Consider the following 72,089-nt stretch of genomic DNA (forward strand, 5'->3'; position numbering starts at 1 on the left):
CAAAAGTATTCTTTCATTTACTGATATCTAACAAACATTTGACATTTGAAGACTAATGTTTCACTTTCTTCTAATTAATATCAATCATCCCTTGTGTATTCTATCATGTTCAGCAGATAACAACAGTGTGACATGCACCAAGGTAAACAAAGGAAAAGGGCTTTAATTATAAGTTAAAGTTGAAGACAGCTCTGTAGGTGGTATGTTTATGAATAGCTTTCAGTAATACAATGGAAATCAAGTATATAAACTTTCTAAATGAAGTAAAAAAAAGTATTATTTTTCCCAACAAAATAAAAATAAGCAAGTGACTGAATTCTATTAAAAAATGTAACTAAGTCAAAAGTAATACTAAATCAAATGATAAGTTAAAGACAAACTCCAGATATACTGTATTCGTGATTTGATGTCACAAGTATAAATGCTACATAAACCTTTTTGCTTTTCATGGTAAATAAAAATGACCTTTCCCTTTCAGCCTGTAGCCACATATTGCTACAAAGTTGTAATTTGTTTGTTGTGTAACCTTTGCTACAGTGTACCGTTTATATTATTATTATTATTATTATTATTATACAGGATTTATATAGCTCCAACAAAGTTGTCCGAAAATCTGATCATTCTAAATGCGGTGACGGGACTATACGTCTATACGGGACTATAAATGGGGCAGTGGCCAATAGCTTTCATCTCTTTATTTATTCTGAGCATGCGCGGCACTTTGTCTGTCGGATTTGTGTACACAAGATCAGAATTTCCGACAACGAATTTTGTTGTCGGAAAATTTTATATCCTGCTCTCAAACTTTGTGTGTCGGAAAATCCGATGGAAAATGTGTGATGGAGCCCACACACGGTCGGAATTTCCGACAACAAGGTCATTTCACACATTTTCCGTTGGAAAATCCAACCGTGTGTACAGGGCATAACAATACAAATCCATACAGGAGGGATCAGAGGGCCTTATAGGCAGGGCTTCAGGAATTCTCTTTTCAGCAAGCACAGAATATTCACAACATGTACAGAGCAGAATCAGGTAAGAATCTGCAATAAAATTAGCATAAATCCTAAAACTGCTCAGAGCATTTTCCATATTAAACTGATTATTAAATTGATAATTTGCCTATTCTGTTTAGTTCCAGAATCTCTGGACCTTAGAATATTTATGAATAAATATGAGGATTTATGAGTCTCAACTTGCCCTATTTAAAGTGGTTGTAAACCTCATATGAACCTAATAAAAACAAAGGATATCCCTCTATAGTGTGTATTTGTCTCAATCCAGAGCACTAAGTGTCATTTCTGTCTGCTGCCTCCTACCTTTGCAATCAGCATGAGTCACTTCTGACGAGGTTTCCTAACACTAACAGAAAAACCGTGACGGGGAGGGAGCACCAGTGATTGACAGCCTTAGCTCTGTTCCTATGTGCTGTGTGAAGGTGGGTGTCCCTTCCCTTCAATAATCTCTCAGAGATCTCCTTTCTAAGCTGCAGACTGTAACTTCAGCTCTCTGGCCCCTTTTTTCTGGCAGCTCAGACAAGCTTTATAAATTCTGGACTTTGAACAGATTTAGAGAAAAGAAGACTGCAGATAAACAGGTACAACTTATGAAGGATGATTTTTCATCTCTATGAATCACCTGTGTCACTTCACTTAGTACAGTATATGTAAGGATTTACAATGACCCTAAATAAAACTTAAAAATAAATACAGATCAATTAAATACATTGTAAAGACATCAGAAAACTATTATGTTTGGGATTCCTCACTTTGGCAGCATTTCCTTTCACTTCCTCATTTTGCTGTGGGACAGGAAGTTATAGGTAATCTCCCCAATGGGGCACCGATGGTAAAAATGCTGGCAGGGGTTTTAACCCTGCCTTACTCTAACCAAAAAAAGAAAAAAGGTTTGCCGTTAGGGCTTGTTAACACTAGTGGTGGTGATGGGGGGGGTAGTAAAGACACATGATTGAGCTGCAGTTTTACCACCCCCCAATCAGTCCTCCTTTAGCTGCTGAACCAGCTGCCAGGGATGTAGACGTTCTGCAGCTGCAATGCTTTGCTTCTTGGCCACAGAAGAAATTATGCCCCCTGTCACTTTCAATCAGCGCTACCAGCTGCCGAATGCACTACATTTAAATGAATGGGACCACTCAGCAACTGCCACACAATCGCGTGCAATGCATGTGGTTGTGATACAACACCTGCTCACTGCCTGTAAAATGCTCTCTGAAGGGCAATATAAACACGGACCACACTTCAGAGAACCAAACTAGTGTGAGCGAGCCCTTAGCGCTACTTTATGCAAGAAGTTCTGTGGTTATCTTGTGTTCAAATTCTGTACACTTTATATTGGAGGAAAATCTAGGAGAACAGCAATGAGAAAGCAGATGATAATGAAAAAAAAATTGTTTTGCGTTGAGTGGGGAAGGATTAAAACTGTTGTCATGTTGTCAAATTTTACCGCTATCTGGAGCTTGATTAGAGGGATCCCCCTTACTTACTGTGATGATTACTATGTGTTTAATAGACTAGACACAAAGCCCTAGATAGCAATAAAACCCAGCATGGGTTCTATTCTTCCCCCACTATATCCAGAAATAAAAGAAAATGATTTGACTGGTTATACACTTTAATTCATAAGATAGACATCATATTTCAAAGTATAAAAAGATTACCAGCATAAAAAGATTTCCTACTGTATAAACACAGTCTGCAGAGTTGTACAAAGAGTTAATAGTCTGAATAGAAACACTTGGAATAAAAGACATTTCTTTATGTGCATTACAAAAGCACATTGTTAGTTTGAAGGCATAGTTTAAGGAATGCAAAATTAATTGACACACCTATTTATGTGAATGATTAACTGGACCGAGAGCTCGAATTTAAATAGCATTACTTTTATGTTAAGACAGTTTAGCTATGTGTATGTGCACCAGTGAGAAAAGAAATATCAAAACAAGCCCGGGAGCATTTTGAAAGTAATCAGCCAAAGTAAGAGGAAATTAATTCTTTACTTTCCCATAGCAACACTGTCTCTATTCTTTATTTCTATTGCGAAATACACATTTTCAATTATGGCTTTGCACAATAATAAAGCTAAACATATAAAAGAGAATTGTTACGGTTTCTCAATAGTGTATGATAATGGGACACACATTATAGCCAAGTAAAATGTAAATAAAGGCATTTTTAAAGAAAGAATTGTTACTGAACCACTAATGAAAACATTTTTGTTCTCATTCTCATTAACAATAAATGAATAATTGAATGTTCTGGCTTGCCGTGGGGTGATAGAAACCAATAGTCTAATTTCTAAGACAGGATATTCTTTAAGTTGAATTAAGGTGGTTGTATGGTGTAACATTAGACTTGAGTGTTTTGTTTTAAATCAAGGAATTTATTTGGAATTGTTGACAGTTGGTAGTGTTTTCAGTTTATAGGGTGTGATTACTAAAGGAATTTTTTTACTCAGCCTGTTAAATATTTATTTAATTCTAACAACCAATTATTGGTAGAGTAAGTTCCTTCTTTTAGTTTAAAGCCTAGCCCCAACCAACCTGTTTGAGTGTTGGATAGAGTGGCGTGTTGGGTTTTTATTTCAGTCTGTGACCCCTCTAGAGAGCTGTTTCCTCACCTTTGGACCCTTTGACAGAAAACAGGAGGGATTGGCATTACCAGAATATTAAAAATACATCTTCTTTTATTGTTTGTTCTGGTCTGAACAGGAAGTGAGGGAAAATCCCACGGATGACAATAAAAACCTGATAGATGCTCCAGGGGAGCTGTTTCACTTTAGTACTTTAGGTAATTAACCCAGAACCATATGCAGAAACTCAGAAAACACTCAGAAGCCCCTATCTACACACTTGCTCTGGATCAATGACCTAAAGTACGAAAGTTGGAGGATACACATGACAGCCAAGCAACTAGCATTTTCAGGTTGGCAACCTCCTAGTTCCTTATACTAGCTTCCCTTTTAACAGGACCAATCATGTGAGAAAAGCAATCATTGTTCTGTTTTTTTCATGCGCCACTGAAAATATTGCCTATAATACTAATCCTTCTACTTCACAATTTAGTCAGTGACTAACTTGATTGTTGTACTAATGGTGAACCACTGAAAATTATACAGTTGCTGAGTGAGAATTTCCAATTCACATATTTGTTCTGGTTGGGGAACAGTAGCACTAGACTCCCTGTATTGTGCTGCATTGAAAAGAATACCACAGAAGGCCTGTCAAGGTGAGGACTGTGTGCTCCAGTGAATGAGGATTCAGCTGATGCAAGCTTGAAAGGGGAGCCCCATGAGCGGCATGACCCTTGCCTGACCACTGTGGAATGAACACTTGGACCCTTGGAACCCGCAACAGTATGTGAGTGTGGAGCCTCTTGGCGACTTGTATCATTACTGACTTTGCTGCATGTTGCTGGGGAACTTTGCTTCCACTTGGAGAGTTGGCCTAGAACTTTTGTAAATTTCCCTTGGATTATAAGTAGTCACTCTTGAGAAGGGCAGAGTTCTCCGATGGGAAATCACATTCCGCTGTTGGCAGACTGTGCATTAATCTGGATATACATTTCTCTTTTTGTTCACACAGCAAAAAAATGGACAGAGGCATCCTCCTTGCTGTGACATTGTATTCTGACAGCGGGAATCTCTACTGTCAAAATACATTGATCAGTGGCTGCAGCCACTGATTGATTCAAGCTTCCCAGCGTAGCCGTTTTACAGAAGTTGATTATATGACGGACTTCTGTTGTACAGGGAGGGCCATACACAGATTTAAATTTGGCTGATCCCCGCTGAACAGGTGAATTTCAGTCAATCTTTACCCACTTTAGACCCACTCTGGCCAGTGGATTAGTTAGGTCCTCAGAATTACAGTTAAGTTATAGTGTTGTCCTTTATATTCAGTTTTTACTGTGTTTGTTTTGAAGATTGTTGCTGAGAATGCATTGTTATTGTTTCAATCTCTTAACCAATTTTTCTCTGTGGGGCTTGTCCTGGCCCTAAATAAACCCCTTTGCATTGTTATTGGTGTGTCAGAGAGTTTTGATCTCAGCTTTAGGCAGGGTCATCACTGTGACCCAGTGCTAAAGTAATGAACAGGAACTGATGCTCTGTAGTCCTAATATATTTCCTGTCCAAGGGTGAGCATCACTCATGCATGATCATCAGGGGAAAATAAAGGAAAAAATATATCCACATACCTACTACATAAATCTAGTTTTACGTAACAGTTGGTTTCTCATGTTTGGGGGAAATCGCTCTGTTTATCAGTCTCCAATTTGTCCTCCATAGGAACATCATCTGGAATGCTAGATTCTCATTTTCCCATTAGGGGAAAAAAATTTAATTTGGAAACTCCTCTTGCAACTGACTGGGCAACTGGACAGTGTAGATTCTTTCTTTTGTGCCCACACTGTTTCCTTTCTAGACTCAAGTATTATGTCTGAATTCCTATATCTGATTTTCTCCACTTTAAATAGTGAAGGACATGTATAGATGCATGCCCCCTTTCTTCCTTTTAAGGAAATTTTAATCTTTCATAAGTCATGTACTACCTAGTAAGTGCAGCAGTTAGGACACTCTGTTACTGAGCTGCAGAGTAACCACTCTGTCAAAAATGGTACTAGTCGATGAATACCTAGTCCTAGCCCATGTGCAGAAAATGTTACCCTTTACAGGTATGTTTCTTGTTTCCCAGAATCATATATTAAATAAATATTCAGGTCGGCTGTAGTGTGGCTACCACACCCTTGACACATTTGTGGGTGTGAGTTGAAATAACACATTTTCTTCCTTCTGGTCCTGGTGTCTTTGTATGCCTATTTGCATCAAAATATATCATCAATCCTGTCTACTTTTACATAGGTGCTATAGATCACTTTATCCTTTCTTTTAAAAAGATATAAGATTACTATCCTTCTCTTTTACAGCTTAAGGTTTGTTTGCTCTCTCCGTTAAGATTTGTGCTGAATGGGCTGTTACATTCATGCATGTCTTTTGAGTTAAATAAGACTCAGCTTGTTAACAGGTTGAGCTTTTTATTTGGACAACCTTGTCTGTCCAACCTTTCTTTTCTTGAAGTCAATGGTTGGGTATCTTGGGCTTCGGCCTTTACTTCAATAAGCTTCCATTTTTTGTTGTTCACTCTAGCTGTTGGTCTGAGTTTTTTCTCCTGTTGATCCAACTGTTTTACTTTTGATAAATCTTTGGTTGTCCTCCACATTTTTAAAAATTTCACATGCTGTTCCAAGCGATATCACGCTTCACATTCCAAAATTACATTTCAGGTGCTGGCTTGACTCATCTCCACTAAAGCTGTAACAACTGTAACAGCAACAGGAATGCTATTCTGACATGTTTCACACTAGGCACAGTGCTTTCTCAAAGTTTGTTGGACCATAGGATGTCCAGGTTCATGTTTGGTACTCCTTCCTTGGTCATGGCAATTTCCATTTTTGCTTTGGCCCTTCTTGTTCTAGCCTTAGTCCAAGCAGGGGTTTCTTAAGATACTCAATGTAGCAAGATTCAATGTCCATTGGGTCTCTCAGTGGCTACTGTCCACCCCTCATTTGGATTGATTTTGGATGCCACAAAGGCCACATTACTTACAGGACCTATGTCCCTCGATGAGCGATAAAGCAAATACAATTTTTGTACTTACCGTAAAATCATTTTCTTGGAGTCCATTGAAGGACACAGATCCTGCCCCTCTGGCCTTATGTACTGATTGCTCATATCACTGGGGCATGATGATTGGAGACAGAGTTATACTGGGGCTTGCTTAACATTCCTCCATATTCCCATGTATTTCAATGAACACTGCACACACACTTACAATGTGTGGTAAGATTGGTAACAATTTCTCACTTGACCAAAATATATGAGTAGGGGAACTGAGGGAAGAGCTGCCACAGAAACAGACCCTAATGGGGGACATATCTGGATAGACAGAATGTAGGATAAATGTAGTATTGTGTGTGTGCATGTGCTCCCATCGGATTCCCCCTGAAAGATTTTTACATGCCCGGTGATGATGTCACAGGGAGTAATACAAGCAATTTCTCACTTAGGAAATAAGGTAAAATAATACAAAATAATTCTGCAACATGCTCTAGATGGGGAGGTGAAGGTTTAGGACAAAAATTGGGTAATGACTGCGCATACACTCAGCACCAAAAAGCAAGAGGTCAATGTTAAGCATTAGGGTTCGGTTTCCTTTATTCCTTAATAGCTAACATCATGTTTCCAGCTAACAAAAAGCATATTTTTACTATAGAAACAGGTCAAGAATAGGTGAAATAAGATTCTGTAACCCTGAACAGCCAGTAAAAAACACTTACCGTATATACTCGAGTATAGGTCGATTCGAGTATAAGTTGAGGCCCTAATTTAACACAAAAAAATGGAAAAAAATGATTGACCCGAGTATAAGACGAAGGTGAGAAATGCAGCAGCTACTGTAAGTGGAAAAAGAGGGTCAACAATGCCCATCTGCACATGTTTCCTGTGCATGTGTCCCTGTGTATGTGTCCTGTGCATGTGTCCCTGTGTATGTGTCCCTATGTATGTGTCCCTGTGTATGTGTCCCTGTGTATGTGTGCATGTGTCCTGTGTATGTGTGCATCCTTCCTGTGTCCTGTGCATGCCTCTGTGTGCCGCTCTGCACCGATCAGTGTGTCATAATACAATTCGGCCATTCCACTGTTCAAAAGCCGCGCTTCCTCCTCGTCCGTGATAGGCAGAACACTCCATTTCCCAGCAGTCAGCGGTCAGCCTATCATGGACATTCTCTCATCCTCATACCACGAACGAGGATGAGAGAATGTCCGTGATAGGCTGACCGCTGGGAAATGGAGTTTTCTGCCTATCACAGACGAGGAGGAGGCGCGGCTCTTGAACAGTGAATGGCTGCCGATTGGTAATAGTACACGCTGGCCGCCGTCTGCCTGCATGAGACGCTGATCATGTAGGCAGACAGCAGTGATTCAAGTATAAGTTGAGGGGGGCAGTTTCAGCCCAAAAAAAGTGCTGAAAATCTCGACTTATACTCGAGTATATACGGTACTTACAGTCCATTGTACCCATAAAAACACTTTCATTTAACCTTATTATGTGACTCTAATTCATTTTAAAGAAGTGGCAAAATTTCATCATAATTCCCCAATTTTTCTTTGAAGTTTCGGCAAAGAGAAAACTTCTAGTTTCATGCATATCTACCTGAAAGATACAGTGGGGACGGAAAGTATTCAGACCCCCTTAAATTTTTCACTCTTTGTTATATTGCAGCCATTTGCTAAAATCATTTAGGTTCATTTTTTTCCCCATTAATGTACACACAGCACCCCATGTTGACAGAAAAACAGAGTTGTTGACATTTTTGCAGATTTATTAAAAAAGAAAAACTGAAATATCACATGGTCCGGCCAAGGTTACAAAAAAAATTCTGCTGCACTTAAAGTTTCTAAGAGCACATTGTCCCCCATAATCCTTAAATGGAAGACGTTTGGGACGACCAGAACCCCTCCTTGAGCTGGCCGCCCGGCTAAACTGAGAAGAGCCTTAGTGAGAGAGGTAAAGAAGTACCCAAAGATCACTGTGGCTGAGCTCCAGAGATGCAGTCGGGAGATGGGAGAAAGTTGTAGAAAGTCAACCATCACTGCAGCCCTCCACCAGTCAGGGCTTCATGGCAGAGTGGCCGGACGGAAACCTCTCCTCAGTGCAAGACACATGAAAGCCCGCATAGAGTTTGCTAAAAAACACCTGAAGGACTCCAAGATGGTGAGAAATACGATTCTCTGGTCTGATGAGACCAAGATAGAACTTTTTGGCCTTAATTCTAAGCGGTATGTGTGGAGAAAACCAGGCACTGCTCATCACCTGTCCAATACAGTCCCAACAGTGAAGCATGGTGGTGACAGCATCATGCTGTGAGGGTGTTTTTCAGCTGCAGGGACAGAACGAGTGGTTGCAATCGAGGGAAAGATAAATGCGGCCAAGTACAGGGATATCCTGGACGAAAACCTTCTCCAGAGTGCTCAGGACCTCAGACTGGGCCGAAGGTTTACCTTCCAACAAGACAATGACCCTAAGCACACAGCTAAAATAATGAAGGAGTGGCTTCACAACAACTCCGTGACTGTTCTTGCCCTGACTTAAACCCAATTGAGCATCTCTGGAGAGACCTAAAAATGGCTGTCCACCAACGTTTACCATCCAACCTGACAGAACTGGAGAGGATCTGCAAGGAGGAATGGCAGAGGATCCCCAAATCCAGGTGTGAAAAACTTGTTGCATCTTTCCCAAAAAGACTCATGGCTGTATTAGATCAAAAGGGTGCTTCTACTATATACTGAGCAAAGGGTGTGAATACTTAGGACCGTGTGATATTTCAGTTTTTCTTTTTTAATAAATCTGCAAAAACGTCAACAATTCTGTGTTTTTCTATCAATATGGGCTGCTGTACGTACATTAATGAGGAAAAAAAATGAACTTGAATGATTTTAGCAAATGGCTGCACTATAACAAAGAGTGAAAAATGTAAGGGGGTATGAATACTTTCTGTCCCCACTGTACACTTTTAGAACTGTATATTTTTATCTCAGCCATCATCAAAAACAGAAAATTATTATTGTGAGAGTTGGTGTCATTTGGGCATTTTGGAGTCAGAAAATATACTTTTAATGTATGACGCTAGCAGTTACTGTAGTTGTAGCTTACATTTGCATATTTGGGTTACCTAATTAAGAACATATTTCAAAGTGAAACCACACAAGAAACAATAAGCAAAATGGTATCATTGAGCTAAATGTAAAAGAAAAAAAAAACAGCTGCTACACAATAAAAGCTTAAAAATCACTGTGCATAAGGTGAGGTTTAAATACTTGAAAGTTTTTTTCCTTATCTGTAATTTACTTTAAATACATTTATCTATTCAGTCATCCACACCAAATTATTTCCTCCCCATTACAGCAGAAAATTGATACCATTCAATCCCGATTTTGTCATTGAGAGATCATAAACCAGTTTGACATTTTTTCTCTGCTCTACCATTGCACTTCTGTATAAAGTGTAATCACACCATGTATCAAATCAGTGCTAGAGTGCCATAAAAATATATTCTGTGGAATAAAATCAATTCATCTCAATCACTAAGCGTTCTCATGGAAAAAAGAAATCATATAAATTTAAGGGGGCCTATAAATGTAGCAGTTCATGTAAACCACACAGTAATTTGGAACTGCTATCTAGTGAGTACAACTTATCTGATCATTGAGTATCTTCAATGTTTTGGCCCTTATTTAATAACGCAAAAAGCAATCTATACAGTATTTCGCCTCATTGCAACCAGGTGTCATCTTGCATTATACCGACTGCACTAAACTTCTGAAAGCTGAAATCTAATTAGCTACTATATATTTATTTGTTTTTTTTTTTTGCACACACAGCATTCAGTTAAATAAAGACTTGCATTTTTTAATAATCATGGAAAAATATTGCTGGCCATATAAAGATGGCAAACAGAAAAAAATGTGTATATTTATTAATTAATACACTATAAAAGCATTTATTTACGGTATTTAAAACATAATGTGGCTGTATAAAAGGAAACCTGTCAAAATAAAAATATAGCCACTGCTAACATGTTTTGAAGGGTGTCAGCTCCAGGGTTATATCCTTACCTTTTACTGAGCCAGAGCAAGTACACAGCTAGAGAAGTTGAGACTCCTGACCTGCATAATTGTTCCAAATCAGCCAAACAGTGAAGCAAAGATATGGATCACACCCTGGACTTTACACCTTTAAAGCTAAATTCCAAGCAGCTATAAAAAACACAAATTAATGCAGCTCTGCATTTATTAATACATGCCTAACTGTAATGCCCCGTACACACGGTCAGACTTTGTTCGGACATTCCGACAACAAAATCCTAGGATTTTTTCAGACGGATGTTGGCTCAAACTTGTTTTGCCTACATACGGTCGCACAAAGTTGTCGGAATTTCCAATCGACAACCACGCGGTCACGTACACCACGTACGACGAGACTAGAAAGGGCCGGTTCAGAACTAAGCGCGGCACCCTTTGGGCTCCTTTTGCTAATCTCGTGTTAGTAAAAGTTTGGTGAGAGACGATTCGCGCTTTTTCAGACTCGTGGCTTTCAGATCGTTTTCTGCCATTCAGTTTGTGCTTGTGGGTTTGTATCTGCTCTTCAGTGCGTGCAAGCAAGTTCCGTGTGACTTTAAGTAGTCATTGTATTCTTGTTCGTTCGTTACTGGTTTTCAGGTCGCTCTTCACAGGCCTTGCTGTTCTTCAGTGCGTTCTGTTACTTCGTTCTGAGCAGTCGACCGTTTTCTAGCCATGTTTCGTATGCGTATGCGTCCCAGGCTTCGATAATTTCTTTTGTTGATCCAGTGTTGCCTTCCTCTTTGTTTGTTTCTGATCCCTTAATAAAGGATTTTTGTTTTGAATTATACTCTCCTATGTGTTTTACTTCAAAAAATGACAGTTGGTTTGTGAGGATTCAGGTACATTTCAAATATACAATGTGAAATGAACAAGGGACACCAACAACAAACAATCTCCTTGAGATTAAATAATAAAAGATATCAATGGTGTTGGGGTAACTTGACACACAAAACACACACAAAAATATTCGGGAGTAAAAATAAAAATAACATTGAACAAAGATCAGCCTTGGAAAAAATCCAAACATTAAAGAAAAAAAAAGGCTTAAAATCCAAAAAAAATAAAAATAAAAAAATATAAAACTGTCAGATGTGACAACTAATAACAATATATTCAGGGAATCCCACTAAAAAAACACAAATAAAAGTTTGTGAGAAGTGTGTGTGAATATGAGCAGCAAAACTACTTAATTCTTGTCACATTATAAAGAAGAAGAGAGTGCGCTGTATTAAACCATTTTTAACATTGCAGCGTGACGAAAGTGCTGTATCCATTGCGAACGCTAAGTTTACCAGAACGAGCTGTCCCGTGTCGGAATTTCTTCTGAGCATGCGTGGCACTTTGTGCGTCGGAACAGGCCACACGCGGTCGGAATTGACGCGATTGGATTTTGTTGTCAGAAAATTTTATCTCCTGCTCTCCAACTTTGTGTGTCGGAAAATCCGATGGAAAATGTCCGATGGCGCCCACACACGGTCGGAATTTCCGACAACACGCTCCGATCGGACATTGTCCATCGGAAAATCCGACCGTGTGTACGGGGCATAATGTTCTTTAATGAAAACAGTGTAGATACCCGAATTTGACTTGATATCAGCTTCTTGTAAAACAGAGCCTAGACTGGGAGAGGAAGAACTAGCGCAAATAGCCAGTCAGTTGTACTGTAGAGCTAAGTTAATGAGCAACTCAGGAGCATGTTGTTAGGAGGAAAAAGCAGAGTGACAGAGGAAGGAGCTCATCAGTCTGCTGCTTCTCCTTTCACTGCTCAGTCACAGAGAAGGATATAAGATCTGAAAGTGTTACCTAAGGCAGCCCTCAAATTTCCCACTCACCTACTCACATTTGGAAAATGAGGGCTGGCGAGCGTGGGCTGCCTGTGAGTGCGGGGGGGGGGGGGGTGAACACTACCAGCAGGTGGGGTTGAATGGGAGCTGTTCTACCATCGATTGCCCCAGGGATGAGCGAGGAAAGCAGGCGGCCGGATCATAAGAGCGCAGAGGAACATCACTGTAACAGCTTTTATTAGAATTGCTGAGTGTTTCCCGCACTCGCTGTCACACTAGGGATGAGCCCGATGTTCGAGTCCTCTCCTCTCTCTTCCCCTGTACAGGTAGGCTGCATTGATGGACACAGGTAGGCTGCATTGATAGGCACAGGTAGGTTACATTGATGGCCACAGGTAGGCTGCATTGATGGACACAGGTAGGCTGCATTGATGGACACAGGTAGGCTGCATTGATGGACACTGGTAGGCTGCATTGATGGATATTGGTAGGCTGCATTGTTGGGCACAGGTAGGCTGCATTGTTGGGCACAGGTAGGCTGCATTGGTGGGCACAGTTAGGCTGCATTGATGGACACAGGTAGGTTGCATTGTTGGGCACAGGTAGGCTGCATTGTTGGACACAGGTGAAGCGGCATTAATAGGCACAAGTAGGCTGCATTGATGGACACAGGTAGGCTGCATTGATGGACACAGGTAGGCTGCATTGATGGACACAGCTAGGCTGCATTGATGGATACTGGTAGGCTACATTGATGGATACTGGTAGGCTGCATTGTTGGGCATAGGTAGGCTGCATTGTTGGGCACAGGTAGGCTGCATTGATGGGCACAGGTAGGCTGCACTGATGGACACAGGTAGGCTGCATTGATGGATACTGGTAGGCTTCATTGCTGGACACAGGTAGGCTGCATTGATGGATACTGGTAGGCTTCATTGTTGGGCACAGGTAGGCTGCATTGATGGACACAGGTAGGCTGCATTGATGGACACAGAAAAAAGAAAAATATCCACCCTCAATGGGACTTTGACAGACCACCAACTCTTTATGGTAAAAAATAGTGTATTTTATTGATATACAATAAAAAGACGTATTTTTATTGTATATCAATAAAATACACTATTTTTTACCATAACGAGTTGGTGGTCTGTCAAAGTCCCATTGAGGGGGGATATTTTTCTTTGTTCCATGATAATAAGGATGGGACCACCACACTCTACATTTGACATGATGGAGGTCTCTTTTTTCTTCATTGATGGACACAGGTAGGCTGCATTGCTGGATATTGGTATTCTGCATTGTTGGGCACAGGTAGGCTGCATTGTAGGGCACAGGTAGGCTGCGCTGATGGACACGGGTAGGCTGCATTGATGGACACAGGTAGGCTGCATTGTTGGGCACAATTGAAGCGACATTGATGGACACGGGTAGGCTGCATTGTTAGGCACAAGTGAAGCTGCATTGATGAGCACAGGTGAGACTGCACTGATGGGCACTGATAAAGTTGTTTATCATTTTTATAACCTAATTCTGCATAAAACATTTAAGTGTCATTTCATGAGATAATTCATGAGGGTGTGTTTAGGGGTGGAATTAGGGGCAGGGCAGGGTAGGGGTTGGGTGGGGCAACTGGTGACGAGTAGCTCAGGACTTGAAATTTTGGGCCCTGACCTATGGTATACTTATCATTGCCCTAAAATGATAAAGGCACTATAGCGATGCAGAAATTGTACCACAGCACTCAGCAGAGGACACACCCAGAAGTGTTGAACAGTAGTACCACCCACACACTTCAAAAGAGTGAATTTTTGAATCCCTGCCTTCTGGATCGTTAACTAAAAGCCTTTTTTACAGGGTTTAGCAGCTTTATCTATTTATTCATTTGTAGAGATAGGGGCTTTTTAATGGCAGCAGAGAAAATTAGGTCTTCTGTCTTGTAAGTATTAGGACTGGACAGACAGAAATATAAATCCTTGTATAGGTAAAACAGCTCATATATACATATACAATATATATATATATACATATATATACATATTTATATACATATACAGTATATAAATAAATATATATATATATATATATATATATATATATATATATATATTTATGGTTGGAGCCCTATGTCCGATATGTACATAGATAACACTTATAGTAAAGATAAGACTTAACATCGGAAATAGACCTGAAAGTGTGGACTTACCATATGAAATGGACCTGAAAGTGTGCCTTGGTCTAATGGCCGGTATGCCAAAATAAGGGGGCATACCCTGGTTTAAGAAATGATTATTCTGTAAGAGAAATGAATGAAATGAATAGTTTGAGAAATGCTGTGAAATGGGGATGGGAGGGTGGGTATCGCGCACAGGAAACCGACAAGCACCACAGGTGAGCGGGCTGCTTAAGTACCCCCCCGGGCTCCTCCCATAAATTCAGGCCACCATACTGGCCTTCCTACTTATGGTTGGAGCCCTATGTCCGATATGTACATAGATAACACTTATAGTAAAGATTATGCCGCGTACACACGAGCGGACTTTCTATCCTACTTGGTCCGGCACACTTTCCGACGGACTTTGTCCGCCAGGTACGCCGGACTTTAAAACGAACGGACTTGCCCACACACGCCGGGATTTTCCGGCGGGCTAAGTCCGCCCGTCTTTCCGACGGACTTTCGCCGGAGTTCCGGCGGACTTTCAGAATGAACGGACTTGCCCACACACGGACAAGTCCGTTCATTTTGAACGTGACTCAGGTGCGACGGGACTAGAAAAGGATGTCAATCTTGCCGCTTTTATCGGCTAGATTGACACCTTGCGAGCCCCGTCGCGGGGCATACCAGGCCCTTAGGTCTGGTATGGATTATAAAGGGGAACCCCGCTACGCCGAAAAAACGGCGTGGGGTCCCCCTAAAATCCATACCAGACCCCGATCCGAGCACGCAGCCTGGCCGGTCAGGAAAGGGGGTGGGGACGAGCGAGCGCCCCCCCCTCCTGAACCGTACCAGGCCGCATGCCCTCAACATGGGGGGTGGGTGCTTTGGGGGAGGGGGGCGCCCTGCGCCCCCCCCCCAAAGCACCTTGTCCCCATGTTGATGAGGACAAGGGCCTCTTCCCGACAACCCTGGCCGTTGGTTGTCGGGGTCTGCGGGCGGGGGCTTATCGGAATCTGGGAGCCCCCTTTAATAAGGGGGCCCCCAGATCCCGGCCCCCCACCCTATGTAAATGAGTATGGGGTACATGGTACCCCTACCCATTTACCTAGGAAAAAAGTGTAAGTAATAAAACACACTACACAGGTTTTTAAAATATTTTATTAAACAGCTCCGGGGGGGGGATCTTCCTCCGGCTTCGGGGGTCTTCTTCCGGCTTCGGGGGTCCCTCCGCTTCATCTTCTCCCGGAGTCCGGTTGGTTCTTCTCCGCTCTCCGGCCTCTTCTCCCGGTGTCGCAGGTCTTCGGCCGGCCCCTCCGCTCTCTTCATGTAGCTCTATTGCGAGCGGAGGTCCGGACTTCTGGGCTTCTTGGCTTCTCTTCTCTTCCCCCAGATGTTGACACGACGCTCTCTCCGGCTGGACTGGTCTCTGAGGGCTGCGTTGTGACTTATATAGGCGGAGACCCCGCCCCCATATGATGTCACAGTCCTTGGGCATGCTGGGACTGTGACGTTTTAGGGGGCGTGGTCGACCACGCCCCCTAAAACGTCACAGTCCCAGCATGCCCAAGGACTGTGACATCATATGGGGGCGGGGTCTCCGCCTATATAAGTCACAACGCAGCCCTCAGAGACCAGTCCAGCCGGAGAGAGCGTCGTGTCAACATCTGGGGGAAGAGAAGAGAAGCCAAGAAGCCCAGAAGTCCGGACCTCCGCTCGCAATAGAGCTACATGAAGAGAGCGGAGGGGCCGGCCGAAGACCTGCGACACCGGGAGAAGAGGCCGGAGAGCGGAGAAGAACCAACCGGACGCCGGGAGAAGATGAAGCGGAGGGACCCCCGAAGCCGGAAGAAGACCCCCGAAGCCGGAGGAAGATCCCCCCCCGGAGCTGTTTAATAAAATATTTTAAAAACCTGTGTAGTGTGTTTTATTACTTACACTTTTTTCCTAGGTAAATGGGTAGGGGTACCATGTACCCCATACTCATTTACATAGGGTGGGGGGCCGGGATCTGGGGGCCCCCTTATTAAAGGGGGCTCCCAGATTCCGATAAGCCCCCGCCCGCAGACCCCGACAACCAACGGCCAGGGTTGTCGGGAAGAGGCCCTTGTCCTCATCAACATGGGGACAAGGTGCTTGGGGGGGGGGCGCAGGGCGCCCCCCTCCCCCAAAGCACCCACCCCCCATGTTGAGGGCATGCGGCCTGGTACGGTTCAGGAGGGGGGGGGGGGCGCTCGCTCGTCCCCATCCCCTTTCCTGACCGGCCAGGCTGCGTGCTCGGATCGGGGTCTGGTATGGATTTTAGGGGGACCCCACGCCGTTTTTTCGGCGTAGCGGGGTTCCCCTTTATAATCCATACCAGACCTAAGGGCCTGGTATGCCCCGCGCTCGCCGCAATAGGAAGATTTGTTTTTCCTATTGCAGCGAGCGCGAGATGCAATACCATCCCCTCGTGTCGTATTTGGTCTGTCGGACCAGCCTACACACGAGCGGGCTTTCCGTCGGACCAGCACACACACGAGCGGACTTTCCGCCCGAAACTGAGTCCGACGGAAAGATTTAAAACATGTTTAAAATCTAGGTCCGGCGGGCTTTTGGGAAGAAGTCCGCCGGAAAAGTCCGCCGCCGCCCACACACGGGCGGATTGTCCGGCACACTCTGGTCCGCCGGACCAAGTATGCCGGAAAGTCCGACCGTGTGTACGCGGCATAAGACTTAACATCGGAAATAGACCTGAAAGTGTGGACTTACCATATGAAATGGACCTGAAAGTGTGCCTTGGTCTAATGGCCGGTATGCCAAAATAAGGGGGCAAAAACATTCAGGTAGGGTTATAATTTTATTGGTTTTCAGTTATTTATTGAGCCAATTTGGAGAATGCCTGTGCCATCTCTGTTTGTGGATTGGGAATATACCGGGCGAAGCAGGCTGATTTCCACCTGCCTAGTCTTTTGATGATGTGGTCTGGAACCCCGTGGCGGGACGCCGAGGAGGCTGCTCCGATGCGGAAAGAGTGTCCGGAATACTGACTAGGGTTAAGGTGAAGAATGCGGAGAAGTATCCTTATGTGTTCCACAAACTGAGAGGCGTTTAAGGGTTTAACTGGGAATGGTAGAAGGGGACTGCTGTCTGGTTGCTCAGGCAGGAGTGACAGGAGTCGGTTGAGTACGGCGACTGGACACCAGCTGTTGTTGGTTTTGTAGAGGTGAATGTTCACTCCTGAGCCCGTTTTCTGGGTTTTAGAGACCTCGAGGTGCAGGATGAAGTGGTCTTGGTATCGAAGCAAGTGTCGTCTGCATAGTACTTGGTCTGTGGGTTTGTTAGAGGTGAATTCGCCAGGCCGCAAGAACCCATAGTAAGCTAAATATATGGCTGCTTGTAAGACCGTGCTGGGGAGCAGACCGAATGGCGAAGTAGCCAGAATAGTTGACATGTCCCTAAAGATGGGCCCCGTAATGGGCAAGCGCTTAGTGCTGATGACCGGTTGTTGTTTCTGAATTCCCCTTAGAATGGCTCGTATAGCGTGAGATGAGAACAGTGACGATTTCGTGGGGTCTTCAAGCGCCATGAAATGTTGAATGCCGGCTAGGTATAGCCGGATGGTATTGTAGGATAAGGCCAGCTGCGTGTGGCAGTGTGCAGTGAAGGCCAGTACCTGTTTGATATCTGTTGGTCCTTTACGGCAGGACGTGAGGAATTTATTAAAGGCCTTCCAAGCTGTCTGGTAGGCTTTGAGTGTGTTGTGGGAGAGGGAATGATTTATGAGTTGCGTAGCTCCGTGTAGATGTTGAACTAGTCCAGGGTCAGTTGTGACCAGACAGGGATAGGGGCCGACATTGGATCGGCATCGGGAACCTGTTTGAAAAAGGAGGGATAATTGAAACGTGACAGTGCATCAGCTGCTGAGTTGTATCTGCCGGGAATAAATGTACAGTGTATATTGAACTGATGCTGTAAAGACAGTTGTACCAACCTGCGCAGGAAGGACATGACTGCTAGGGACTTGGACCTGCCTCTGTTGATGATGTCTGCCGTGGCCTGGTTGTCGGTGGTGAAGACTACGGTTTGTCCTGTCCAGTGGTGGCCCCAGAGTTGTGCGGCTGCCACTATGGGATAAAGCTCAAAGAGGGCAGATGTTTGGGAAAAGCCGGGTATCAATAGTATCTGTTGAGGCCAGGGTCCTGAAAACCAATGATGGCCAAAAATTGCCGCGAAACCTGTGGAGGCTGCAGCGTCCGTCACCACCTGGGGTGAATGGACCGAAACCATAGGTATAAATAAAGATATGCCATTCCAGGCGGACAAGAATTCCTCCCACATGGATAGGTCCGCTTTAGCTGCGGAGTCTAAATTCAAAATCTGATCAGGGTCTTGAGTTTCTGACAGAAATCTGAGCAGGCGTGATACAAATGTGCGGCCTTGTGGGATAATTCGCATAGCGAAGTTGAGCATACCCAGGAGAGACTGCAACTGTTTTTTGGTACAGCCCTTGGTGTGTGTAAACTCGTGAAGGACTGCCCTAATGCGTGTTAGTTTGTCGGGGGGGAGACTGGCTTGCATTGCGCAGGTATCCAAGCTGACCCCGAGAAAGGTGATGATGTTTGCTGGGCCATCAATTTTGTGCTCGGCGATAGGAACATTGAGGTTTCCAAAAATTACTCTAAGTTTGTCGAGATCTCCTGGGGGCTTGCTGGGCGGTTCTATCAGTAGGAAGTCATCCAGATAATGGATGACTTCATGGCATTGACCCTTGTGTAATAGTATCCAAACGAGGGACTGGGCGAACGTGTCGAAGAGCCACGGGCTACTCTTCGAACCGAAGGTGAGTTTTGTAGCAAAATAATATGCTTCCTTCCATTTGATGCCATGCCAGCACCAAAGGGATGGGTGGATGGGCAGGAGCTTGAAAGCATCCGAGATGTCGGCTTTGGAGAGCCAGGCACCTGTGCCTGCTTTGATGATCGCTTGTATTGCCATGTCCACGGAGGAATATTTTAGGGAAAACTCTTCGGAGGGGATCAGGGAATTGAGACTGGGTATGTGGGAAGAATGAGGCGCAGACAGGTCGTACACCAAACGCAATTTATTTGAGAACTTGCCCTTGACAAGCCCAATAGGGCTGACTCTCCATGTGCTGAAAGGGGGGCAAGTGAAAGGGCCTATCACGTAGTCTCGATCTACCTCTGCCTGTAAGAGCTGATCTATGGCTTGTTCGTCAATGGCTGCCGAACGAAGATTGGCACATTCGTGAGTACTGTGGGGTAGTGAAATGAGGCCGGTGTGAAAGCCTGCTGTGAAGCCTTGGATAAGGTAGGTGGCCAGGGAAGGGGTGGTATGTGAAGTGAGATACAGTCCTAACCATAAGAGGTTGATCCGGCTTAGTCATGCCCTCTTGTGTTGCTTGACTTCACACAAATTCCTAGGGTGTGCTCTTTGACATAAGGTGCAGATGTGAAGTAGACGGCACTGGCTGAAGTTGCAGGACCCATAGTTAAAGTTGTTACAGATGGCTGCCCCTCCCACGGTTCGGACTGGGCGTCCGAGTTTGTCCACCTGAGGCGTTGGTTCAGGGATCGACTGACCCTGTACTGTACCTGAGGTAGAGGGAAACTCGAAGGGCCGTCTGATCGCCGTATTGGCGCACCAGGTGGCAGTGTGGGTGGAAGACTGGCAAATCGCACACAGAGGTGAGCGTAAGCCGGCAAAGTGGCGGCAGAAGAGCTCTGTGTCCATGAGACTCCAATCTGTCGTAGTCTGGAATTGTACGAGTCTGGCGGCGGCCTTGGCTGAAAAGGAACGATGATAATCGTAAAAGGCGAAACCTCCATACTTGTGGCCCAAGTCTACCACAGTATGGAGATACAAGTCCAGCTCTTCACGCCTGCTAGGGGTGGCTGAGCACAGGACATCTCTGAGCATGCCAAAGGCCAGGGTAAATTCTGGGACTGATAGCTTGCGGTTCAATCTGGGGTCTTTGGCTTTAAGGACCACCGATATGTCGCCCCAGGAGTAGGTTTTATTTTCTGCCAAATCATGCACGGAAATAAGGAGAGAGGCCAGGTTGACGTCCTTGCCGTCCAAAATGTCCTTCCTGATACTGGTTGGGACCAGATGGGAGGGGTAGACAATGGGGCTCGAGCCTGAGGTACCTGCAGGAAGAGGTGTCAAGGTTTGAGTTGCAGTTGGATCGGGGACAGCCGTGGCCGGTCGGGCCTCCAGAAGTGCAACCCTGGTTTGGACGTCTGCAACTGAGGTGGATAGAGATGACACCATCGTGTGTAATTGCGAGATGGCCGATGATATCGACTGGAGGGATGCCTGTTGGGTACTGGGTCCTGCTGCTGGTGGGGGAAAGAGGAGTTTGAAGAGCTCGCCTTTCCTCGCTGTGGCGGGGAAGGGGACACCTCTGCGTCTGAGCTCTGCCGTCAGTTTGGGGATAGTCCATCCCCTGAGGGATTGCACGCTGCCGCTTTCTGAGACCGGAGAAGGTGACAGAGGGGCCGTGAAGTCTTCGCTGCCGGCCTGGGACATGGTTGCTCTGGTGAGGATCTCTTGAGCTTTATTTCCTGGTTGACTGTAACCTGGGGGGATATCGTCCAACCTGGTGCAGGGTGGACCTACTGAACTTTGACTGACCTGCGACAGCCAAGCCAGACGCGTGGTACAACTACGAACGAAAACGCGGACTTCGAAAGTTTTGAGTACGGAATATCGAATACGGGAACTTGCGAGGCAAGAACTTGCGGACGCTGGTATATCGAATAGTCGGCCTGGTGACGTATATCGCGCACAGGAAACCGACAAGCACCACAGGTGAGCGGGCTGCTTAAGTACCCCCCCGGGCTCCTCCCATAAATTCAGGCCACCATACTGGCCTTCCTACATATATATATATATATATATATATATGAAGGCCAGTATGGTAGCCTGAATGTATGGGAGAAGCCCGGGGAATATTTAAGCAGACCACTCGCCCGTGCTCTTTGTTGGTCCAGTGCGGGATTCGTTACCAGGCTGACTCTTCGTGTTCGTGAGTCTGTTGTTCCCGAATTTAGTGTGTTTAGCACACCGATTCGTACCGGTTCCTGTCATACCCTACAAACGGTTCGTTGTTCATATAATTTACCCTACTAACCGATTCCTATCACATCTCATTTCATACACATCACAGTCTGGTTCGAAACTAGTCGTGTGTCGGCGGCACAACGATTCGCATCGGATGCATTTCGCACACTGATTTGTATCGGTTCCTGTCATACCCTACAAACAGTTTGTTGTTCATATCATTTACCTTACTAACTGATTCGTATCACATCTCATTCCATAGGCATCACAGTCTGATTATAACCTAGTCGCGTTGGAGGCACAATGGTTCTCATCAATTACATTTCATGGCGATTTGTATCGGTTCATGTCACTACTTTACTACCGATTCGTATCGGATTTATTGCATACCTACCACAGTCCGATTCGAATCTAGTCGCATCGGCGGCACGTTTCATATCGGATGCATTTCTTATACTCTCAAACACAGCTGCAACCAGTCAGGGTCACAGTTCATTCCTGCACATTTAATTTTCTGCTATCCTTTTTCTTTTTCACCTATCAGTAGGTTACCTTTCCTGCAATTGTTGCAAGCACGCCTCTAACAGCACAGACTCTAGCAATCGTTGCAAGCACGTTTCCAGCACAAACTTCCTGCAATCATTGCAGGCACATACAGAAATACAACTTCTTACAGTCACTATAAGCAGTGATTATCTTCAGTGACAGCTCCCTTGTAATCATTGCAAGCTCACATCCAGCACAACTATTTGCAATCGTTGTAAGAACGCATACTAACACAACTTCTTGCAATCATTGCAAGCACGCACACAAGCATAACTTGCATCTCAGCATAACTCCTTGCAGTCGTGGCAAGCACGCATCTCAGCATAAACTTCTTGCAATCGTTGAAAGCACATTCTCAGTGGCACACAAACAGCCACACTTCATTTTTTAGTGGCGCTTAATCGGCCATTCATCTCCAGTGGCATTTTCAAAAGAGCCACTCGTTTTCTGTCTGTCATTTCTCCCATAGGTCAGTCGAGTTCAGGTTCCATTCTGCACCAGGTTGGACGTTATTTGCCAGTTAAAAAAAAAAAAAAAACATAAGGATCGCATCTTCACCCTTCTTGCCCCAGTATGCCCTGGGGTTCTGGTCCACAGGTTTGTGTTTAGCACAGACAGACACCGGAGCTATCGGTTACCTGGCCAGTCACCCCCTGGCTCACCTCGGTTGCTACGCACTCTTTTGAGTTTTCTAAATTTCCACTCAAAAGGGTTCTACACAATAGAACCAAGTCGGCTCCTATCTGTGCCTGTCATTTCCTTTCCTGTATTTCACTTTTTCCTTCTTGTCTGAATTTCTGTATCCCACTCCGCACACTATCCTACTGCTATGACTCCTCTTAACACATGCACCCCCTTGTTTTGTCTAACTGTAGCCATGTCTCTGGCGGTCAGTGAGGACTTCACACCCGCCCCTCTGTCACCCCCCGCAGGCTCAGAGAGCAACAACGTGTAGTCCCTGGGGATGGACAATCCCCAAGCTCATAGCAGAGCTGAGATGCAGGGGCATTCCCTACCCCACTACGACCAGGAAGGCAGAGCTTTTTCAGGCCCCTCTTCTTGCCGCCAGCTGCATCTGGACCCAGCACCCAGCAGGCATCCCTGCAATCTATCTCCAAGACTTAAGATACAAGTATAGAGGATACTCCTTTTACGACTACCATGGATCGTTTTCAGCCAAAGCAGCAGCCAGGCTTGCCCAGTTCCAGATCAAGACAGACTGGAGTGTCACAGACAGAATACTGTTTTGTCGCCACTTTGCCAGTCTACGCTCTCCACTCTGCGTGATCTGCCAGTCTTCTACCCACACAGCAAACTGGTGCTCCGAGGCAGCAACTATGGCGTATGCTCTTACAACTGCATATTTGTACTTCATGCCATAGGGCACACCCGAAGGTCACATGTCACTTAAAACAGATAAACAAGTCCTGACTAAGCCGGGTGGATGTCCTTTGGTTGGGGTTCTACCTCTCCACACACCTCACCCCTTCACTTGCCAAATTCCTGGTACACGGCTTCATGGCAGAATTCCACACTGGCCTCGTCACTTTACCCCACTCCACTCATGAATGCAAGAACCTCCAGTCAGCGGCTATTGACAAACAGGTCATAGACATTCTTCTACAGGCTGAACTAGACAGAGGGTTCATCATCGGCAACTTCTCACAGTCACCTTTTCAGACCTGGAAAGTCGGCCATATTGGGCTTGTCAAGGGCAAGTTCTCCAATAAACTTTGCATAGTGTACGATCTGTCTGCGCCTCATTCTTCTCATATTCCAAGTCTGAATTCCCTGATTCTCCCTCAAGTACACATCAGTCGACTTGGCAATCCAGGCCTTCATTAAAATAGGTACTGGCGCCTGGCTGTCTAAAGCAGACATCTCAGATACTTGCAAACTCCTGCCTATCAAGCCACCCCTCGGTGGCACGGCAATAAATGGAGGGATTTCTATTACTTTGCCACCAAGTTGACCTTCGGGTGAAAAGCAGCCATGGCTGTTCGACATTTTCGCTCAGTCCCTTACATGGATCCTATTGCACCAGGCCCAATATCAGATGGTCATCCATTATCTCGATAATTTTCTGCGAATCGACCGGCCAGACATATCCCTGGTAGACCTAGACAGGTTGAGATTGGTGTTTACCAACCTCAATGTGCCATAAAGTGGAAGGCCCGGCACATTCCATCACCTTCTTAGGCATCACCCTGGATACCCATGCCATGCAGGCCAGCCTGCCTTTTGACATACTTGCCAGTATTAGGTCAGTCATCCCGACTCTACCCTTTTGCAAGGGTGTACTAAGAGACAGCTACAGTCCTCGTTAGGGATGCTTAATTTTGCTATGAGAATTATTTCTCAGGGGCAATCTTTCATCTCACAGCTCTTGGTTTTCTTGCTCAAGTGAAAGACCCTGATCAAATTCTCATATTAGACCTGGCAGCTATAGCGCACTAAGCAATGTGGGATGAGCTCCTTACCAACTGGAATGGCATATCGATGTTTATCCCATCAGCATCAGCTTGATCACCACAGGTAGTCACAGATGCTGCAGTCTCCACAGGCTTTGCTGCAATTTTTGGTCATCACTGGTTTGCTGGACCTTGGCCTCTAGAAATCCTCCTAATCCTTGGTTTCACTCAATCTTCGTCATTGTTCGAACTATATCCCATTTTGGCAGCTGCCCAGGTCTGGGGCCACACGTGGACAGAACAAATGGTGCTCTTCACTACAGACAATCAGGCTACGGCTATAAGGGTACCTGGAGCTGACCCAATGACTACTCCTATCCCACTTGGTCACAGCTAACAATGGATTGAAGCCACACCTTGCCAACACAACCCAGCTCATTAACCACTCGTTGTCCTGCAACACACTAAAGGCCTATTGCACTGCTTGGGACACCTACTACAGGTTTCTAGCCTCATGTCCCGGAGCAATGACAAGTGACATTAGGCACATCCCAACCTTCATATCATATTGCCACGCAAAGCTGGCTCTTTCTCATAACACTATCAGGCTATACCTAGCCGGCATCCAGCAATTCCTGTCCTTACGGGACCCCGGAAAGCCATCTGTATTCATGGCCCATACAGTGAGATCCCTCCTACGTGGCATTCAGAAACATCTGCCCATAGCCGATGGCAAATGCTTGCCCATCACAAGTGCCAACTTTAGGGACATGTCTGAAATCCTTGCACATTCCCCATCCAGGGTTTTTCCCAGTTTTGTCATCCAAGCGGCCATCTAACTGGCCTTCTATGGTTTCTACGGCCTAGCGTATTCACCTTTAGTGGCACTGGCAGCCAGATACTGTACAGACACCACATGGCTTGCTTTCAAAACCATTACGTCCTTTATCTTACAGTCTCCATAACTCAACAGTCCGGACCTGGGGTCGATATCAGCCTCATTCAGACTAACAACCCCTGGTGCCCGTAATGGTACTCGACCGACTACTGTCTCACCTACCTAGCCAATCAGACTCTAGCCCATTGCTGACTTTTCTGACCAGCCCCCTGAGTGGAACCAATTCATCAGGCACGTTAGGATCCTGCTAGTCAACCTGGGTCTTCCGAAATGGTGCAGTCTGAGCTGCATGTCAGCACATAGTACCAGACCATGTGCTCAAGAAATTAGGCAGAGGGAAATCCGCCTGCTTCACTAGATACATTCCAAATCCTCAGTTGGAAATAGCACAAACCTTTACTAAGCTTGCTCAATGATGACGGAATCAATAAAGAATTACTTCCCTATCTGGGTATTTTTGTCCCCTTTTCTTGGCATACCGACCAGACAACCAAGGCACACTTCAGGTCTATGTTATGTTGTAAGTCTTGTCGCGTATTTATGTGATCCATATTTGTCTTGGTCATAGGGCCACGACTATATATATATATATATATATATATATATATATATATATATATATATATATATGCACTCACCAGCCACTTTATTAGGTACACCTTGCTAGTACTAGGTTGGACCCCTTTTGCCTTCAGAACTGCCTTAATTCTTTGTGGCATAGATTCAACAAGTTTTTTAAACATTCCTCAGAGATTTTGGTCCATATTAACATGATAGCATCACGCAGTTGCTGCAGATTTGTCGTCTGCACATCCATGATGCAAATCTCCCATTCCACCACATCCCAAAGGTGCTCTATTGGATTGAGATCTGGTGATTGTGGAGGCCATTGGAGTACAGTGAACTCATTGTCATGTTCAAGATACCAGTTTAGAATTATTTGAGCTTTGTGACACGGTGCATTATTCTGCTGGAAATAGCTATCAGAAGATGGGTATACCGTAGTCATAAAGGGATGGACATGGTCAGCAACAATACTCCGGTAGGCTGTGGCATTTAAAAGATGCTCAGTTGGTACTAAGGTCCCCAAAGTGTGCTAAGAAAAGATCCCCCACACCATTACACCACCATCACCACCAGCCTGAACCATTGTTACAAGGCAGGATGGATCCATGCTTTCATGTTGCTTATGCCAAATTCTGACCCTACCATCTGAATGTCGCAGCTGAAATCAAAACTCATCAGACCAGGCAACTTTTTTTAATCTTCTATGGTCCAATCTTGGTGAGCCTGAGCGAATTGTAGCCTCAGTTTCCTGTTCTAAGCTGGCAGGAGAGGCACCCGGTGTGGTCTTCTGCTGCTGTAGCCCATCTGCTTCAAGGTTTGATGTATTGTGCATTCAGAGATGGTATTCTGCATACCTTGATTGTAACGAGTGGTTATTTGAGTTATTGTCGCCTTTCTATTTTTTCAATACAGTCTGCCCATTCTCTTCTGACCTCTGACATCAACAAGGCATTTTTGTCCACACAACTGCCACTCACTGGATATTTTTTTCGGACCATTCTTTGTAAACCCTAGAGATGGTTATGCTTGAAAATGCCAGTAGATTAGCAGTTTTTAAACTATTCAAACCAGCCTGTCTGGCACCAACAACCATGCCACATTCAAAGTAATTTAAATCCTCTTTCTTCCTCATTCTGATGCTCGGTTTGAACTTCAACAAGTTGTCTTCACCACGTCTAGATGCCTAGATGCCATAAAATGTAATTCTTACGGCGACACACCAACGTGAGAAATACACTAAGACCTGGGGACTCTGGAATCTTTTTGTTCTCTCTGATGAGGGGAAGGCCCTCTTTGAATCATTGGTATCTCAAAAGATGTAGGTAGCTAACTGCCTCTGTTGTGCTGGACCATCATCATTTCATCCCTCATCTTCCTAACCCCTCTTCTATATTCTATTCTTTTCTGCTCTATCTTTTTCTATCTCTTTCACCCTGCTACTAGTTAAGAATATTGGAAATTGAGTTTGGGCAACCTTTCTATCTTTCAGCAATCATACTTTAGTCACTATGGTGACAATTGTCATTAAAAGCCCTTGCACACTGGGGCAGTTTGCAGGCGCTATTGCGCTAATAATAGCGCCTGCAAACCGCCCCGAAAGTGCCGCTGCATGTATTCCTGTGTGAAAGCCCCGAGGGCTTGCACACTGGAGCGATGCGCTGGCAGGACGGTAATAAAAGTCCTGCTAGCAGCATCTTCGGAGCGGTGAAGGAGCGGTGTGTATACCGCTCCTTTACCGCTCCTGCCCATTGAAATCAATGGGACGGCGCGGCTATACCGCCGGCAATGCGCCTCTGCAGAGGCGCTTTGCGGTGGTTTTTAACCCTTTCTCGGCCGCTAGCGGGGGGTAAAACCGCCCCGCTAGCGGCCGCATACCGACGGTAAAACGCCGCTATTAATAGCGGCGTTTTACCGCTGACGCCGCCCCCGCCCCAGTGTGCAAGGGCTCTAATAAACACGTCAATTGGCAATATTATTTTACTGATGCCCACTTCTGTTTACTGTATAAATGTCCTTTACATACCTGCCGAACATGTTCTGAGCTATGTGATTGAAGTCTCATTTACCTTATGTTATTGCTGTGATGATTGGGGTTCGCCCTTTATTGGAGTTCAATAAAAATTATATTTGAAAAAAATAATAATAATTACACTCAGCTTAGCAATTACTACTTTATATACAGTATGTTCTTTTTCAAATACCACTTTATGCATTGACATACCTCCTTAGATCCAGTCTGTCTAGACAGTGTGATCACCTGTTGACTTTGCACAATCCACAGACAGCTTAACTCTTCAAAGAAGTTGAGAATTTGAATGCAGTGCAATTTTACTTTAGCTAATTGAAGTACAGAAGATGTTTTTCCAGTTTTTTGAAAAGTAAGAAGGTAATGACTTCCCTAAGCCCAGTCTCTGTGTACAACTAACGCTGACTGAGGGAACATAGAAGAAGTAGGAAGGGAGAGTCTAGCTTGGACTAACTTAATAGCTCTAAACAGAAGGGGAAGACAGAGGAAGATATCAAAATCACAGTAGTAAACAAGTTGTAGTGGCCAGGAACTGCCACTAGATGTCAGTATACTACTATAAAGTATAAACATGATAACCTCATGCAGTACAATGCAAGAAATTAAAAATACATGAAAGTGGGGCAGAACCGGGGCTGGTTCTGGACTATTTTGACAAGACCAGCTACTTGCAACCCCCCCCAAAAAAAGTAGGGAGTTGCAGAGTTGAGGAGTGTGCTATGCACAGGGTTGAAGAGTCCACTAAGCACAGAGTGCAGGGTTCAGGGGTGCACTGCTTACACAGTACAGGGTTAAGAATTGTGCTAGGTACAGAGTGCAGGGTTCAGAATTATGCTACGTACAGAGTACAGGGTTAAGGAGTATGCTATTTGCAGAGCCCAGAAGTACGTTACAATTAGAGTGCAGGTTCAGGAGTGTGCTACAAATAAAGTGCAGTTTCAGGATTGTGCTGCGTACAGAGTGCAGTGTTCAGGATTGTGCTACGTACAGAATGCAGGGTTTAGGATTGTGCTACATACAGAGTGTAGGGTTCAGGATTGTGCTGCATACAGAGTGCAGGGTTCAGGATTGTGCTGCATACAGAGTGCAGGGTTCAGGATTGTGCTACATACAGAGTGCAGGTTCAGGAGTGAATTACATCAGAGTGCAAGGTTGAGGATTGTGCTATATACAGAGTGCAGGAGTGCATATCTCACAGCCCCCCCCCCCCCAGTACAGAGCTCTCCCCCCATATTTCTGCCCCCTCTCCCCAGTATAGAGCTCTTGTTTCCTCCCTGCCCGGTGCAGAGTGCCTCTCTCCTCCTTTTCCAGTACAGACCTTTCCTCCCTGTCTAGTACAGAGCACTCCTCTGCCCCACAGAAAACAATGGACTGTAACTTACAGGATGTCAGGCTGCCGGCGCAGGCTTCTAGTGATGCTGTGGGCTCGAGGATAGAGCTGTGTGCCCTGTCCCACCCCATCCTCTGTTAAATATACAGGGAGAGCAAGGACGATTTTCAGTGTGCCGTCAGGATAGCTGTCACTTATAAACACAGAAGCCGGGCAGTGCAAAGGGGCCAGCCCCGAGGTTCAGGCTAAAAAAAAACAAAAAAATAACAACTTTTTTAGTGCATTAAAAAACTTGTAGCTGCCCCCTACAGGAGGGCTGGTTGTACCCTCTTATCGGCGTCCCTGGGTGCTGCTGCCCCCTCCTCCTCTGCTCCTCTCACCAGCAGTCCCCCGCTCTCTGTGACACATTTGCAGCCTCTCATGGGGCGCACTACTGACCCTGGGCCCTCGGGTAGTGCCCAAGTGCCCTAATGGTCAGTCCCCCCCTGGCTGCCGTAAGTGAGTGGGCAGGGCAGGATCCAGGCTATGCTGTGTGCGGGTGAAAGCTGGGTTTGGGCAGTACATTATGATAGCAAGGCGTTGTCAGGTGTTACAGTGAGGAGCTGTGAAAGCAGGGAGTTTAGCGGGACACATCAGGGGATTGGTGGCGTCTGCAAAGGGGCTCACAGTGACCGGGAGAGGAGAACCAAGCTCACACAGGTCAGTACACGTCTGGGGCGGAGAGTATGGAAACCAGAGGCCGTGGCTGTGCCCTAGGTGGCTACATAGTTCGCCTAGCAGGAGCGCCAGCCCTGAGCAGAACAATTTAATGAAAATCTGTGTCAGTCTGTACAGTGTACAAGAAAGTCCTCCTTCAACTCTGTGATATACAGTACATGACATATGTACATGACAGTACATGACATTTCCTTAGACAAATTCTCTGTTGGGTTCCAGAAATGTGTGTTGGGACAAGGACCAAGCGCTGGCATTATTTATTGTTGGTATACAGACTGACTTTTAGCTGGTCTAGGTAGTTGATGCAAGGCTAGCATTCCCTGGAAGCACAGTGATATTCTGGTACCTGTAGTAAGATGATCCAGTACCCCTCAGCGTGACAAAACTTCACAGTCCACCTGTGTGTGGGATTCTCCAAGGACCAGTATACTGTTGTGGGATTTGGCCCAAAACCTTACCACCGGAGAGAGATCAAACATGCAATTTATTCTAAATATTAGCACAAGCAATGTGATTGGCCAGTCTATGACCATACTTTAGTTCTGAGATGCTTGTTGGAAAATGCAGGTCAAGAAAACTTAAGCTTTTCTATGTCCATACCAATATGTTTAAAGAAAATTTTCTCATGAAGCAGCATTTCCTTTGTTTTCCTATTGATAAGATCTCCCTAGACAGGGCAATATTCGTTGTAGACAATTACAAAAACGTCTTTCATTTCTCAGTATATTCCCCAAAACATGTGAAGCTGGTTTCCTGCACATGTCTGGTTGTTCCCTTCAATCTGAAAATAGATTCCTCGCACAAAAAGGAAGTCTAGAAATGCAACGTTTTTTTCTGATGCCAACCACATATCTGCGCATTAAGACAAAGATTTGAGTTATATCTCAAGTCAAGCACAGGAAATTTAACTTAAATTATAGTTATTTGTGCATAAATAAAACCTATACGACTATTCAGAGCACATGATATGCATTGTGGTAGATGCTATGAAAATAAATCTGCAAAATAATGGTAGGAAATGGGTAAGCGTTAAGAGCATTGATATACTTTTACACAGTGTATAAATGGGCATCTAGTGTATGTTTAGAGGTATTATATCATATACAAGCACACATTGCTGGCAATCTCTGATAAGAGAGAGTTTTTGGTATAGGTGCGTATGACCATTAAGCTAACAATAGGGATTATTCAATAATAAATCTGTTTAAACTTGTGTAGAAAAAAGCATAGCATACTGTACATCATTTTTTAAAAGCTGCATACAGATAAAGCAAAAGAAATATCTGTGTTAATGTTGAAAATAGGAATACAAATACAAAGAGAGACTTATAAATATTAGTAGTATATTTTTTGTGTAAATATTAAAATCTTTTTTGTTTGTTTTGCATAGATTGGGAAAATCTGAGTGTCAGTGGGAGAGAAAGTTGGGAAAATCAGTCAAATCCCAACAGGGACACAGCAGAAGTCACTTTTATTACAACAATACAAAAATACTGTATGTTTTAGTCATGGGGAAAAGGGTCAAACCTTTGTCCATTTTGTATTGCTCTCCCACTGGGGAGATTTCTCATTACTTCCTGTGCCAGTAGCAGGTGTCTCCAGAACTGGAAATAAAGTAAAAATTTCTATGAAAGTGACAGAATAAAAAAGAAAAACTTTTAGAGGTTATAATTCATATACTATTGAAGTCTAGAGAAGATAGTTTTGGCTGGAGTTGCTAGAACTGGAACTCATACATATGAACTGGTGGTTGGTATATGAACACAACACAATCATTCTTTATAATGATCTAAGCATAAAGTATACTGTATATCCACTCTTGTATTGTCAGCTACAATACAAGAAAGGATATACAGCAATCATATCATGCCTATGGGACTGTCATGCTTACCCCAAATACAGGTGGTCAGACACTATAGCTATTTAATGTGTTCTTCACCTATTGCAGCCCCCTTTCCCATAAGGCAAGCAGGCCTACCAGTACTCAGTTGACCTTAGGACTTATACACACTGCTGTAGTGCCTGGCCACCATGCCAGGGCATGTGTGCACTGAGAAAAGCAAACAGGTACTTGCAGTTGGCAGACAGGCAGAGGGATTCAATGACAGTCCAGGTAAAATGCAGGCAACATTCAGAGAATAGTCAGTTTTCCGATCCAAGGTCATACACAGGGAAATTCAATCTAGCATAACAGGGTAGACAAACAGTCAGCTTGATCAGGTATTACACACTCTATAACAAGCATGAGACTGCAGGCTTGGCTGGCTTATGACAGGTTTGGTTTCCACCCAGAGTCTGGCCACAATCAATCACCTTGCAGGTGGACAGACAGACCAGGGGAATGCCACAGCCAAAACCAGGATGCTGGAACCAGCAGCTATGACGGAGCAGCAGCGCAAACGCTCTGACAGGAATTCATACAAAAATTTTTGATTTATTCTTGTAATACAGGGGAAACCACCCATTTAATGAAGTGGGTACATTAAGCAGATCGTTTTTAAGAAAATATATAAGATTTAAATAATATTTTTTTCATTTTTTTACCTTTACAGAAGCCACACACACTTGAGTCAGCTACATGCAAGTAGTGTTTTTAGGATGTACAATAAAGGGTATTGCTACAGTAGTGTCTGAAAGGATCTAAAGGACTCGTTGGAGCCCTTCGGGGTGCAAAGTTGGTATACACTATATGATTCAAGGCAGATGGTGGCATGGCCAAATATACAGTAATTGTAGTTAATGAGGATAAAGTTGTCTAGAGTCTGAGAATCTAAAGCCTGCCATACAGGGGTCAATGTTGGGCCAATTCATGATGACTTGCTCAAAATTTGAGCTGTGAGTGACCATGTCAACAATGCCTGACTGGATAGCTTCAACTGAAAAATTTAGGAAGCCATGTAGGAAAGTGTCAGCCAAAACAATGATTGCATCCAATCAGATGAAATCACTGTTTTGCCTTAGGTGCCGTCTGTCTGAATACAATATTTGGCAGGGGAGTATGGATGGGGGAGACCTATTTGATTTGTTTCCTTTAGCCCATGAGCCAAATTTTAACAGCGATCATGAAAGAACTCCAGAATCTTCTGCATAAAAACGAAAGTGAAGTATTCCCAGAACCAGCTATCCTAGCATATTGACAACCACTCAATCTGTGACAGCTTATTGTGAGAAGTTCCCTTGACAGAAAACCTGAATATGTATACACAGCACCAATAGGTTACCAGTACCAAGATCACAGCAGAAATATAAGATACTTTCAGCTTCAGATTCTCAAACATGGTATACCTGATATTGTGTGCACAATGCGCTACACAACTTTGTGTTGGAGAGACGGATCAGTCCTTTTGCCAAATAATGAATCTACATGCTGTAGATTCACAAATGACAACAACCAAACAGATTTGAACTTCAAATCCCACAAAAAGAGGTCGGGATAATAATGCAAAAAATCTAAATGCTAGAATGTGGTCCAAATATAGACAATAATTGTATGTGCCACTATGATTTTAATTGAATTTCCTAGCACTGACAATAAAGTTTGTTTCTCCTCAAATCTTTGATCCAAAGTATATGGACATTTATATTATAATAATATAATAATAATTTCAAAAGTACTCCCATTTTCACCAATTTTCACATGACAAGAGTGTTTGGACGTCTAATGCTCTAGTCATTTATCCCAAAAACGCACATTACCATAGATATATCTGTAGCTATATTTGCATTACTATAGATATATCCTGACCGTTTAGAATAGCCATTGCTACTCAAGAGTGGCAAGAAAGAAATAGTTGTTTTTATTCATGGTTGTATTTCATCACTTCTCCTGACATGGGCATTTCAAAAACACTCTCACTTGAGGCAAAAAAGTGGGCTTGAACTTCAAATATCCCAATAACACCTAAGCTCTGGCCTCTATCTTTATAGCCTAATTCTTTACAATAGCTGTTCTCACTCAAGGGTGTCAAGAAAAAAATGCTGAATTTTATTTTAATAAATATGTGGGTTTCAGAATTGTATAACGCTTGAGAAAGGAATCTAAATTATCCCAAAAGCTTGCATATTTAGGAACTTGAGTTATCCAATAAAGATATTGCTTAAATTACAAACCAGAACTTAGAACACCCATCTGCCTTGGAGAAAAAGTACACAGAATGCTTTCTCACTGGCAAGAAAGCCATTTAGAACATTATTTGTCATGTTGAAAAAGCCACCCTGACAGCTGAATCACAGGGTATAAAACCACATATAAAATTATCTGTCATGGTAATAAAGTTATAAAAAATGGCATCCGTGGAAGTGAGAAAGTGGCATAGAACCCTCTATGTCATGGGGAAACATTAACACAGAGCACCCTCAACCATAGCAAAAAAGACATGCAGAGTCCTTTCTGTCATTGGGAAAAGGCACAGAGGCAGAGAGCCCCAGGGACAGGGCCTACTGGAGATGTGAGACACATAAAGGTCTTTCCAAGGTCATATAATATCACACAGGTAATTTCCACATTTAACTCTAAGGATGTTAATATTTTCTGTCTTAGGAAATCAATAATTAGTGCTTGTATTTGTATATAATGTATTTTTATGGCACACAAAGTGCCACAATGGTTACTTGCTAATTAGCCAACATACTGCTGGAGATTCCCTTGACATCTATGTCCCATTTTCTATCTCTAAATCTTTGAATGCCTTAACAAGTGTTGATGAGGGTTAATAAAGATTCATTATGGAGGCCCAAAAAAAAGCCTTACATGACCTGTCTATGAACTGGGAATCAGGTTGAGGTTGATTTGAGTATTTTTAAACTAATAATAATCTGAGCTAATTTCAGGTGGGAAATGTGTTTTCTCATCCAGGGCACATGATCTGGCATGTTTTAGGAGGGATTCACCCACACAATAAATGGTGTGGGGTCCCCCCAAAATCCATACCAATCCCTTATCTAATAATACAGTTTGGCTGGCCAGGAAAAAGGAGAGACAACGAACATGTGTTTCCCCCATCCTGAACCATATTAGGCCAATACCGAAGGGTGCCTTTCCAAGGGAGCCCCCTGGCAAGGCACCTTGTTCATATGATGATTGGGACATGGACCCCATCCCTACATACCTGTCCCCCTGGATATGGGGGTCTGCAGGGGGCGTTATCAGAATCTGGAAGGTCCCTTTAGGATAAAGGGCCTCTTGATATCCATCGCCCTCCCTTATGTGAATTAGTAAGGGATACATATTACCCCTTGTTACTCATTCTAAAAAGAAAAAAAAAATGCCATGACAAAGTATTTTATTTAATGAAAAATCAAACATAAAAAATAAACGTTGTTCTTTGATGTAAATCTCAGTAAACGTTAGTCAAGTTGACCAAGTCATTGGGTGGGTGGTGCGCCAATGAGCCATGCTATGATCATTCTTTCCTTTGGCACTCCCTCTGCAAATGACAGTTACTGAACCTAGCCAGCTGCTGAATGTCAATATTTATCTCTTGCTGCCCACGTAATGCATATGTGCAGGTGGCAAAGAGAGTGGGCTGTAATGCTCACACACCACACAAATGCATTCATGGACAGGAAAGCTTTCTGTGCTGAGAGTGCACTCGCTGTGCACACCCAGCACAGTGACCAAACAGTCAAAGACAGCTCTTGGCCAGTACTAATGATCATGAGTTGGCTGGACTGATTTTAAATCATGTGACCACTGTGACAGCCAATGACAGTGGTCATGTGATTGGCATATCCTTCCCACCCCCTGGGTATATGAACCCTTTTAGAAGGGATGTCAAGGCTGGCAGGAAAGGATTAACAGATCATCCAGTAACACTGGCTGGCATCATCAATGGATCCATTCGTTGGCTGCTTTGTATACACCAGTGTTTCTCAAACTTTTTTGTCTTGGGGTGCACCAAAAAGATCTAAAAATTTTCACTGCACACATGAAAAGATTTAACAATTTTTGTGATGAAGAACTTATTTATTTATTTTAGGTTAACACTGTAGTGTAGAGTTTGAGAATCACTGGTGTAAACAAAAGAGAAAATGGGACAGATGCCTCTAAGTCTAAGACTCTGTAGTAGTATCTCACAACATTTATTAATTAAAAGAATCAACTCACATGAGGGAGGAAGTATACAGGCACATCATACGTAGAAGGTGCTTCCGTGGTGCTGGTGAAGTTGGTACAGAGGTTGGTACACAGGTACAGGGCTTGCGCTCATGGAGAAATGATAAAAGGGCGTGGCTCTGAAAATGCATCATTTACTCCCGGTGATCCACTTTCCGCCAGGTGCTGTGTGTCACACTGAGTTCCAACACTTGCATACTGGCACACTGCCATCAAGTCCTCCCACCCTGGCCCCGTGAGTCTGATGATCTGACCACTGTTACAGTCTTTGCTGGGGGCACACCTGCAAGTGTGCTGTGGCACACAGTTTGAGAATCACTGGTATACACTCACAAACCAGTTGGCAAGGAAATTGTGATTTAGTGGCATTAGGTTTTTTTTTTTTTTGTAATTTCACTTTTACTGTACTATATCCTACAGGTGCACCACTTCACATGACAAATTAAAGCATCACCCAAGCATGCTATTTAAAGAAATTGTATACTTTTAATGTTGCCTTTTATGCTGCTTTAAAAGAAGGGCTCCTCACTGAACAGTATTTTTTTGCATTGGCATATTATCCACCATGGCAGTGCAGAGCTTATCATTTCTTATTTTTACCAAAAGCTTGAAAATGAAACCTGAAAAAGATCAGAAAAAAATACAAGATGCCTCTCCCATAGACTTTATTAAGGTTCAGGCACTTTGTTCAGGGTTTTGCAGATATTTTCAAGTGTTCGGAGAATGCCCAGAGAACCAAACTCATCACTATCAAATAGGTGTGGCTTCTTCTTGTGAGTTGGCGTCCTTTGGTGCATATCAATTTCTGCTTGTTTCCTAGACAAAGGAACATAAAAGCAGCAATATATGACAGTTTCCAACCAAAATAACATATGTATACACTTTTACTCTTTTAGGAGTTATTTTAAAATCATTACTAGAGTATCTATCTATCTATCTATCTATCTATCTATCTATCTATCTATCTATCTATCTATCTATCTATCTATCTATCTATCTATCTATCTATCTATCTATCTATCTATCTATCTATCTATCTATCTATCTATCTATCTATCTATCTATGTATCTATCTATCTATCTATCTATCTATCTATCTATCTATCTATCTATCTATCTATCTATCTATCTATCTATCTATCTATCTATCTATCTATCTATCTATCTATCTATCTATCTATCTATCTATCTATCTATCTATCTATATCACACTACAGATAACATCATTAACATGGAATGGGGTTGGGAGGGGTGTCAGTAAATTGGTATGACCTCCTGTATGAATTTATGAATCCCATTTACCTCTCACAAATTCAGAAGAGTTTTATAATTAATATCTGTATAATTCTAAAAGATTTATATAAGTATCAGCCAGGATGGTAAATTTCCAGTGCAATGTAAAATCTACAAAAGTGTGTCTTTGACAAGAGGTAATAAATTTGTGTGATACTTTTGTGAATCTTATGAAATTATGTCAACAGTCGAACCTATCAAAATGTATGTAAAATCTGATCTGGTGCAGCAAGTGATTTAATAAATGCTTACATCAAATTAATTCTGGGGCTCCTTTATTGCTTAGAAGTACTGTGATAATGTGACAAAATGCATATCATCCAGATAAAGTTGTAATAAATATTCTTTACAGACATTGTGCACAGAGCATAGAAATCACAGTCATAAAATGTAATCCCTGCTAAAAAAAGACTAGTGCCTCATTACAAGAATATTTATCAAATCTGTAAATTCCATATACTGTTCAAATGTGAAACCGGCATATGATGAACACGTTTGTAGAGGTTGGAGCAGATCAATAAATTGTGGGCTGTTACAAAGGTAATCTAAAATATATATATGTAAACAATGGCAACTTCAATCAAAAATACAATTATTAACATCTAACGATTTTAAAATAATCTGGGAAATTCAATAAAGCTATTACAACAGGTTTCTGGGGGTAGTTCCTTTAAGAACTATGTATGCCATGTAGCGCTATCCCTGCAGGAGCCGCTGGTATATTGCCCAGATCTTCCCCGCTTTTAGGCTTCATGTTTACATAGCCTATTTTGACCGCTTGCTGTGGGAAAATGCAAAACGTTCCTATCCTGAACACAATTCTTCCGAGTTCAGGAGAGGGGAGTTGAACATCCCCTAACTGCAGCAAGTCCTAAACGATCCTAAAAGCCTATATGTACATGGGCACATAGGATTTTATGGATTTGAGTTCACGAGCTTTGGCAAAAAACGCCAAACACTATTAAACTCAAGTTTAGGAGCTGTAGTGTACATGAAGCCTTACCCCGCAGCCAGGCACAAGGTAGCGTCACAAAGATAGGTACAGGCACTCATATTAGCTTCTAACTCCAATGACCACTCTAGGGGTTTTGTTTTTGTTGTTTTATTGGAGAACCTGGATAGGGATAAAGAATATAGTGGGATACTTCCAAACTGAACTATTCACATCGAGGATTCTTAACTTCCTTTCCTAGTGAAACTTGGTTGAGGTCCTTGCAGAAGGCAGATAAAGACTTCTTCACAGCAGCAGCAAACTGATTGCAGAACTGAGCAATATCCCTTAGTAAAGTAGTGAACAATCCTGGACAAAGCTCTAAGAACATTAGCCACTGTTCTCTTTGTCTGGACCCTCAGCTGACTTAGATCATAAAAGGTGGATTAACTGTCTAAGGTTCCTTAGGGTATCTCTACTCACAAGTCTCCTAAAGGAAACCACCGGCAGCCTTCTGTCTCAAGACTAGACAAGACTAGATGCACTGTAGACTCTCCCTCTGTCAGCTATGGTAAGACCAGGGTCAGCCATACAGACTTCTGGCCCTTGGATCATCCACCTGAGGCCACATGGCAGCAAGTGCCAGGGGAGGCAGCGCCTCTCCCCCAGCCTGGGGCAATCCTCTGCTAGGAAAGACCAAGAGCCCATGTGCTCCTAGAATATAAATAAGAGCACCCAGCATGCCTAGGGGCACCTCCCCTTGTAATTGGCCAGGGCTGTATGAATACTCATGCTTCCATCTGCATTGCTTCTGCCTATTATTCAGCACTTTCTATAGTTGTTAGGATACAGTGAAACTTCAAGACAGCATGAGCAGAACTAAAGCACACTGAGCAGACTACACTAGCTGATCAGCTAAGCATACAACAATTATATTCACCTAGGGCGCTACACCTAATTTAGGCAAGCATTTGAACCAGCATTGGTAACATTATCAACACGGATAACAAATTCAGGTAGTTCTTACTACTGCCACTTTAAGAACCGCAGTCACAGTGGAGATCTTATATTATTAAACTGGCAGTAAATAAGACTAACTCTGAGCTGATGTATGGAGGTACGCCACTGCTCAGGGTGGCATGGCAGTGCTGGGAAGCTATTGTGTATGTGACAGTTTCCCACACAGTGTTATATCCTCGGGCACATTCAGCTGTCAGCCAAGGTTTTCCCCGGCCTAAAGCTAAATGTAAATATCATTACCCAAATATGAGAATGTCCATCCAAACTTAGAGATTAGCTTCCCATAATGTCTGCTTTACATTTTATTATTATTATTATTATACGAGATTTATATAGCGCCAACAGTTTACTCAGCACTTTACAATGTATAAGGGGGACAACACAATTACAGTACAGTTCAATACAAAAGGTACAGGAGGGCCCTGCTCAGAGAGCTTACATTCTAAAGGGAGGGGGTGGTGGTACAAAAGGTAATAGCTGCAAAGAATGATTTGATGGGGGTACATTTGACTAATAGCACACAGCAGTGGGTGGAGTCAAAAGCCAATGTTTGACTAAACAGTGGCTATGGATCCACCAGTGGAAGCAGAATAGAAGGGTGTGGGAAAGGACTAAAATAAAGTATATTATATTGAATGGTAAAAACAATACCCACTTATGTAGTAAGCATCCAGCAACAAGCACATAATCCACAATACAGCACCGCCAGGGAATTAGACCAAGAATAACAAGATGACCACTGGTGCACTGGACCCTCTTAGTTGTCAAAAAAGTAGCGTCTGCAGCAGCTGATTAAATGTGAATGGAAAAACCCAGTGGAAATGTCAGGCAATGTGTTTTAGGGACATGCCTTTAGGACGCTTGAGAAAGAGGGGGGGGGGGCGCTGAAAAGCATCTATGACACCCTTTATGAATACATTTCCCTGAAAGTTTCTATTCACTGTCTACTTGTTTAAACATTGTTTTTTATTCACAATTGTATCTTTATATATAGATGGGGCAGCTAAAGTAGCCTATTACAGTGCCTTGAAAAAGTATTCATACCCCTTGAAATCTTCCAAATTTTGCCATGTTACAACCAAAAACGTAAATGCATTTTATTGAGATTTTATGTGATAGACAAACACAAAGTGGCACATACCTGTAATTGTTAAGTGGAAGGAAAGTGATAAATGGTTTTCAATTACAGCTGCAAGTCTTTTTGGGGAGGTCTCTACCAGCTTTGCACATCTAGAGAGTGTCATTTTTGCCCATTCTTCTTTGCAAAATAGCTCAAGCTCTGTCAGATTGGATGGAGAGTGTCTGCGAACAGCAATTTTCAAGTCTTGCCACAGATTCTCAATTGGATTTAGGTCTGGACTTTGACTGGGCCATTCTAATACATGAATATGCTTTGATCTAAACCATTCCATTGAAGCTCTGGCTGTATGTTTAGGATCATTGTCCTGCTGGAAGGTTAACCTCCTCCCCAGTCTCAAGTCTTTTGCAGACTCTAGCAGATTTTCTTCTAAGATTGCCCTGTATTTGGCTCCATCCATCTTCCCATCAAGTCTGATGTCCAGCTTCCCTGTCCCTGCTGAAGAAAAGCATCTCCACAACATGTTTCACGGTGAGGATGGTGTGTTCAGGGTGATGTGCAGTGTTAGTTTTCCTCCACACATAGCATTTTGCTGTTAGGTCAAAAAAGTTCAATTTTGGGCTCATCTGACCAGAGCACCTTCTTCCACATATTTTCTGTGTCCCCCACATGGCTTCTCGCAAACTGCAAAAGGGACTTCTTATGGCTTTCTTTTAACAATGGTTTTCTTCTTGCCACTCTTCTATAAAGGCCAGATTTGGGGAGTGCACGATTAACAGTTGTCCTGTGGATAGATTCTCCCACCTGGGCTGTGGATCTCTGCAACTCCTCCAGAGTTACCATGGGCCTCTTGGCTGCTTCTCTGATTAATGCTATCCTTGCCCCGCCTGTCAGTTTAGGCAGACGGCAATGTCTTGGTAGGTTTGCAATTGTTCCAATCTCTTTCCCTTTTTAGGACGATGGATTGAACAGATATTCAAAACTTGATATTTTTTTATGACCTAACCCTGCTTTAAACTTCTCCACAACTTTATCTCTGTCTTGTCTGGTGTGTTCTTTGGCCTTCATGATGCTGTTTGTTCACTAAGGTTCTCTAACAAACCTCTGAGGGCTTTGCAGAACAGCACATATTTATTTGTAAACAAAATTGAAAACCATTTATCATTGTCCTTCCACTTCACTAATATGTGCCACTTTGTGTTGGTTTATCACATAAAATCCCAATAAAATATATTTATGTTTTTGGTTGTATCATGACAAAATGTGTACAATTTTAAGGGGTATGAATACTTTTTCAAGGCACTGTATATACACAAATGGGGTTTCTGTTTTGCTGCTTCTTTAATTCAGGTCCAAATCTATGTACAAAACTCTTTATTGAAATAATCGGGGCTGATGTATGAAATTTTCTATTACACAAAGTTTTGTTTCACATAGGAACTAATTAAGAGATTCCTTGTTTCATTTTCATTCCTGGGCTGCAGAATTGATATTTGAATGCAAAGGCATAGCTTAATGTGACTTTCAGACTACAATAAAGCCACAACCTAAAAATCTGATATATGATTAGGAAAAACACAGTTAGAAAGAAAGGTATGAAAATGTGAAAACCTAAATAAATGATAACTCGAAACAACAAATATGGTGGATCATTGTAAAGGATATATTGTCCATTATAGTCTGGGTGTGATCACTACACAGTAGTGGAACAAGGTTTATTTGTAGTTGGGTTTTTTTTTTTTCAAGCATAAATTCCAAGCATAAATCTCTTATAGTTCTTTGTGACATTTTGCACAAAGCTGGCTTAACCACTTAAGGACCAGGCCTCTTTTTTAGATGTGTTGTTTACAAGTTAAAAACTGTTTTTTTTTTGCTAGAAAATTACTTAGAACCCCCAAACATTATACATGTTTTTCTAACACAGTCATTGAAATACTTTCTGTCACACCGTATTTGCGCAGTGGTTTTACAAGCGCACTTTTTTTTTAAAAGATACACGTTTTTAATTAAAAAATAAGACAACAGTAAAGTTAGCCCAATTTTTTTTTATATTGTGAAAGATAATGTTACGCTGAGTAAATTGATACCCAACATGTCACGCTTCAAAATTGCGCCCGCTCGTGGAATGGCGACAAACTTTTACCCTTAAGAATCTCCATAGGCGGCATTTAAAATATTCTGCAGGTTGTATGTTTTACATTACAGAGGAGGTATCGGACTAGAATTATTGCTCTCACTCCACCGATAGTGGCGATACCTCACATGTGTGGTTTGAACACCGTTTTCATATGCGGGCGCCACTCACTTATGCGTTCGATTTGAGCTCGGCAGGACGGGGCGCGTTTAAATTTTTTTTCTCTTATTTATTATACCTTTAATTTTTAATTTTTACACTGTTTAAAAAAAAAAAAACTTGTGTCACTTTTATTCCTATTACAAGGAATGTAAACATCCCTTGTAATAGAAAAAAAGCATGACAGGACTTCTTAAATATGAGATCTGGGGTCAAAAAGACCTCAGATCTTATATTTAAACTAAAATGCAATAATAAAAAAAAAATTTGTCATTTAAAAAAATGAAAAAAAAAATGGCTCTTTAAGAGCTATGGGCGGAAGTGACGTTTTAATGTTGTTTCCGCCCTGCAGTGTCATGGAGACGGGTGGGGGCCATCTTCCCCTCCCTCGTCTCCATGCACAGCCACGGGAAGGATCCGATTGCCTCCGCCACTGCCAACGGCTCCGGTAAGCGGCGGAGAGCACTGGATTGCAGCGGGAGGGGGGAGCCCCTCTCCCGCTGTCAATAAAAGTGATCTCACGGCGAGTCCGCCGCAGAGACCACTTTTATCTTGTACTGACCGGACCGCCGGCCAAACACGGGGATACCGGGGTTATGGCAGCTAGCTGCTGCCATAACAACGATAGCCGCCCTCTAAGTGAGGATGTATATCAGCGTGCGCCGGTCCGGAAGTGGTAATACCTGACAAAATCTTTGTAATATATTTCATTTGTCTTTATTAGCAAAACAGATATTAAAATGTAAAAGGTAAACAATAGACACAAAAACAGGGGAACTGAAAAGCATTTAACCTTTTATTGTTAGTTTTATTATATATCTACGGTATTTTTATCCTATATTTGCATTCAACATCTGACACATAAACATCCTACCACACAGCCCCCCCTATTCACTTTTGTTTTATAATACCCATAGTGTGGCAGTGTGATACCCCACCAGGGTGATGTTGACGCAGGATTCTCACCCAAGCAGGTTGAGGGGCTCCAGGAGGCTTGCTTAATTGGGAGGAAACTGGCTTTTCCGTTTCCTCATTGTTTAGAAAAGTCCACATAGGGACCTGGAGCCTAAAGATTTCTTAGAGAACAAGATGGGATGAAATCAACAGTCCAGATTTTCAGAACTGCTAACAGTTTAATTGGTCAGGTGTGCATACCTCCCAACTGTCCCTGATTTCGAGGGACTGTCCCTGATTTGAAGCAATGTCCCTCTGTCCCTCATTCCTCCTCATTTGTCCCTCAATTTGGTCTGATCTATATAAATGTATATAAAATGCACTTTTTATCTATCAAAAAGTGTTTTCCAGCACTAAACCTTTCATCTGATTTCTAAATTGCTGCATTTGTAAATTCCAAAAGCCAATATAAAAAGGAATAGTAGTGGTAAAAAAAGCACTTATGAGTTGTGGCAAGGGGTGTGTTCTATGCCTGCATACTTTTGCTGATAATTGGCCCTCATTCCCATCTCAAAAAGGTGGGAGTAGGGATGAGCCAAACACCCCCCGGTTCGGTTCGCACCAGAACCTGCGAACGGACCGAAAATTCGCACGAACGTTAGAACCCCATTGAAGTCTATGGGACTTGAACGTTTGAAATCAAAAGTGCTCATTTTAAAGGCTCATTTTCATGGTATTGTCCTAAAAAGGGTTTGGGGACCCGGGTCCTGCCCCAGGGTACATGTATCAATGCAAAAAAAAATTTTAAAAACGTCCGTTTTTTCAGGAGCAGTGATTTTAATGATGCTTAAAGTAGAAAAAAAAAAAGTGAAATATTCCTTTAAATATCATACCTGGGGGGTGTCTATGGTATGCCTGTAAAGTGGCGCGTGTTTCCCATGCTTAGAACAGTCCCTGCACAAAATGACATTTTTAAAGAAAAAAAAAGTAATTTAAAACTGCTTGCAGCTTTAATGTAATGTCGGGTCCTGGCAACATGGATGAAAATCAGTGAGACAAACGGCATGGGCACCCTTCAGTCCATTACCAGGCCCTTTGGGTCTTGTATGGATATTAAGGGGAACCCCGCGCCCAAATTAAAAAAAGGAAAGGCGTGGGGCCCCCAGGCCCTATATACTCTGAACAGCAGTATACAGGCGGTGCAAACAAGACAGGGACTGTAGGTTTGTTGTTAAGTAGAATCTGTTTGTAATTTTGAACTGGTACATTTTTAAAGTGTAGCTCCAGCCAAAAAATCTGTTTTTAAGCTTTTTGGAAAACATAGGGAAGGGTTATCACCCCTGTGACATTTGTTTTGCTGTCTGTGCTCCTCTTCAGAAGATTTCACCTCACTTTTTGTCCCAATGACAAATGTTTTTTGAAAATTTGGGGTTTTTAGTGAAACAAGGATTGGTGATAAAGCATCAGTGGAAAGGAGAAAAGTTTTTCCCATATTAACTCTTACAGGAGAGAATTTCCCTTCCTATGGGGTAGATTTCATCTCACTTCCTGTTGTCTCCTTCCGTTTGCAAGTAAGAGTCGTTTGTAAGTTGGATGTTTGAAAGTAGGGGCCTGTCCTATATACTCAGCAGAAATTTGGGCCTTAGGAATGTTGTTGTGGCCTCAGCACTGTAAGCCCTCACAGGGCCCTGCTGTGAAATATTAGTTCAAGAATTGTAATTTCATGCCCCTGTTGAACAGGGCCAGAAAAATTGGGCCTTTGGTGATGGTGGTGGTGCAGCTGGTGCCACAACACTGTAAGTCCTCACAGTTACTCTTGGTGGGCGCTGGAACGGGCCCTGCTGTGAAATATTAGATTAAGAATTGTAATTACATGCCCCTGTTGAACAGGGGCTGAAAAATTGGGCCTTTGGTGGTGGTGGTGGTGTTGATGGTGCCACAACACTGTAAGTCCTCACAGTTAATCTTGGTGGGTGCAGAAACGTGCCCTGCTGTGAAATATTCTATCAAGAATTGTAATTACATGCCCCTGTTGAACAGGGCCAGAAAAATTGGGCCTTTGGTGGTGGTGGTGGTGCTGGTGGCACAACACTGTAAGTCCTCACAGTTAATCTTGGTGGGCTCAGAAATGGGCCCTGCTGCGAAATATTCAATCAAGAATTGTAATTACATGCCCCTGTTGAACAGGGGCTGAAAAATTGGGCCTTTGGTGGTGGTGGTGTTGGTGCCACAACACTGTAAGTCCTCACAGTTAATCTTGGTGGGCGCAGAAATGGGCCCTGCTGTGAAATATTAGATCAAGAATTCTAATTACATGTCCCTGTTGAACAGGGGCTGAAAAATTGGGCCTTAGGCACTGGTGCTGGTGCCACAACACTGCAACCCCTCACAGATACTCTAGCCCTGCTGCAAAAGAATTGCATCAAAAATTGTAATTACACGCCCCTGTTAAACAGGGGCTGAAAAATTGGGCCTTAGGCACTGGTGCTGTTGCCACAACACTGCAACCCCTCACAGATACTTTAGTTGGAACGCAGGAATGAGCCCTGCTGCAAAGTATTGCATCAAAAATTGTAATTACACGCCCCTGTTAAACAGGGGCAGAAAAATTGGGCCTTAGGCACTGGTGCTGGTGCCACAACACTGCAACCCCTCACAGATACTCTAGTTGGAGCGCAGGAACTAGCCCTGCTGCAAAGAATTGCATCAAAAATTGTAATTACATGCCCCTGTTAAACAGGGGCTTAAAAGTTGGGCCTTAGGCACTGGTGGCGGCACCCAGAACCAAAAATGTTCTTACAAGCTATCAGCATGATCATTGAGGAGGAAGAGGATAATTACTCAGCAGAACAAGATAGCCACTCAGCATCAGCATAGGCAGTCTTTGAACGGATCTGACATTTAAAAAAAAAGTATTCGGTTACATCAGCATCAGGTGCTTGGTAGCTGGTGGTGATCCAAGACTGATTCATTTTTATGAAGGTCAGTCGATCGACGAGTCGGTGGACAGACGCACCCTGTGATCGGTTACAAAGCCTCCAGCAGCACTGAATGTGCGTTCCGAAAGAACGCTGGATGCAGGACAGGCTAGTAGCTCAATTGCATACTGTGCAAGCTCTGGCCAGTGATCCATCCTCAAGACCCAGTAACCCAGAGGATTTTCGGTGGGAAAGGTGTCCAAGTCAGATCTTGCCCCTAGGTATTCCTGCACCATGTAAAACAGACGCTGGTGATGGTTGCTGGAACCGATCATACCTTGGGGCTGCGGACTAAAAAATTGTCTGAACGCATCAGTCAAACGGCCACCTTCTCCACCGCTCCTTCTTTGACTGACCGAAGCCTCAGCAACACGTTGTCCAGAAACAGGAGTTTGTAACCTCCCAGTCTCTAGGAACGCATTGCACAGATCTTTCTGCAAGGCCTCCCGAAGATGTTTCATCCTCTGCTCCCTCTGCAATGGCAAGATAAGGTCCGCAACCTTACCCTTGTAACGTGGATCAAGGAGGGTTGCCAGCCAGTAACGAAACCCCTCCTTGATACCACGAATACGAGGACCCTTCCACAGGCTTTGCAGGATCAGGGAGGCCATGCAGCGTAGGTTTGCTGAGGCATTTGGTCCGGAGTCCTCTGGGTCACTAAGGACGACATGGTCCACAGTCACCTCCTCCCAGCCACGTACAAGTCCATGTGTTTCACGGGACTGATCCCTTAAAGACTGCTGCTGATGCTGAGTGCCAGGCTCCACCTCCATACTGACACAATCCTCCTCCTCCTCCTCATCCTCTTGCTGTGTGATCGGCGGGCACGCAGGAACACTGTCTGGATAAAGGGGGCCTTGAGAGCTAAGGAAGTCCTCCTCTTCCAGCCTCTGTTCTCCCTCAAGTGCCCTGTCCATTATCTCACGCAGCATGTGCTCCAACAAGTGGACAAGGGGGACAGTGTCACTGATGCATGCACTGTCACTGCTCACCATCCTTGTGGCCTCCTCAAATGGCGACAGGACAGTGCATGCATCCCTGATCATGGCCCACTGGCGTGGGGAAAAAAAACAAGCTCCCCTGACCCTGTCCTGGTGCCATAGTCGCACAGGTACTCATTGATGGCCCTCTGCTGCACGTGCAGCCACTGCAGCATGGCTAACGTTGAGTTCCACCTGGTGGGCATGTCACAGATTAGGCGGTTCTTGGGCAGGTTAAACTCCTTTTGGAGGTCTGCCAGCCGAGCACTGACATTATATGACCGGCGGAAATGCACACAGACTTTCCTGGCCTGCCTCAGGACATCCTGTAAGCCCGGGTACCTGCCCAAGAACCGCTGCACTACCAAGTAAAGGACGTGAGCCAAACTGGGCACATGGGTCAGTTGTCCCTGTCGGAGGGCAGAGAGGAGGTTGGTGCCATTGTCGCAAACCACCATTCCTGCCTTAAATTGGCATGGCGTCAACCACCTCTGAACCTGCCCCTGCAGAGCTGACAAAACCTCTGCCCCAGTGTGGCTCCTGTCCCCCAAGCACAACAGCTCAAGCACCGCATGGCATCTTTTGGCCTGCATACTTGCGTAGCCCCTTGAACGGCTACGGAGCACCGCTGGTTCCGAGGACAAAGCACAGGAAGAGGCCATGGAGGAAGAAGAAGAGAAGGGGGTGGAGGAGAGAGTTGTGTCACAATCATTAGTAGTGGCATTTTGGAGGCGTGGTGGCGGAACAACCTCCAACACTACTGCACCTTGTCCTGCATAGGTAACGTCCCTGTCCATGCCTGCTGGACCATGAGTCAGCGGTAATATGCACCTTACCGCTGACCGCCCTGTCCAGTGAGGCATGGACATTGCCTTCCACATGCCGGTAGAGAGCCGGAATCGCCTTCCATGAGAAAAAGTGGCGTTTGGGTACCTGCCACTGAGGAACTGCACATTCCACAAACTCACGGAAGGGGGCAGAGTCTACCAACTGAAAAGGCAGCAGTTGAAGTGCTAGTAATTTTGCCCAGCTAGCATTCAACCGCTGGGCATGTGGATGGCTGGGAGCAAACTTCTTTCGGCGGTGCAGCAGCTGGGGCAGGGAAATTTGCCTGGTACAATCTGACATCGGTGTACCGAAAGCAGATTGCGCACAAGTACTTGGCTGTGACACACCTAATTCTACACCTTCATTCCTTTCAGTGCAGGTCTCAGAGAGGACTGAAGGTGTAGTGGGATTGGAGATCTCAGCTGATGAGGAGCAAGGAGAGGTCCTCTTTGTTCTTTGGTGTGGGTCTTTTAGATACGCTTGCCAACGAACTGCATGGCAGGTCAACATATGTCTGGTCAAGCATGTGGTGCCCAAGCAGGAGATGTTTTGGCCACGCGAGATACGCTTGAGACATATGTTGCAAATAGCAGCGGTGCGATCTGATGCACTCGTCTCAAAAAAGGCCCACACCAAAGAACTTTTGGAATAACGCGCAGAGACAGCAGCGCCCTGCACATGCGGAGCTTTGGGGTGTGATGCAGTCAGTGTGCTGCCCTTAGGCTGGCCCCTGGGGGGCATCCTGCCTCGTTGGTGATGTGCCTCCTCCTCCTCCTCTCTCCTATCAGGCACCCACATTGAGTCAGTGACCTCGTCATCCCCTCCCTCCTCATCACTGGAGCAAACCTGGCAGTATGCTGCAGCAGGGGCAGCATGACTGCCAGATTGCTGTCCTTCTTGGGCAACCCCTCTGTCCGTGCTCAAGTTACTGCCTTCATCTAGCTCAGTATCATCATCAGAGCCTTCTAAACGCTGGGCATCCTCCTGGAGCATGTACCCAACACTGTGGGCAAACAGTTCGAGGGACTCCTCAGGAGGACATGGTGGGGCTAGGGAAGGAGTCACTGATGCCATTGAGCCAAGGGAAGAGGCCGCATTGGCAGCTGCTTTGCCAGACAAAGTACCCTGAGCATGGGTGAGAGAGGATGAGGAGGATGAGGATGGCTTGGTCATCCACTCGACCAAGTCTTCTGCATGTTGTGGCTCAACACGGCCAGCTGCTGAAAAAAAGGCCAAGAGTTTCCTACGGCCACGTGCTGATGAGGATGCACCGTCTCCACGACCAGCACTGTTGCCTCTAGACACAGAGCCTGCTTGCCCTCTTTTATTGGCTTGTGACTGTCTGCCTCTCCTTGTTGGCCTTCCAGACATACTAATGGCCTGTAGCTGCACTAAGCTGGGATATATATATATATATATATATATATATATATATATATATATATATATATATACTGTATATATATATATATATATATATATATATATATATATATATATATATATATATATATATATATATATATATATATACTGTATATATATATATATATATATATATATACTGATACTGCAGCTAGCAAAATCAACTGCCTGCCTGTAGTATGAGAACACCACCAACCTTCTACAGGTATCTTTAGGTGAACACTGTGCAGAGCTCGCAAAAAACTAACTTGTAGCTTATTTAGCTGCCTGCGGTAGTGATAGGATCAGGAAAACACCACCAACTTTCGACAGGTAGCTTTAGGTGAACACTGTGCAGAGCTTGCAAAAAACTAACTTGTAGCTTATTTAGCTGCCTGCGGTAGTAATAGGATCAGGAAAACACCACCAACCTTCTACAGGTAGCTTTAGGGGAACACTGTGCAGAGCTCGCAAAAAACTAACTTGTAGCTTATTTAGCTGCCTGCGGTAGTGATAGGATCAGGAAAACACCACCAACCTTCGATAGATAGCTTTAGGTGAACACTGTGCAGAGCTCGCAAAAAACTAGCTTATTTAGCTGCCTGCGGTAGTGATAGGATCAGGAAAACACCACCAACCTTCGACAGGTAGCTTTAGGTGAACACTGTGCAGAGCTCACAAAAAACTAACTTGTAGCTTATTTAGCTGCCTGCGGTAGTGATAGGATCAGGAAAACACCACCAACCTTCGATAGGTAGCTTTAGGTGAACACTGTGCAGAGCTCGCAAAAAACTAACTTGTAGCTTATTTAGCTGCCTGCGGTAGTGATAGGATCAGGAAAACGCCACCAACCTTCTACAGGTAGCTTTAGCTGAACACTGTGCAGAGCTCGCAAAAAACTAACTTGTAGCTTTAGCTGAACACTGTTCAGAGGACCCACTACACTAACTTGTAGCTTTAGCTGAACACTGTGCAGAGGTCGCACTACACTAACTTGTAGTTTTAGCTGAACACTGTGAGGAGGACGCACTACACTAACTTGTAGCTTTAGCTGAACACTGTGCAGAGGTCGCACTACACTAAGTTGTAGTTTTAGCTGAACACTGTGAGGATGACGCACTACACTAACTTGTAGCTTTAGCTGAACACTGTGCAGAGGTTGCACTACACTAACTTGCAGTTTTAGCTGAACACTGTGAGGAGGATGCACTACACTAACTTGTAGCTTTAGCTGAACACTTTGAGGAGGACGCACTACCCTAACTTGTAGCTTTAGCTGAACACTGTGCAGAGGTCGCACTACACTAACTTGTAGTTTTAGCTGAACACTGTGAGGAGGACGCACTACACTAACTTGTAGCTTTAGCTGAACACTGTGCAGAGGTCGCACTACACTAACTTGTAGTTTTAGCTGAACACTGTGAGGAGGACGCACTACACTAACTTGTAGCTTTATCTGAACACTGTGCAGAGGTCGCACTACACTAACTTGTAGTTTTAGCTGAACACTGTGAGGAGGACGCACTACACTAACTTGTAGCTTTAGCTGAACACTGTGCAGAGGTCACACTACACTAACTTGTAGTTTTAGCTGAACACTGTGAGGAGGACGCACTACACTAACTTGTATCTTTAGCTGAACACTGTGCAGAGGTCGCACTACCCTAACTTGTAGCTTTAGCTGAACACTGTGAGGAGGACACACTACACTAACTTGTATCTTTAGCTGAACACTGTGCAGAGGTCGCACTACACTAACTTGTAATTTTAGCTGAACACTGTGAGGAGGACGCACTACACCAACTTGTAGCTTTAGCTGAACACTGTGAGGAGGACGCACTACCCTAACTTGTAGCTTTAGCTGAACACTGTGCAGAGGTCACACTAAACTAACTTGTAGCTTTAACTGAACACTGTGAGGAGGACGCACTATACTAACTGTAAATAGTCTAGCTGCCTGACTGTGGTACTAATAGGATCAAAAGAACACCAGCAATTTTCTTCAGGTAGCTGTAAATACTGTAACAAGACAAGCCTGCCTGTCAGTAGGAAGATAACAGGAACAGATCTAGCTAAACTGAATACAGTGTATATATATACAACACTTGGGATGCATATATATACACAATACACTGTAAGTGCAGCTAACTCACTGACTGTCCTGCCTAATCTAGCAAACTCAAATGAAATGACATTGTCTCTCTGTCTATCTAAGCACGCTGCAACACACTACACAGGGCTGCCATGCAGGCGGCCTTATATAGTGCGGGGCGTGTTCTAAACCCCCTGAGCCATAATTGGCCAAAGCCACCCTGGCTTTGGCCAATTACAGCTCTCTCTACTGACGGCGCTGTGATTGGACAAGCATGCGAGTCATAGTGCATGCTTGGCCAATCATCAGCCAGCAATGCACTGCGATGCTGCAGTGAATTATGGGCCGTGATGCGCCACACGAATTTGGCACAAACGCCCCATAACGTTCGCAATTCAGCGAACGATCGAACAGCCGATGTTCGAGTCGAACATGGGTTCAACTCGAACGCGAAGCTCATCCCTAGTGGGGGACCCCATGCCATTTTAAAAAAATTATGGCTTGGAGTTCTCCTTCAAATCTATACCAGACCCTAAGGGCTTGATATGGATTTGAAAGGAGACCCCATGGCATTTATTTCCCCAATTTTTTTTGCCTGCAATTCTTTTTTTTTTTACATTCAGCTGTCAGTGGGGAACCCTGCTGACAGCTGATGACTCATCAAGTGTTAAGGAAGTGGCAGCTGGTTTCCCGGTCTGCTCCTTAGCAACCAGCTATACACAGTGTGTTAAAGAGAAAAAAAAACCATCAAAAACGCAAAACTTGCATTTTTGATGTGGCTCCACTGATGTCTATTACACGCAAAACGCAATCTGCTGTGGCGAAAAAATTCCCTGACCCTTTCCAAAAATGTGAACAACATCCATAGAAAATGCACCAAAAAATGCATAGGTTTGAACGAAGGATGAAGGAGCAGCCATAAGTCATCACTTTTGCTCGTTCAGCTGTATCCTCCTGTCAGCATGTTAATGTTAGCACGTGCATGTAGTAGAACCTCACTGGCACCTAGTCCTGCCCGAGTGCTGCTGTGCTTTAAATACAGAGAGGCTAATATCAAAACAATTTCAGGTCCATATCGTAGCTGTATGTAAACATGCATTGAATTCTTTTTAAAGGAATACGCAACTGCATTAATTGCTTAAGTTTATATCTCCCTAGAGCTTTTAGGAAATTAGAAAATGAATTCTGTAAGAACCTTTTACCTAGCTGATGTACATGTTTCTACTACCTTTCAGTGTGTTGAAGTTTCACAATGTCACAGGAAGTCGTGTTTTGTTCTTCAAACACTTTATGGATCTCTGCCAACATTTCATCCACTGGTAGCAGCGACTTCTGTTGAACTGTAAGTCATGTTTTTAACAACTTGGTTAGAGCTTTATGATGGAGATGCCCGGATTTATAGCCTTCCTGAGAAAACTCTTCACAGAATCCAACACTTTTCAGAAGGCTAACTGCCAGGATTTTGACTCATGCTATGCTGACTAGGCAGTCCATGCAATTGTTAAGGGAACTAGATTGGCTCCCCTTCAAATACCAAACTAATTTTAAAATTGCTGTGATTTATTCAAGGCAGTGCACAGTGTGTTTATTTGAGTTACTATCTCTATATAAGCCCAGATGGTATTACAAATAATTTACAGCTATTTTTATATCAGCTGCAGAATGATCTCTAAAGACATTAGTAGCCTGCCTCCTTATCTGTTGGAGAAAAAAATCTTCCATTTCTCCATATCAGACATAGCAGGCTTTTAAATTTACAGACATTTTCTTTTTGTTGTATGCTATAAATATCTTCTAGATGAGCAATCAGATCTGCAAATTCATTTATTACTTTAATGCTAGAAGGAATACATAATACTTATGCATTTCGGTTAAAAAAATTAGTTATAATGTAAAATTGTAGCATCTTATTTTGATTTAATTGATGGAGGCTTACATTTTACAATTCAGATCACAGAATGATTTTTGCTGACTTACGAGACTTATTGTTGTCTAATTATAATTTTTTTGTCGTTTGTCGAGTTTATAAAATACTGTAATTTTAATAAATACATATCATTTTGGGTTTATTTGTAATCTAATAAAATTCAATTTAAGAGACACGAAATTACTTTTTTTTTCTTTTTTTTCTAAAATTGAAAGTTATTAGAGTGACCCTTTTCTTTCCTTTCTTCCTCTGTTACTCTGTTCAGGTGCCAGGAGCAAAAAAGAAATGCTCATCATTTCTGTAAATGCAGAATCATGTGACTCTTTTTCCATGACACCTTCTCCCACATGGTAGCTTTGGTACCAGGTGGTTGACCAATCCTTTGTCCTCAGCCCTGTGTAAGCTCCGACAAGTCAGTTTTCTGCTTACACAGTGCTTTTTTTTCTTCCTCCCAATAATCGAACAGATGGGCATAATAGATAAAATAAGTAAATATGATGACTGACCCAGCACTGTCATGGGAGGGTGGGCAGGGAGTCCTAAGCCATGTATAAGCTCTAACAAGTTGGATGAAGCTTTCGCATAGCTTTGTGCCCTCACTCCCAATGACTGAATGGAGCAGATGGGGACTGAAGAACAAGGAGAGTATATAATCCTTGGGAGGGGAGAAATCAATGAAGCTGTTACCACGCCCAGCATGGTCAAAGTAAAGTTTTACATTACATGGATTTTTCTCTTTCTCTTAAAAAATAAGGAAACCTCTTCTTAATGGAACTTTAAGGGAAGCTGAGACTTCCCTTTAAGAAACATTGTAGCTATGACTAGTTACTTTTGGTGCTGTCTCTGGGGCTTCCATCTTTCCTGTTCCCTTGTTGCCTAGTGATTAGTGAAATTGAAACAATAATCAGGATGGAAATCTAAGACATTTTAGACTTCACTGACTGCATTCCTGTTCCAGGGGAGTGAGTCAATTGGTATGTGAATTTAAAATCAGCATGATAGTCCATAGCTGGCATTTTTGAAAACATGTGAGAACTGACAGCCTTATAAAAAATATGATAGATTCACTGCAAAAGGGGACTATGAAAAACCTTTTTCTTAGCTGATTAAATGTAAAAAGTAATAGCTCTTATAAAAAAAAGGGGCCCTATGTGACCTCCTATAACACATCATTATACAAATGGCCCAATGATACCACTACTGGTGTCCAAGTGTGGCTATCCCTCTTGAGACTCTAATCATATAGTAAGATGCTTATCTATACATTACTCTATGTACCTATGTCCTTCTGGCTATTTATGTATCCTGGAACACATATATGAGATGTACACAAAGGTATATATCGATTTACAAGTTCCACTTCACTATCTCTGTCCGCGATGGTCCCCGCCACCTGTTTGTGGGCCTTGGTGCCCCTGTGCCCAGCACCAGACTGTACTTTGTTGCACTCATGTGATCCACTGCAATATTGTAAGCATGTTCTTAAATATGTTCATTGTGGTAATTGTGTTATACTACATGTATTCTTATATTCTTTTTTTCTGTATATTATATTTAGTGTTGCTCTACCTTGCCTTATCGGGTCCTGGAGAAGCTGTGTTATTGGCAAAATGTTGACCTGGCAGACTGGGTTACCAGAAGCATACAGTTCTACAAGGGATGTTATGCTTTGATACCTATATTCATGGTCTTCCGGCACTATAGGAGAGACTATGCATACATTTATTGATGGATCTATTTTACGCTTTTATGCCTTTGCTTTTTTAATTTTTTGTACAATAAAATGTATATTTTATCTACGTGTTGTCTCCCATACTGAGCCTTTAAAGTCTGGTTATTTAAGCGGGTTCCAGCTTATCTGGCCTGCATTTTTTCTTATATTGCACATTGCAGATGTGGCTCTAGCCAAAATTTATTTCTTAATAGCCCTTATGCGTTTCATTCTCACAGTGCTTTTTCTAGTAAAAAAAATTCCACAGTTCTCTTGTGCGGTAAATCCTTTATATTCTTGGTATGCTAGCAAGAACAACCAGTAACGCTTCTTGTATCACTGGTGATCAGCTGATCCATAGCAATGACAAAGAAGCTCAAAGGCTGCCAAAAGGCTTCAAACTGCTTGGATTTCTAAGCAACGATGCAGCACTGACCTTGGAGACACCAAGCCTCCATAGAAGGAACTGTATTCACCCAAAGTAGCGACCTAGATCTGTAAACAGATGGCAGTGTTTTTGCCATTGTATTTGTTGGCTTTCTATCAATTTTTTTTCCTACACATCCATTTCCTGTAAATTGAAATGGACTAATTGCTGCCGAAAGGATTTTTCCAGTTGTAACAGGCATTAAAATTGACTTTTGTTTACATTTTCATGCGATAAAACAAAGGAACCAAGTAAACTACAGTAGTTCTTTGAGAAAGATAAAAGGTAATTTGAAGGAAGTTTTTAATATAGGCAACAATGGTCCAGTTAGATGTATGTCAACACAGGATGCAATCTATGCCCACTCTGCTTCCTGGCTGCTGAAATCAGAAAATCATTAGTATATAATCCACAGAAAAAGAGTAGCAGGTTTATTTTAATGAATATATATATATATATATATATATATATATATATATATATATACTGTATATTATAAAATCAACAACTAGATTTATCCGCATGGATATATTTAAGTATATTTTAGCTTTCTTTGAACATGTAAACCTAATTCCTCTTTTTTCATTGGACACATTAAAAGTATATTCACATGATTTTCTCATGTACGCTTTTTCAATTGTTTGAATAAACTGAGACCTGTCTATTGTATAGACGAAGTGAGTTCTGCAAGAATCTACTTTCACTGCTGTCAGGTAGATTGGCTGAATAAGTAACATCAGGCCCAAGCTCAGCCAGGCCCCATTGGTGTGCATTACTCACACTCATTCAGCTTTACTAATTCAGCTATTGTCATATATGAATTGGAGTGTAAAATATGGATTTGTGTTGCCAAGTCAGTCATTTGAAAACTAAGACATTTGACATTCACTCGCTGCATTACAATTCAGATTCAATTCTGAATGTTTTTTATTCACTCTATATATCTCTATCCTAACTAAATGTTTGAATACTATATTTCTTTCATGCATACTACATTAAATGACTATTCTTGTGTACATTTTTGCAGGAAATACAGTACATGTTTACAGCTACAAACTAAATGCATTAGGGTCATTAATAATAGATAGGTGTTATTAACCACTTGACCTCTGGAAGGTTTCACCTCTTTCCTGACCAGAGCATCTTTTGCAGTTTGGCACTGTGCTATTTTAACTGGTAATTGCTCATGCAATGCTGTACCCAAACTAAATTTATGTCCTTTTTTCCCACAAATAGAGCTTTCTTTTGGTGGTATTTGATCACCACTGGGATTTAAATTTTTTGTGATATGAATGAAAAAGACCAAAATTTGGAGAAAAAAAAGGAAAGATATATTCTACTTTTTGTTATAAAAATATAAAATAAAATGTTTTTTACACAAAGTTGTCACTTAAGGGGCCATTTGGGGTGAGGGGAGGGGGGTTTGTGCTATCTTGGCATTTCCGGGCCTCTGAAACTGTGATAGGTAGTGAGGAAGTGAAATTAGCAATTTACGCCCTTAGAAAGCCTGAAGGAGGTGACTGGTTTTTGGGGTCCTGTACGCGGCTAGACTGCCAAAAAGTTTCACACATGTGGTATCCCCATACTCAGGACAAGCAGCAGAATGTATTTTGGGGTGCATTCTCTGCATTAAGCCTCCCAGGGTACAACCACGGCCAATTGTTGCTTGGTCGAAACCCCCCCAGAGCGTTCTGCCCAAATACCTGCTATCACAGCTGTGCTGCTCAACAACAGAGCAGGCTGTGCAGCAACCAGAGCTGTCCATGATTCAGTCTTCCTGTTTCTCCTCCCAGCCAGTCAGGAAGCGGGTCCTGGGACCTGATTGGCTGGGAGTCCTAAGACTCGATTGGCCGCGAATCATAAGTCCTGATTGGCCAGGAGGTGAAGCGACCACTGGGACTCGGGAGGAGATGCAGGGAGGGAAGCCGCCGCAGCCACAACCTGGATGGGGTAAGTGCGGGGCTGTCGGGGGGGCCTGGAGGGTGACGGGCAAGCGATGCGGCAATCGAGCAACAGTGATTTTTTGAGCGAGAGAGCGCCGGGGGAGTGGGGGGTGGTTGGTTGGCTGGCTGACTGGGGGGGTGGCTGGCTGGGAGGCTGTGGGCCACCCCCCAAGAAAATTGAGCACCAGCCGCCACTTTCCTGAATGTACAGCTTCCAGCTGTTCTCAGTGCTAGGGTTTGGTTGCTAGGACCGCCCATGTCCTAGCAACCAATCACATGCTTGCCCCTCCACCAGGCCCCGGCATTCAGAGGAAAAGGAAGTTCCTCTTCCAAACCTATTCGGTCCCAGTGCCTAGCCTTCCAGCTTCCACCTGTCCTGTAGCCGACTCCTTCAATGAGAAGGAACAGATTCTGATGTAAGCTGGGGTTTTCACGATACTCCCTCTTCTCCTTACACTACCTCAACTATTCTCTTGAACCTCTCCATTCTCCTAACCCCTCTCTGCTCTTCTCTTTTAACTTTGGGGACCCTATTGAAAGGGAATGGGCTCTAGGGACCATGATATAAGGTCACTTTAAGGACCCTGATGTAAGGGGGCTCTGGCAACTCTGATGTAAGAGGGGCTCTGGGGACCCTGATGCAAGGGATGCTATGGGGACCCTGATGTAAGGGGGATTTTGGGATACTAATGAAAGAGGATACTTTGGGGACCCTAATGAACGTTTGGGTCTCTAATGTAAAGGCAAACTCTTGAGACCCTGATTTAGGGAGGGGGAACTCTGGGGACCCTGATGTAAGGGGGGAACTCTGGGGACACTGATTTAAGGAGAGGGGACTCTTAGAACCCTGGTGTAAGGAATGAGGTCTCTGGGGGACACTGATGAAAAAAGGGGGTACTCTGGGGACCCTGATGTAAGGAGGGGGAACTTTGAGGACCCTAATTAAAGTTGTAAACTCTGTATGTAAGGGGATTAGGCCCAAGGGCCCAGGCCTAAAGCTTTGTAAGGGGCCCTAAAATTTATTATGACTTCCCTGTTCCCCACACCCTGTGCCAATGTTCTGCATACCACTGCAGGATTGGAAGATGTTAGTTGGAGACTAAGTCATCTCTTGCAAACTTCAGCCAATCTGTTAAGAAGAGTTATCTAGCCAATGAGGTGCCGCGCAAGCCATGCTGTGCGCAACAATACTCCCTCCCAGCTAACAAAGCTAACGTTGGCAAGGAGGTAAGAAAGCATCCCTGCACAGGCTGCATTTGCAGCCTTCATTTATTTTTTTGGGGGGTGCAAGTAGCTGATCTTGCCAAGGTGCAAAAAAATCCAGCACCGACCCTGTGAATCCCCCCATTGCCCAGCTCCCTTTAAATAATTACCTGAGCCTGATCTTGATCCAGCACTGTCCCTGAGAGCAGCGGCTTTGGACTAGTATGCTGTTCCCAAGCTAAAGGTCAAAGTCTGATGTGCTGCAGTCCACAAATCTGTGGGCTTTCCAAGAGTATGCCTAAACATACCATGGTAGGGTGAGGGGCCTGTCAAGGAATGTACTGTATGTTTGTATTTCCAGTCCATTTTCTTTGTTTCTCTACCATTTTCTTTCTTTTCTGCTAGTACTTCAGATTTGGTAAAGTGGTCCACTATAACTAGAACATGATGGTATTTATCTTCTGATGTGCCAAGTGTAACATAGTCAATGGTTAGTACTTTGAATGGAGCAGGTGAGTGCCAAATCAGTGGTGAAATTTGATTCTCAGTCCTCTTTAACGCTGAAAAGACTACACAGTGCGATTGATTTACTAAAACTGGAGAGTGCAAAATCTGGTGCAGCTCTGCATAGAAACCAATTAGCGTCCAGGGTTTTTGTTTTGTCAAAGCTTAATTGAACAAGCTGAAGTCAGAAGCTGCTTGGCTACCATGCACAGCTGCACCAGATTTTTCACTTTCCAGTTTTAGTAAATCAACCCCATTACTGGCAGACATATTCAGCCACTCATTTTTACTCATATTCTTCCTGCCACATAGAGGACTCAAGCCCTTTACAGTACAACCTGCCAGGTCACTGATGAGTCATGTGAAACATTATTTTGCGCTACAGTATACCATTCCTCGGGATGGTATGGTACCACTAACTCAGCAGTTTGTTGTTTTCTTGTAACATCATGGATTTTTCCCTGTGACTGGGTCACTGCTGTAACCATTTTGTCTCTATTGAGCAATGACTAGATCATTTTTCTGTGTCTCTGCCCAGTTAGACTTTTCCATGGATGAGGTTCACCTTAGGCCTGAACTTATGCTTTTCTCCCGTCAAGTCAAGTATTTCTATATCTTAAGATTCTTCATCCACATCTCACTGAGGCCTGGCTACTGGGTGAGCTGACAGGGTGTCTAGGCCCTGAGACATTGGTTCCTAGCTGGATTGAAGGAGAGAAGTCAGCAAAGGCCAACCTGGCAGCTGATATCAGCTTCTGCATCAGAGAAGTCAAACACCTCCCTATAATCCGGTCCCCATTCCAATTAGATGTGGCCCTCCTTCTGGCTTACCTTGTGTGAGAGCTTTTTAACTTGAGCAAAGTGAAAGGCATAGATCTCAATAATAATATCCTGCCAGCCCCAGAAAACTTCTGACATCAGTCATGTGGTTGAATGCCCCCATTCCTGTGTGGCCTTTACTTTCCCAGGATCGAGGAGTATGGTTTGCCTGGTTATGATATGACTTAGGAACTCAATCATGTGATTGAATAGATAGCACTTTTTGAGTTTGAGCCTTCACCCATACTTTTTCAGATGGGCCCATACGGGATCTAAGTGTGCAAGATGGTCCTTGAATGTGGCAGAAAACATCACTGCCTTGTCTAGATAGATCATGATACTAATGATCTAAAAATAGACTAAATTGTCACACTAGACAGCGCTAATGTTGAGCAATTATCAGCTAAAACATGCGGCCAACAACACATGCAAAGGAAAATCCTGTAAAAGAAAGTCCCTTAGGAGAAAGTCCCTTGTAAAGGGCAGTGATGTAAAGTTCAGGGTGTAGTTCAAAAATATTAATCAGGTGATCATGAAGACATTCCTCAGCTTGCACCTTCCACCGATCACTAGGAATTCCACCCGGAATTCTTTTGAAAACATTCCAAGGTATTTAGAAAGATGCATGACTTACTATGAGCCCTGAAAATCCGTGACCCTTCATGAGTGATGTTAACAACAAGTTGCTGGCAAAGATTAATATTCTGAATGCTCTATTACTTCCCAATTCTGGTGAGTTTAACCCCCTAGGGGGAGAGTGGTCGCACCGGGTGGAATTCCTAGTGATCTGTGGAAGGTGCATGCTGAGGAATGTCTTCATGATCACCTGATTAATATTTTTGAACTACACCCTGAACTTTACATCACTGCCCTTTACAAGGGTCTTTCTCCTAAGGGACTTTCTTTTACAGGATTTTCCTTTGCATGTGTTGTTGGCCGCATGTTTTAGCTGATAACTGCTCAACATTAGCACTGTCTAGTGTGACAATTTAGTCTATTTTTAGATCATTTGTAACACAGTGTTTATATTTATGTATTTTGTTTGAGACGGCTGCTCTTTTTTCCCTGGTCTCCTCTCTGCATAGCTGCAAAGTGGGTTCGAATCATATATATGCATTTATGAATGTTCATGAGTATTTACATAGCTGCAAAGTGATGTTTATTCATATTCATTAGTATCTTTTACACTTATCTGTATTTGGGATCAGCATAGTGACCTGGCGCTGAGTGGTGTTTCTGCAGGCCTGGTGAAACACCTGTAGTCTATATTTCAGATCATGATACTATCCTGGTTCATATCTCCAAGGCAGGGTTTCATCTTCCTCTGGAATAATGCAGGCATGTTGTTTGGCCTGAATGGAACTGGCACAACCCCATAGGGATAATGTAACTAGTCTTTGACTGGTCCAACTTGGAGACAGGAATTTGCCAATGCCCTTTATTAACATTGAGTGAGGAGAAAAAAAATGGTCTGTCCTATGAAGGCAAGTGATCCATGCAAGAACATAGGTGTCCCTCGTGATAACAGCATTCAGAGGTTTAATGTCCAGGTTCTTACTCTCCGCCATCAGCCCTTGTTTCATCATCAGTTCCAGTATCTGCTGACAAATTGGTAGAGGTTTGGAGGTAAACTTTGATACCTCTCCTGCATGGGAGGGTTCTCTCCTGTGGGTATGTTCTGTTAAATCCTATTGCTAAAGCCCATGTCAAGGCTACCCTGTGAGAACACCCCTGACCACTTTTCCAATAGTTGCCTTATTGCCTCTAACTGAGTGGGTGTCAGCCATCAGAGTAGTAGTATTTGCTCTCCATCCTACTCCTGGTTAATTCCCGATGACTACTGAGTCATATTCACTCGTGGCATGAAATGATGACCAGTAAACTCCCAGAGCTCTATGTTCCAGACCTTGGGGACATTTACGTGATTTGAGCCAATTATGCCACTGCTCTCCCAGAAAGTAGGTGGAATGGAAGTGTTACAAATTGTAACTCATACCATATCATGTTGAATTTCTGCGAGGATCCTGGTAACAAACGGAGCCACTTCTGAGTTTAAGGTTTCCATAAAGACAATAAAGCCTTAATGATCCATGAAGAGATCTGATATTCATGGGGAGTAGAAGTTCTTGATTAGATGGCACCTCAACCTCTGTCCCAAAGGGAATGCAGACTTTGCCAGCTTTTTCCAAGATGTTTACAGAGCACGTCAGTGCCCCCAGTGCCTCCAAACCAAGTATCACTGGTTCTAGCAGAGTAGAGACTTGAGAGCCAATATCGAAGAGGAACTCGGTCCCTTAGCCATTGAAACATCTATGTAGGACAGTTAGCCACCTCATCTTTGGTTCTTAAATGGGAAGTTGTTCCATTTTTTGTGTTACTGCTTGGATCTTGGTAACAGGGATTTCTAGTTTAATAGTTTCTTCTGTGTACAGCTAGGGCAGTCTCTCTGGTGATGGACCTATTCTTGACAGCCACAGCATGGAGATGGTGACCCCGCCCAGCTTGGCTTCCTTCTTCAACAGGGAGAATGTTAAAAGCCTAGCAGTGACTATGATCTTGTTCCCTTCAGCATCACTAGCTAGAAGATTAAAGCAGAACTTCTTTTAATCCTTATGCTGCTAGCATTAGTAAATAGATAGGAACGTATGATTATATTTACTTGTTTTGAAGTTTTTTTAATTAAATCTTATTTTATTCATATAGAAAACGAGAGAGACAGAAAAAATTTAAACATTACAAACATTGGTAAGGTACACCGACAATAAGTATCATTTGCGTCGGAACAAATGCATGTCCAGGTTACATATACAGTAATTGGATTGAAAACATGTTTATAACTTATAAAGAAAATCTGGAGACCATCTGTGATAGCAACCCCTGAAAACATTACAGGTTAAAGTAACCTTCACCATTATTTCAGAAAAGGGGATCATAGGTGTCCCGTACATAGTGCATCAGGAAAAATATGTCGTAGGGGTCACACACTGAATCAGTAACAGTGGATAAGTCAAAGTCATGGTACATTTGCTCAATGGATTCCTAAGGGTGTATTTAGACATAGAAGAAAAGGAATAGGGGCAGAAAAGAGGGGGCAGAAAGATACGGGACAAGAAGCACTTCATCATAGACCGAAGGCAACGTCGTCTAGGCCACTCTCATCCCAGGAGATAAACTCAGAGGAGTATCGGAACATATACCATGAAGTCCAAGTGAGAGAAAACTGTTCATCTTTACCATATTCCTCCACTAACAGACATTCAAGGTCTCTTATGCGGTTTCACTTCAGTAGCCCAATCCCACAGGGAAGGCATGGTTGATGTGATGTGATGTGGAATCAATACTCCGGCCGCTGCCAGAAAATGTCGCAATACATCTTTTTTGATGGCTTTGACTTTGCCAGGGAGTATAGATAATAGAGCCACCTCAGGTGAAGGTTAAATGGAAGTCGCCATCAGTTTGCAGTATAGTCTGAAGATCTGTTGCCAAAATTCCTGTACAGGAGGGCATTCCCACCAGATGTGGAGCATGCTACCCCTGGAGCCAAAACAACGCCAACAGGTATCTGGTACTGCCAAGTTGAAATGGTATATAGTTGAAGTGAATTTTTTTTACATTTGCTTCCTGGTTTTCAGGCCTAGGCAAATGATGTCATACATCCCAGAAGTCGTCAGGAGGGGAGGAGGGGCTTTCTCAGCTAAGCACACCCTCCTGTCTACATGCCTGAGCTACATGTATCATCTGCCCTTACTCAAGATGACCATGGCCATAAGTGCTAGGAGGTGTTTTTTAAAAGTCATTTCTCAGAAAAAAGAAAAGCATGAAGACATGCCTGGATGGGTGAGTTTGCTTTGAATATTGAAAATGAATACATCATACAGACCTGGCAGTGGGGGGGGCTTCTCAAACAATCCGGTGGCTGCAACCAGCGGGATTGTGTGTAAAACTGACAGGCAGACTACTGCCTGTCAGGTGGATGCATTAGAACAGCTGCACCCCGATTGCCTCCACACACCCCAAGTACCGGAGCAGCCCCCTCGCAAGCGCCCCCACCATGTATTTCGGGCTCCACTTGCCCATCTGCAGGGCTGGGACTGACATGGTGGGTTCCGGCAGGTGGAGGAGATGGACAAGAGTGAACACACGTTTGTTCTCCTCCCCTTCTTGCTGTAACCCGAAAAGCGACATGTATGACATCACTTCCGGGTCACCTTGTCACTTTCTCTGGCTAGCATAGCCTGGAAGTGATGTATTGCAATGTGATCTGCATTGCAATACATTCAATGGAGCCTCGAGGAGACATGCAAGGTCTCATTAAAGAGAACCTGTCACATAGAAATCATCACAAGAGGACTTTTTGTCCCCTATGTGATGGACAAAAAATAAAATAAGCAAAAATAAAAATAAAAATTTTTTTTTGCATAAAAATAGTTACACCCAAGCACATAAAATCCCCCCCAAATCTTTTTTTACCCCCCCCACCCTGATATAAGCATGTATGAACATAAACGCATGCATCGGGGGCACATAACATGAAAACATCAGTTGCGATACACATGTTACATATCGCCTACAGGAGACATGCAGGGTCTTTTAGACCCTGCATGTCTCATTACAGAAAACCTGTCACATACAAATTATCACAAGGAGACTTTTTGTCCCCTATGTGATGGACAAAAAAATAAAATAAGCAAAAATAAAAATAAAAACTTTTTTTTTTGCATAAAAATAGTTACACCCAAGCACATAAAATTCCCCCCAAATCTTTTTTTAGCCCCCCCCTCATATAAGCATGTATGAACATAAACGCACGCATCGGGGGCACATAACATGAAAACATCAATTGCAATACACATGTTACATATCGCCACACACCGGAGTGAAAGCAATCATTTTAGCAGAAGACCTCCTCCGTAACACTAAACTGATGATCTGTAGGGGGCTTTTGGTGCGTTGACCATAGAAAATTTAGGGTACTGAAATTTGCTGCCATTTCACGGGCGCACACAAATTTAAGGTTTGACATGTTGGGTATCTATTTACTCAGTGCAACCCCGTCTTTTATATTTTACCAAAAGTGTGGGTAGTTTTCGCATTTTTTACTGATATTTGCGGTAATATCAAGTAACATAAAAAATTATAACTACCATTGTTTTATTCTCTAGGATGTCTGCTTTCAGAAAATATATAATGTTTGGGGGTTTAATGTAATCTTCAGGCCTAAAATTATTTTTAAAACGTGTGCACAAAATGCAAAAACGGTTCTGTCAGTGAAAGGGTTATATAGCATTTTTTGTTTCTGGTACTCAGAGTCAATGTATTTTCACTTTAATAAACAGAAGTATGTGTGAGTGTGAGTGATGCCAGTTGTTTATGGTATTAAGCTTGGGAAATGATAGGTTGTTCCATACCCAGCTAACTTGTTATGGGAAAAAGATAAGTGTCTTATAGAAATTTACAAGAGTGTGAATGTTTAGAGGGTTACATAAGTGGGTTTGGCTGGTATAAATGAAGGGTTAACATCTCATGGTGAAAACCAACCTGTGTGAGGACACTAACCAGTGCATCTGCGATCTTGCCTGCCTGAATCTCAAGGGAGACCCTATAAGCTGACTTGCTAATAGGCTTGTGGCTCCCTGTGTATAAATAGTAGACAGCTAAGTTGGTCAGGCTGGAGCATGTGGAAAAGGTACTCCAGTAGGACTCAATACTTCTGGCAGCCTTGTCTGCTGCTCCTGGTACTTGTGGGGTTTAGCCAACTGCATGTCTGCATGCCTGCTACCTCTGGGCCAGATGGCTCAAAAGGGATGGCCTCTGTAAACTCTGTTTTGTCCCCTGTCATCCTCAGTCGGTGGTCTGTCAGGGACACCTAAGTTCCTCCAGGCTGTTGTAAATTTTAACAGTTTCAAGGAATTCAGAGCTATCTTTTACAGGTGCCAGAGAGATGACAGGCTGAGGAGACCTCAGGCCCTCTGGGCCAGGTTTAGAGGAGGCAGTCCAACCTGGTTGAATTGGCCCCTTCTACAGAGAGTCCAGAGAGGAACTGATTGCAGATCGCTATTTCAGCAGATTGAGAATCTGCATTGCACATGGTAGGTGTCTCAAGTGGAGATGTAGGCTCCAGGGGACTTAAACTTGGCTCATACCCGAATACCAGTCATCCCAGGTATCCAACTAATGCATTAGTGTTGATGGTGTTCATTACCCCCACCTCTCTCATTCCTCCTCCCCCCAGTCTATGTAAAAACAGGCCATGGATACTACAGCTCAGGGTGCACTAAGGTCACATACATAACTGTCCCTTAGACCAGTGGTAACAATATCACCCACAGTAACGGACTTCTGATTATCTGTGTAACCCCTGAATCCCAGGAAGCACAAAAAACAGCTGACGCCATGCTGGATTGTTGGTCTTGTTGGATGGGACAGCCTTGTTCTTTTTTCGGAAAGACAAACTAAAGCCTCATACACACGATCGGATTTTCTGATGGGAAATGTGTGATGACAGGCTGTTGGTGGAAAATCCGACCGTTTGTGTGCTCCATCGAACAATTGTTGTCGGATTTTCCGTGGACAAATGTTGGAAGACGACAGATTTGTCGAAACGGCGTAGGGAGGAGCGGCGTGCTGACGTCACCACCATACCACGCTGAACCCGGAAGAAACGGGCAGCAGCTGAAGCCGGCCGGCGCTACATGTTTTTATAAGCGATCTTTACTGCACAAATTGTAAGTGCTTTTCTTTTATAAATTAAAGTGGATTTTAACTGTATTACGCTATGGAGCATTTCTTTCCTATTTATCCATGGTCTGTGAGCGGATAAATCACGTTTGGATTGATTTCCTGGAGAGGTGGCTTCCGATCTGCGCACTGACAGAGACCCAGTGGCTGGGGGACACAGCCACATGTGTGCATGATCTCTGTGACAGGAGATCTTTGGATCTGGTAAGGGGCTTACCTTACTTGAGGTGGAGGATCTTCTCTCTATTTTAACATCACGCTCCCTACGGAGATAATCTTTATATCACTTGAAGGAAGGGTGTCTTTCTCCCTCTATCCAACCATTTTCTACACCCACAAGACCTACAGTTCATTTCAATCTATGACTAAATGGACTCTACTTAATCGTTTTTGTTTACTGAATGTTCCACTCATTTTTTTTGCATGCGATTCTTTTTTTTTTTGCATGCGATTTATGTGCATTTTTTTTTTTTTTGTTATGAAACAATTCACTTGTGTTCATTCATAATTATGGTATTTTCAGTTAATATGATCATGTATTTGCACTAGCAGCGCAGCCTTTAAATTGTATAGCTAGTAAGGTGGAGGTTGTTTCACATCTAAGGTTGCAGCAGCATTTTACATTTCAATTTTCGGTTTGAGATATTTGTCTTTTCATCACACACATGTGGGGATCATTTCCACTTATGGGATAGCGCAGTATTTTTTACGATATTATAAATGTTGGATAGCAGGTTTTAAAATTTTCCGTGGACAAATGTCTGTTGTCGGATTATCCGAGCGTGTGTACACAAGTCCGTTGGACAAAAGTCCAAAGTACAAACACGCATGCTCGGAAGCAAGGACGAGCCAGAAGCGGTCGATCTTGTAAACTAGCGTTCATAATGGAGAATTAACATTCGTGACGTGGCAAATTATGAAATCTCGAAATGCAGCGCACATTCTCTTCTTCTTTATTTGGATAATAATGAAGCTGGTTATATTGATGGAGTTATTGCAAATGAATTTTCAAAGGCTTTTTTTTTCTAGTGATGTCAAGAATAATATTATTATGCTTTTTTTTTTAATTTGGGCAAGTTACCACAACACTATTATCCCGTTTTTTATATGCGCTTTTAAGATCAAAGATACAACTATGTTGGTGTCCCTTGTCAATTTTAGATTGTATTTTTTAAAATTTAACTGCCTACTCCCAAACTGTCATTTGAAGTAAAACACATAGCCAAGTATCCACAATTTTTTTATTGTGCGTTAAAAAAAGAAAACAAAATTAGACATGCCAATGACATGAACTTAACCAATAAGTGCATTCTATGCATCCAAAAATATAGAAAATATACCAAATCAAATCATTATTATTCAACCGAAAAATAAAATAAAAGCCTCATGCATGTGTCCTGCTACTTAATATAGGGGGTCAACAATGCCAAGAGTTGGTGAAAGCAGGGGTCCGTCATCCGAAGATAATTCCGAAAATCATGTGGATTATTCTCCTGGAGCTCCTGCAGCAAAAACATATGACATAATTGGTCACGATTAATAAAGCAACCGATTTTTGGTCCAAGAACTCCTCCTCCTCCTGTCCCTGGACTGGTCCTGGGCAATAACTCCAAGGCCAGTAATAAATAACACGTTATCTCCTCCGATTCTGCAACATGTCTGGTTGACGAACGGCCATCCAGAGACAAACTGAAAAGCACGAAATGAAAAGCGCGAAATGAAAAGCGTGAATCAACAGTCACCAAACTTCTACTAACATGAAATTAGCAGAAGGAGCCCAAAGGGTGGCACTAAAGAGCTGAAAAACCACGTAGTACGTCAGTACGTTCGTGTTTGTTGGCCGACGATTCCTTGCCATTTTTATGCAAGACACAATCCATGCACACACCTTCGGACAAAAGTCCGAGGTTTTGTCTGCATAAAATCCGATCGTATGTGTACGAGGCTTTAGACAACCCCGCTTGCTGCAAACAAACCATTTTCAGGTGTTCAAAGCTAATGAAATGTCCAGGTGCTTTAGGCCTAAGGGTTCAGCTGCTTTTCTTCCTTTCTGGCTGGGTGCAGTAGTCCTAAAGGTGTAAGACATTTGGTTAGCCACATAGGAATTTGTGATTTCAGCTGCTTAATCCATCGACTTGTACTCTTGGTCTAGTACAAACTGCTGGACCTCAACAGGACATATGGGGAGGAATGAGTCCTTAATCAACAGCTCCTGCAGGATGTCAAAGACAGTCTCTTCAGCCACTTACAGAAAGTAGTACACAAACTGCAACAAGGTCAATGTAGCTGTCATTAAGACCTTGTTGCAATGTCCTGAAGAGTTTGTGGTATACATCTGGCATAAGATGGTACTGTTTAGCAATGTCATGGTTAATGGAATAGTAGTCCCCTACTCAGTCCAAAAAACTCTTCTTCCAGAGCCTCTTCTTCCAGAGCCTTGCCTCTCTGCTGCGTTATGAGGTGCCCTGCCCATTGTCCAAGTCCTGTAAAAATCCCTGTCTATTACACTATCTACTCATAGTTTGGAAGTTGTCCAAGGGAATTTTATAGAACATTTCTTCCCTGAACTCCACAGAACTAGCAGACCTAAAGTTTAGCTAGCTCTAGCTGTTGTTGAAGCTTGATGCTACTTGACAAAGATCCACCTGGTGTCATCAAAGCTCCATCTGGTGTTGAAGTTATGCTTGTTGGTGCTACAGAATGAAATGATGATTCAGCTTCAGTTCAGTGGAGCCCAGCAGTTGTGTGTCATCCTCTAAGGAGATAATCTGGGTGTCAGATTGGCCACCCTAGTCATCACATCTTTCCTCATCCTGTGGTGAGGAAGACTGCTCCCAGGGCCAAAACTGGGGGGGATGGCGGGGGGGGGGGGTGCTTGTCCCGGGTGACGCATCTAGGGGGGTGCCGCCAGGGGTGCTGCCCTCACCCGCACTGGGAACTACTGCTCTAACGGTGTCTGACAGCCACCAGCTCTCTGCTTAGGGGGCACTAAGAAATGAGTGATCTGCTGTTTTATTACTCAGTTCTCAGCCTTAGAGCCAGTGGGAGACAGATGTAGCATCTACTTAGGTAAGTATGATTCATAAATACAATTCCCATACTTCCCTTTTAATTATCCAACATCTCTTCCTCCCTGCTCTCTGGCCCACATGGCAATTAGGCCTCATTCACATGGAGCATATGCGTTCATGCCCTGTGTGATGGTAATGTACAGCGTGGGGATGCATGGTGTTCTGTGTACAGAACAACTCCATGCAGCCATATTACTTTGCACTAATAGAAAATTACAGCAGCTACAGATTGAATAGGAAAGGTAATTTTTAATAACATTCAATTACAATATGACTTGTATCGCAATTGTACACGCTATATTATTTTTTCTTTATTTGCCATTTTTTTTTCCCCCACAAAAGTGGAGTTACTCTTTAAATACCATGTTTGGGGGATGCTTTAAACCTGCATGCAAATTAAAGCATTTGTAGGATTTACTAAATAAAAGTGACATTTAGAAACAAAAAAAAAAGCATTTGCCACTAAATGATGCCTCCCAGCCAGCTTTCTTCTGTTTATAAATAAAGCCATTTTCAAGGCTAATAGGCAAGGGATTGTCAAATATAGGGCATGAGGAGCTAAACACTGCCCTGGGGAACATGTACCAATGCAAAAACATTTAAAAAAATACTGTTCAGCAGGATTTTAAATAAGGCTTAAAGGGCAACATACACTAATCCTATTTTGTAGATTTTAAACAAAGTGACCAGGATCCTCTGGAGATCTGGTATAGATTGCAAAGGGGACCCCACAAAAAAGGCCAACATTAAATCTTGTCTTGATTTTAAGGGGGTAACCCACACAAAAAAAACAAACAAGAAAAAGATAGGGTCCACCCCAAATCCAAACCATACCATAAATCATACCTTATTTGGGCATGCAGCTGTATTTTGTAAAAGCTGGATTTTGCAAAGCACAGTTGCACTCTGTGAGAGCAATTGCTCCAGAGCTTAGTAAATGAGGAAAAGCTCTGCTGAATTCCATCATCCAATCATATGCAAGCAAAAAGGCTGTTTTTAAAATTTTCCTTGCATGTGATTGGGTATTCTTTGCAAAGTGAAGCTTTACCTCATTTACTAAGCTCTGGCGCAACTGCATTTGCAGCGTGCAACTGCACTTTGCAAAGTGCACAGTCTATTTGCCTTTAGTAAGTCAACCCCATTAAGTCTAGGGTCAACATATTTTTTTGGGCAAGTCAGCGGGTGTTGTTCGCTGGATCTTTCTTTACATTGTTTTGGCCTCTCTAAATATGTTGAATCATGGCTACTTCATGGTCGCCACACTGCTACTGATAGCTTCAACCAAGATGGGCAATCTCTATGAGTAAGCCCTTTTTGGGTGAAACATGTCATAGTGAAGTTTTGTCTGGGTGGGCACTTATGTTGTCATCTGGTCCTGGAATAATAAAGCTTTGGGAACACTAATGTTTATGGAGTATGGTTAACTTATTTTTTCATACCTAGAAGTGTGTTGGATGTTGAAGATCCTTCAGTTGGTGTAGTTGTTTGCCCTCTGCCTGACTGGAAAATATTATAGCTCTGATTTGCAGGGTGGCTAGTTGTTCCTTTTTTATTCTGGAAACAGTTCCACTTGATTGTAAGAGGTTTTTAGGATGCAGCAGGTAGTTTACGTGTTTCACCTGTTCATATTTGGGGTACTGTTTTGGC

General features: G+C 43.3%; 1 long non-coding RNA gene across 1 annotated transcript; it reads left to right on the forward strand.

The window, feature by feature from the left end:
• The first annotated feature begins 2,892 nt into the window (after positions 1-2,892).
• LOC141129863 (uncharacterized) lies at positions 2,893-55,980 on the forward strand. The gene is made up of 3 exons (XR_012241886.1): positions 2,893-2,993; positions 53,335-53,441; positions 55,585-55,980. It is a non-coding gene; the product is annotated as an uncharacterized lncRNA (long non-coding RNA).
• The last annotated feature ends 16,109 nt before the right edge of the window (positions 55,981-72,089 follow it).

Source organism: Aquarana catesbeiana, linkage group LG02 (genome assembly GCF_042186555.1).
Source record: "Aquarana catesbeiana isolate 2022-GZ linkage group LG02, ASM4218655v1, whole genome shotgun sequence".
Taxonomy (NCBI): Eukaryota; Metazoa; Chordata; class Amphibia; order Anura; family Ranidae; genus Aquarana; species Aquarana catesbeiana.